At 33.6% G+C, this 72,089-nt stretch overlaps 1 protein-coding gene, 1 non-coding gene and 2 pseudogenes across 9 annotated transcripts; 3 read left to right on the top strand and 1 right to left on the bottom strand.

Moving 5' to 3' along the window:
- Positions 1-18,121: 18,121 nt before the first annotated feature.
- LOC131179722 (small nucleolar RNA R71) lies at positions 18,122-18,228 on the top strand. Its single transcript, XR_009148609.1, has one exon. It is a non-coding gene; the product is annotated as a small nucleolar RNA R71 (small nucleolar RNA).
- An 11,903-nt stretch (positions 18,229-30,131) lies between these two features.
- LOC110662380 (DNA polymerase eta) lies at positions 30,132-43,025 on the bottom strand. 8 transcript variants are annotated; one of them, XM_021821338.2, is made up of 16 exons: positions 42,783-43,025; positions 42,575-42,695; positions 42,377-42,488; positions 42,095-42,265; positions 41,423-41,587; positions 41,205-41,308; positions 40,914-41,033; positions 40,332-40,455; positions 39,436-39,549; positions 39,054-39,269; positions 37,889-37,997; positions 37,688-37,803; positions 36,326-36,410; positions 36,117-36,241; positions 30,794-30,872; positions 30,132-30,711 (listed from the first exon to the last, which is right to left on the bottom strand). In XM_021821338.2, exons 1-16 carry the CDS (start codon positions 42,856-42,858, stop codon positions 30,431-30,433), a joined length of 2,118 nt encoding a protein of 705 aa, XP_021677030.2. In that variant the 5' UTR covers positions 42,859-43,025; the 3' UTR covers positions 30,132-30,430. The 8 variants fall into 8 exon arrangements, 7 of the variants coding, with proteins under 7 accessions (XP_021677030.2, XP_021677032.2, XP_021677031.2 ...); XM_021821340.2 differs by having other exon boundaries at positions 30,132-30,699; XM_021821339.2 differs by having other exon boundaries at positions 37,688-37,791.
- A 151-nt stretch (positions 43,026-43,176) lies between these two features.
- LOC110662381 (uncharacterized) lies at positions 43,177-44,896 on the top strand (annotated as a pseudogene).
- Positions 44,897-46,253: 1,357 nt separating this feature from the next.
- On the top strand, positions 46,254-50,390 carry LOC131179450 (uncharacterized; annotated as a pseudogene).
- The last annotated feature ends 21,699 nt before the right edge of the window (positions 50,391-72,089 follow it).

Below are 72,089 nucleotides of genomic sequence, written 5' to 3'. Positions count from 1 at the left end.
ATTCAAACTAAAATTTATTACAAACTTAATATAAGCTTTGTACAAGCTGCTCAGGACCGAATTTATATGTCCATACATTTATGTACATTACATACATCAAAATGAATTTCTACAATTAAGGTATAAAATATACCCGATATAACTTCAAGCAGGTAGCTCCCTTGTCCTCAACAGCTCAATCTGCTGCTCCTCTAGTCTCTATATCTGTGACAGCAATAACAGCCATCGCTGAGTACTAGGACTCAGTGGTGTACAACATACTAAAATAATCTTTATGCAGAATTTAAATCACATTTATTCAAAAATTGGACTGAACATGAAAATTAAATACAAAACATGAATTATGAGATTTTAATTCAAACAAGTTCATTTCGAAGTGCCAAAACCAATTTCATAAAACTCATAGTTATATCATGCCATTCGAAATAAATATAATCTCACTAGCTAGAGGCTAAGGAGAAATCACATCACAAGGCTAGCTAGCTCAAATATATGGATATCCATTCAAATTCCTCTTCTACTGGCACACCTCAACACTTCATCCAGAGAAGGAATCAAAATTTGAAACTGATTACCCCCACTAGTCATGCTAGTGAGGTGTTCAAATATATGGTCATGACACTGCAGTTTCAAAACTTATCTTAACAATTTTCTAAACATTGCCATTTCAAATGTACACAATTAACTTTCAACAATTTAAATCATAGCATCATAAATAATGTCACAATTCACTATTTCAAATTATTCAAAACAATATACAGAAAATAATTTACAGAAATTATACGTTGTGCACAAACCTCAAGCGAGTCGCCTCTTGGCCTTGACTCGATTCCTCAGGTTCTTTCCCGGTGTTCTTTTCAATTGAAACACATAATTTTATAATGTTTCAGTACCATAACTTAACATAAATCCAAAAATAAATTTAACTTCACTTTTACCTATCTCTAACGTGCTAAACTTGATGTTCTTTAATTTTTGTGTTTCGGGGTTACTATTCACTACACTATTCAAGTCAAATTGTTGACTTTCTAAGGCTTAATAGGTATGGGAATTCCAACTTCACCCACATACCACATTTTGGTCACTAAATTTGTTGGTTTTGGTTGTTTACTCAAATTCTAAGTCTTTTAGGCAAATTTGAAAATTTTCAGTTTTGGTGTCTAAGGTTGCACTGTTCCATTGGTTATTTTACTGTTGGAATTTGGAAAAACTTTCTTCATAAAAAATGTTCCCTATTGTCTTAAGTTTATTCCCCTTTTTGAATCACTCCAATTGGATTTTTGTAGCTCAAGTTATAGCCATTTGAACCATGGCTGCCGGATTGGACTCAACCCAGATTTCTAGGCAAAGTTTGGTTCTGGCAGTTTTAGGTCACCAAATTTGGGTGGCCAAATGGCTTAGTTAATGGCATAATTTGGGTTTGTATTCTTCATGAAAGTTTTATTTCTATATCTCATCTGTCCACTGGTAAAATTTTAGGTCATTTAGACCTGCCTAGCTCAAGTTATGACCAAATGAACAAACACTGTTCATTTGGTCATTTTGTACAGGGCAGACTGAGATTTTCCGGATTTGGTCAATTTGTTCACTAGGTTTTGGTCACTTTTTGGGCATAATTCCTAAATGAAAATTGTGTCATTTTGTGTCTATTTTTATTCCCAATTGGTCTCATACCAATTGGACTTGTAAATTTTCAGTTTTGGTCCCTCAAAGGGACCTTGGTCCTGCTGCCAGCAGCATGACTACATTGAGTCCGAATTTGCTTTTGATTCAAACACTTCCAAAACACTTCATTAGGTCACAAATGACCATTTCTCACCTCAAACTAGGTCCAAGACATCTTTTAACAATTTTTCACATTTTTGTCTCTAACCCTAAGTGTCCCAAAACCCTAGTTCACAATGTCTTTGCATTTAGCTAATTCAAAGCCTCTAACTATAATCACTCAACTACTTAAGGTTTATATTCCCTCCTAATTCAATCAAACCATGCAAATATAACCCCATACACATGCTGGCCGAAATTCACTTGTAGTCCATCAACAAAAATTTTCTTTTTATTTAAGGTTTATTTCCAAGTTCAATAAGTTAATAATGTAGAAATCAAACTAAAATTATCAAGTTTGCTTACTAACCTTCCTTAGAACATCAAATCCTTCAAATCTCTATCTTTTGTTCTTTTTTCCTCTTTCAATCTTCTTTTTAGGTTGAGATGACAAGCTCTAATGAGGTATTTATGGTAACTATTAAGGTTTAGTGAGGAAATTTAAGCTTGAGTGCAAGCTTTAATGGAAGTTTGGAAATGGAGAGGGAGAGAGAGATGGGAGATGACACTTAGGGAAGAAGAAGACTTTTTGGTTTTCTTTTTTTCTTTTCTTTTCCTTTTTTTTTATGTCTTAGGAAGACCATAAATTAATTTAGATAAAATTTTAATTATAAGATTTATGGCCTCATGCATAATGTCATGCATGATGTCACCTCTCTTTGCTTTTTCATTTCTTTTCTTTTTCTTTTTTTTCTATTAGTTCTTTAATTTAATTCTTGATCCCAAAATTTTCTTTTTTCTAATTTTATTTAACAACTAGGTCAGGAGTCAGCTCTCGGTGTCAATTGACCAAATTGCCCCTTGCCAGTTCAACCTGGTTTGCAAATAACTCAATATTTCTTCTGGCTCCCTGACCTAATTGTTTGACTGACTTAACAGTTCTTTTTCATGATTTTCTCTTTTCCACTGTGTTCGTAATGGTCCTAAGGACTGCAGTGTCACATTTTACAGTTCGAAATTTGAGTTTAAACTGACTTTGCAGCCGTTCCCGAGAAGGTCACCCATCGCTGTGACTCTCGACTCGTTTAACTTCTTATGTTATGTTTTTCTTATTTATACTTAACTAATTGGCAATTACTAATTATTTGTGTTTATAGGTTATCTAGTTGTCTTAAGTGTGGTTCTAATCCCCTTAATTGTTCGGACCAACACCGGTCACCGGAATAATGAAATATACCAGGCTATACAAATAGGGGTGTTATAAGGAGGGGCTTATTGAGATGGTTGGGGAGTGGTTACCCTCATTCTTGGACGTTGGGTTGGAGGCTAGGGTGGAGAAGGTGAGGATTTCCTTTTTGCCTTGAAGAAGAGCTAATCCTTCTTGCAGATCTCTTCGCAAGAGCCATGGATGGGTTTTTGGGAAGGAGAATAGTAGGATTTTGATAAAGGGAGATGAGATTTAAGAGCTTTTTATAGGCTAGGAAGGGAAGAGATGAAGGGTTTTATGTTTTTGAAGGGTTTTAATGCTAGGGTGCATTTAAAAAGCCGTTAAGACTCTTCGTTTCGTGAGTTTTGCCCCCCAGGAATCGCGTCTGTGATAAAGTACACGGGTCGTGTATCACTACACGGGTCCCAACATGTAGGGTCATGTAAATTTCTACCCAAAATTTACAAAATCTGTTGAAGTACATGGCCCGTGTAAATGAGCTCTGGGACCCGTGTAACTTTCTGTCTCTCGAGTTTCTTTACTGGATATGTTACACGGCCCGTGTAAAATACAAGGAGGCCTGTGTAACTTTCTGGTCTTAAGCTATTCTACTAGAGACATTACACGGCCTGTGTAAATTAGGCTATGGACCTATGTAACTTTCTGTCTCTTGTAGAATTGAAAATGTATGGAACCTACGAACTTCCAGAAAGTTTACACGGTGCGTGTAAAACTAGTACACGACCCGTGTAATTTTTTGATTTTTCAGATTTTTGGCAAATGAAAAATTTATCATCACAACACATGAAATGGATGTAAAGTTTAACAATAGAGCTACTTCCCTGGTTTTCTCCAATTTCCCCTTTTGTGATTTTGACTTGGTGATTCCTTTCCTCTCTTAATCTCTACTCCCCTTTCCAGAAATCCTACAAAATGAAATGATAATAAGTATGAAAAAAAAAAAATATATGAAAAAGCAGGAAAGAAAAGTTCAGAAAAATTTTTGGGTTGCCTCCCAAAAAGCGCTTGTTTATAGTCTTTAGCTGGACTTTGCTTGTTTATAATCTGTCAGTAGGATGGTCGAGAGTGCAATTAACTCTCATTTCTATGGCTTCTCCTTGAAAGTAAGGCTTCAGCCTCTGCTCATTGACCTTAAATGCACCTGAGGTTTCACTCCTCACTTCTACTGCTTCATGTGGGAAGACTTGGGTGACTTTGAAAGGTCCGTACCATCTTGATTTCAGCTTCCCTGGAAAGAGTTTCAATCTAGAGTTGAATAAGAGGACAATATCTCCTTCTTTTATCTCTTTTCTTGCTATGCGCCTGTAATGCCATCTTTTGGTTTTATCCTTAAAGATTTTGGTATTTTCATATGCATCCTGTCGGATTTCTTCCAACTCATTCAGTTGTAAGAGCCTTTTCTCACCAGTAGCTTTGAAGTCAAAATTTAGTACCTGAATTGCCTAGTAAGCTTTATGCTCAAGTTCAACAGGGAGATGGCATGATTTTCCATAAACCAGTCAGAAGGGTGTTGTGCCAATTGGGGTTTTATATGCAGTGCGGTATGCCTATAGTGCATCATTTAGCTTCATGCACCAGTCCTTCCTGGATCTATTTACAGTTTTCTCCAGAATCTGCTTCAGTTCCCTGTATGATATTTCTACTTGATCGCTGGTTTGAGGATGATAAGGTGTGGCCACCTTGTGAGTCACTCCTTACTTTTTCAGTAGTGTTTCAAATTGTTGGTTGCAGAAGTGGCTTCCTCCATCACTGATTATCGCTGTGTGCCAAATCTTGTGAAGATATTCTTCTTAAGGAACTTGGTGACCACTCTAGCATCATTGGTTGGTGTTGCTGTGACACCCTCACTGTAGCAATTATGTACATTCTACTATTCCGGTGACCGGTGTCGGTCTGGACAGCTAGAACGTCTGGAAAAATAATTAGACCAGAGTGAGGAGTCATAAATAACTCAAATATTAATAATAAAAATTTAGGAAAAATTTTAGAAATAAAATACAACCAAGTTAAATGAGCCAGTGCTCTAGCGATGGGTAACCCAGTGGGAAGTTGCGATTCTCGCAACTAGGAGCCCTAGACCCGGGAGAAAATTCATAAAATAATTTTTGGGATTCCAAAGAAAGGTCATTGAGGTTCCTATGGCATTAGAATGCCAAGAAAATACTTAGAAAAATTTTTCAATCGGTACAGACAATTTTAGTCTGTTAAGCCAAACGGAGGGCATTTTGGTCATTTCGTCTTCGAAGATGATTTTTGACCAACTTGTCCAATTAAGTAAATAATTATTATGACATAAAATAGGAATAAATATTGATGAAAATTAAATTAAAAATGAGTAAAAGAAAGAAGAAAGAAAGATAAACCAACAACTCGATAAGAGCAAAATTTGGTCAATTAAATTTGAGGGTCCAATATTGACCAAAAGTGATGATTATTAATTTAATGAAGCTAAATTAATTTAATTAATTGAAATTATGAAAATTAAAAATAATTATTGAAAAGTCAAATTATAATGATTATAAACTTCAAAATAATTTCAAATTTGCCATTCTACTTTTTTACCATATTGCCATTAAATATTTAATTATTATATAGGTTAATTATTGAACAAAAAATCTACATTTTTTCCCTTCTTCCCGTCCATTTGCTTTCTTCCCTTCTTCTCTAAAATTTTCCATTAAAACCTAAAATCCAAAGCTTAAAACCCTAAGTCTCAACCAAATTTTTTCTTGGAAAAATTATAGCCCACCCTAAAGTAAAGCCTAATTAGTAGAAAGCACTCAAGAAAACCTAAAGAAATTGAGTTTGGGGCAAGAAGAATTTCAGCCAAGGTGGACCAAGAAGGAGCATCAAGTTTTGATTGATTAGAAGGTTGAATTGAAGTTGAGTGAAGCTAAGGAATAAGGTTAGTGCTAGAAATTCTCTTGGAATTTAAAATTATTGCAAGTTGATTTAGGGTTTGCTCAAATATGGAATTTTGTGTTGTGACTTGAATTTGATGATGTTGAGGTTGATTATTGACTATTAGAAGTGTTATAAATGTGAATTGAAGTTTGGAAGTTGGGTGAAATTGAAAATTGGGAGTGCTTCTCTTATGCAGGAAATTTGGACCTATGAGTACAGGGTATTGTTTGACCTATAACTGAGGTTGTGTGACTCCAATTGGTATGAGTCCAATTGGAGGTGAAACTAGACACATAATGGCACAACTTTGGTGAAGAAACCATGCCCAGAAAACCAAACCAACTTGACCAAAAGTTTGCCCTAATTTGGGTGACCTGCAATCTGCCTGGGCAAAATGACTAAATGAACAGTATTTGGTCATTTGGCCATAACTCAATGTAGCAAGGTCCAATTGACCTGAAATATTACCAGCTACAAGTTGAGATATAGACCAACAACTTTCATGAAGAAACCTGACCCAAATTATGACCATAACCTAGTCAAATTGCCAACCAAACTTGAGTTACCAAATCTGGCAGAAACAATTTTACCCAGAATTTTGGGTTCTACCCAATCTGGCCAGTCATGGTTTTTAGGCCATAACTTGAGCTACAAAACTCCAAATGGAGTGATTCAAAAAAGAAAATTTAACTAGAAAAAATAAGGAACAACTTTCATGTTGAACATTCTGCCCAATTAACATTAAGCTTAGAAATGGTATTGGCAACCAATACCAATAAATTTTGAATGTAAAATGTGGTATCTTGGAGAATTTAGGTTCAATAAATTTATTATGTATTAAAAATTCAACAATTTGAGTGAATAGTAATGTGAATAGTAGTAAAAAGACACAAAGTATAATAACTAAATTGGTGGAGGAAATTAAGGAATGAAATTTGGAATCCATAAAACATTCATGGATTACTTGGAATAGAAATAGTAATTCACCTAAATGACTCAATGAACATTTAAGTTATGTGAGTATATAGTTAAGAATTGTATTCCCATTACTAGTAGGTCTAATAAAACATGAGTGATACCACTTGAATATGAAATGAAATTAACCTAGATGGGTTGTTGAGTATAAATGGGATGAGGTTTACATTAGGATTTATGTTTCCATTACAAATAAGATAATAACACCTTGTACGAGTTATGAATCAATATAAATATTGTAATGAATAAATGAATCACATAAAAATATGAATGGAACATTAGTTTTCTTTATAAGAGAAAGGAAGAACGTTTTGAGTACAATGGTATATGAACACCATTGTTATGAATTGTGATCAATATGAATGATGTAAGGAATGTATGAATATTATGATAAATGTAAAAATTATGAAATTTATCATGAAATAACAAAGTCATAAAACACAATATATTAATATTTAATGATATTATGTGCCCTTGTATTGCCTAGACATGTGTGTCAGATTGGATAGTTTGGCATGCCAATAGGGTATTGTTTTAGCAGTACTGCGAAAGGCTTTATGCCTGTATTCATGGCTTTGTGCCCGTATTCATGGCTTTATGCCCGCATTCATGGCATTATGCCAACATTCATGGCTTTTATGCCCGATTATGTGTTATCATGGCTTTTTAGCCATACTGACTGCATACGTGGTTGACGTTCTGCGTCCCATGGTATGACGGCCCGAGGCACCGCGGTGTCCAGTGCCAATGACCCGTTATCCAGTTTAGTCAGCCTGTCATAGGTTACTTGGGCAGTGAAATTTATTGAAATAAGTTAAGAATATTAGTAATAAAAAAAATATTAGAAATTAAATAAATAAGTACGATGACCTAAAATAAATTAGAATAGTTATTTATTAGAAAGAATCGAAATGAACTGGACCGATATCAAAATTTACTTATTATGAAATAATCTGAGACAACTTAAAAGTATTGAGAAAATGCTAAAAGATTAGCAAAGAAAATTATAACATAAATAAATATTGCAAATGTGACTTATATAATAATATAAGCATAAATTTATTATTTTCAGATCATTTTTCTTTGTACATTATTACTGTACATTGGCGAAATAAACACTTTCAAAGAAGACTAAATTAGGATAAAACATATTAAATTTTAGAAACCGCATGTGAAGTATAAATAAATCTTAATTATTTGAATTATGTTTTATTTCTATCTTTATTTGTATATTATTTCCTTGTTATATTATTGCACCACTAAGCAGCAATGCTTAGCGTGATGGAATTGTTTCCTCGCGCAGGTACTGAAGTTAAAGCCCAGCGAATACTAAACAGAGATTTTGGAGCTCTGATCTGCAGAGCGTTCAAGGTTGTCACCTCCTCAGCAATGCATGTAGATAGGGCTCACATTAAGCATATCATGTATTTTGTGTATGTTATTTATTTCTTATATTGTAATATAAATTAGCAAATTGTAATTAATTTGTATATCATGTAAATTAAATATTTATTTAATTATTGCAAATGATGTAAATTAATGCAAATTTGAGATTTTTGCTATAAGAATGGAGCATGAATGAATTTGTACAAATGAGTATAGATTTGAATTACTTAATGATTTTTCAAATGATGATATGAGTATAGAAATGATTATGAAATTAAAATGTATGGATGAGATTTGAAATATGAGAAAACTATGAGAATGATTGATGAGATAATTATGATTAGCATGGATGAGATTTTTTTTATTTTAAAATATTGTTGAATTTCAAATAGGTGAATGTTGAAATACGCCAAACGATAATAAAATAGGGAAAACTCCACTGGTTTCTCCGTCGAAAAATAATTAATATTAAATTAAACGAGTTCAAAATTATTAAAAAAATAAAGTAAGATAAGTTAGGGTGCTCCGGCACCGATTGTAGCACGTCTTACTCGGCTACACTGTAGTCGAGTGAGGGGTGTTACATTTATTGGTATCAGAGCACGGTTTAGGCATTTCTAGGCATAAATAGATAGAATAAGATTGTGTGCATAACATGCATTGCATTCACATGAGTCGAGGTGACACTAATGCAGATCTATTTTCTTGGTTATTTTAGGTTAAGGTATGGACTCAAAATCGCAGAGGGCAGTAGAAGAAGAAGTATTAAGCCGTATTCCGACTGGGAGTGATATTGAAAATTGGGGAGATCCTGCTCCACCAGTGCAAGAGGTGCCTGTACAACCCCAACAGGCCTTGTTTGAGCAGATGACTAGATTCTTTCGACAGATGACTGGGGTTATTCCACCACCGCCTCAATGAAAATCACCTCTAGGAAAAATTAGGAAGTATGGAGCTGTAGATTTCAATGGTAGAAAGGAAGATGATTCTTCAGCGGCTGAGTATTGTTTAGAAAGGACTGAAAAAGTCCTGCAACAGCTCCATTGCACACCAGAACAGAGTTTGGAGTGTGCAGTTTCATTGTTACAAGAAGCTGCATATCGATGGTGGGATGTCGTAACCAAGGTAGTGCCACCAACCAACGTAACTTGGGAATTCTTTCTGATAGAGTTCAGAAAGAAATATATTAGCTGTGTTCATGAAGAGGAATAGAAGAGGAGTGGTGATCAGCAAAAGAGGAAATTTGGACAGTCTAGTAATAAGAGGCCGAGAGAACAGTTAAGTCAGACATCTGATCAAAGTAGGAGATCCAGACCCAGGCCTATACCTAGAAGAGATCAACAAGAAACACTAGTAATGAGTGCGCTAGGATTAGCAAGAAAATGTGGCAATTGTAACAAGTGGCATAAAGGCGAATGTAGGGGATTGACTGGAGCCTGTTATAGATGTGGAGCCATAGAACATCGTCTGAAAGATTGTCCTAAGAGGAATTTACCACGGACCCAGACAGACGCCGTGGAAGGACCAAGTACAACAGTAACACCACTTCCAAATGTCACCCAAGCCGGAGAGGAGCAAGAAGCCCCAGATGTGAATTTAAGGTAAAGTATTTCCTTTATGATATGCCTAAGTGTATAATGATATATTCGAAAAGACTAAATAGTACCATATATATAAAAGAAGTAGACAGAGGGAGCAATAGAAAGGTAAAAGAATTATCTCAGAATCCAAAACACCTAGTAAATTTAAAGGACGAAATTTAAATTAGACGGGAAGAATTGTAACACCCTCACTGTAGCAATTACGTACATTCTACTGTTCCGATGACCGGTGTCGGTCCGGACAGCTAGAACGTCTAGAAAAATAATTAGACCAGAGTGAGGAGTCATAAATAACCCAAATATTAATAAGAAAAATTTAGGAAAAATTTTAGAAATAAAATACAACCAAGTTAAATGAGCCGGTGCTCTAGCGATGGGTAACCCAGTGGGAAGTTGCAATTCTCGCAACTAGGAGCCCTAGACCCGGGAGAAAATTCATAAAATAATTTTTTGGATTCCAAAGAAAGGTCATTGAGGTTCCTATGGCATTAGAATGCCAAGAAAATACTTAGAAAAATTTTTCAATCGGTACAGACAATTTTAGTCTGTTAAGCCAAACGGAGGGCATTTTGGTCATTTCGTCTTTGGAGATGATTTTTGACCAACTTGTCCAATTAAGTAAATAATTATTATGACATAAAATAGGAATAAATATTGATGAAAATTAAATTAAAAATGAGTAAAAGAAAGAAGAAAGAAAGATAAACCGACAACTCGGTAAGAGCAAAATTTGGTCAATTAAATTTGAGGGTCTAATATTGACCAAAAGTGATGATTATTAATTTAATGAAGCTAAATTAATTTAATTAATTGAAATTATGAAAATTAAAAATAATTATTGAAAAGTCAAATTATAATGATTATAAACTTCAAAATAATTTCAAATTTGCCATTCTACTTTTTTACCATATTGCCATTAAATATTTAATTATTATATAGGTTAATTATTGAACAAAAAATCTGCATTTTTTCCCTTCTTCTTCCCATCCATTTTCTTTCTTCCCTTCTTCTCTAAAATTTTCCATTAAAACCTAAAATCCAAAGCTTAAAACCCTAAGTCTCAACCAAATTTTTTCTTGGAAAAATTATAGCCCACCCTAAACTAAAGCCTAATTAGTAGAAAGCACTTAAGGAAACCTAAAGAAATTGAGTTTGGGGCAAGAAGAATTTCAGCCAAGGTGGACCAAGAAGGAGCTTCAAGTTTTGATTGATTAGAAGGTTGAATTGAAGTTGAGTGAAGCTAAGGAATAAGGTTAGTGCTAGAAATTCTCTTGGAATTTAAAATTATTGCAAGTTGATTTAGGGTTTGCTCAAATATGGAATTTTGTGTTGTGACTTGAATTTGATGATGTTGAGGTTGATTATTGACTATTAGAAGTGTTATAAATGTGAATTGAAGTTTGGAAGTTGGGTGAAATTGAAAATTGGGAGTGCTTCTCTTATGCAGGAAATTTGGACCTATGAGTCCAGGGTATTTTTTGACCTATAACTGAGGTTGTGTGACTCCAATTGGTATGAGGCCAATTGGAGGTGAAACTAGACACATAATGGCATAACTTTGGTGAAGAAACCATGCCCAGAAAACCAAACCAACTTGACCAAAAGTTTGCCCTAATTCGGGTGACCTGCAATCTGCCTGGGCAAAATGACCAAATGAACAGTATTTGGTCATTTGGCCATAACTCAATGTAGCAAGGTCCAATTGACCTGAAATTTTACCAGCTACAAATTGAGATATAGACCAACAACTTTCATGAAGAAACCTGACCCAAATTATGACCATAACCTAGTCAAATTGCCAAACAAACTTGAGTTACCAAATCTGGCAGAAACAATTTTACCCAGAATTTTGGGTTCTGCCCAATCCGGCCAGTCATGGTTTTTAGGCCATAACTTGAGCTACAAAACTCCAAATGGAGTGATTCAAAAAAGAAAATTTAACTAGACAAAATAAGGAACAACTTTCATGTTGAACATTGTTCCAAATTCCCACTGCAAAAGTGACAAAATGGAACAGTAAAAACAAAGCATGAAAACTGAAAATTCTGCCCAATTAACATTAAGCTTGGAAATGGTATTGGCAACCAATACCAATAAATTTTGAATGCAAAATGTGGTATCTTGGAGAACTTAGGTTCAATAAATTTATTATGTATTAAAAATTCAACAATTTGAGTGAATAGTAATGTGAATAGTAGTACAAAGACACAAAGTATAATAACTAAATTGGTGGAGGAAATTAAGGTATGAAATTTGGAATCCATAAAACATTCATGGATTACTTGGAATAGAAATAGTAATTCACCTGAATGACTCAATGAACATTTAAGTTATGTGAGTATATAGTTAAGAATTGTATTCCCATTACTAGTAGGTCTAATAAAACATGAGTGATACCACTTGAATATGAAATGAAATTAACCTAGATGGGTTGTTGAGTATAAATGGGATGAGGTTTACATTAGGATTTATGTTTCCATTACAGATAAGATAATAACACCTTGTACGAGTTATGAATCCATATAAATATTGTAATGAATAAATGAATCACATAAAAATATGAATGGAACATTAGTTTTCTTTATAAGAGAAAGGAAGAACATTTTGAGTACAATGGTATATGAACACCATTGTTATGAATTGTGATCAATATGAATGATGTAAGGAATGTATGAATATTATGATGAATGTAAAAATTATGAAATTTATCATGAAATAACAAAGTCATAAAACACAATATATTAATATTTAATGATATTATGTGCCCTTGTATTACCTAGACATGTGTGTCAGATTGGATAGTTTGGCATGCCAATAGGGTATTGTTTTAGCAGTACTGCGAAAGGCTTTATGCCTGTATTCATGGCTTTGTGCCTGTATTCATGGCTTTGTGCCTGTATTCATGGCTTTATGCCCGCATTCATGGCATTATGCCAACATTCATGGCTTTTATGCTCGATTATGTGTTATCATGGCTTTTTAGCCATACTGACTGCATATGTGGTTGACGTTCTGAGTCCCATGGTATGACGGCCCGAGGCACCGTGGTGTCCAGTGCCAACGACCCGTTATCCAGTTTAGTCAGCCTGTCATAGGTTACTTGGGCAGTGAAATTTATTGAAATAAGTTAAGAATATTAGTAATAAAAAAATATTAGAAATTAAATAAATAAGTACGATGACCTAAAATAAATTAGAATAGTTATTTATTAAAAAGAATCGAAATGAACTGGACCGATATCAAAATTTACTTATTATGAAATAATCTGAGACAACTTAAAAAGTATTGAGAAAATGCTAAAAGATTAGCAAAGAAAATTATAACATAAATAAATATTGCAAATGTGACTTATATAATAATATAAGCATAAATTTATTATTTTCAGATCATTTTTCTTTGTACATTATTACTGTACATTGGCGAAATAAACACTTTCAAAGAAGACTAAATTAGGATAAAACATATTAAATTTTAGAAACCGCATGTGAAGTATAAATAAATCTTAATTATTTGAATTATGTTTTATTTCTATCTTTATTTGTATATTATTTCCTTGTTATATTATTGCACCACTAAGCAGCAATGCTTAGCGCGATGGAATTGTTTCCTCGCGCAGGTACTGAAGTAAAAGCCCAGCGAATACTAAACAGAGATTTTGGAGCTCTGATCTGCAGAGCGTTCAAGATTGTCACCTCCTCAGCAATGCATGTAGATAGGGCTCACATTAAGCATATCATGTATTTTGTGTATGTTATTTATTTCTTATATTGTAATATAAATTAGCAAATTGTAATTAATTTGTATATCATGTAAATTAAAGATTTATTTAATTATTGCAAATGATGTAAATTAATGCAAATTTGAGATTTTTGCTATAAGAATGGAGCATGAATGAATTTGTACAAATGAGTATAGATTTGAATTACATAATGATTTTTCAAATGATGATATGAGTATGGAAATGATTATGAAATTAAAATGTATGGATGAGATTTGAAATATGAGAAAACTATGAGAATGATTGATGAGATAATTATGATTAGCATGGATGAGATTTTTTTTATTTTAAAATATTGTTGAATTTCAAATAGGTGAATATTGAAATACGCCAAATGATAATAAAATAGGGGAAACTCCACTGGTTTCTCCGTCGAAAAATAATTAATATTAAATTAAACGAGTTCAAAATTATTAAAAAAATAAAGTAAGATAAGTTGGGGGTGCTCCGGCACCGATTGTAGCATGCCTTGCTCGGCTACACTGTAGTCGGGTGAGGGGTGTTACAGTTGCAATAGCTTCTACCCATTTTGACACATAATCAACTCTAACCAGAATATACTTCTTTCCACAAGAAGAGGGGAATGGACCTATGAAGTCTATTCCCCATACATCAAACAATTCTATCTCAAGTATACCATGTAGTAGCTATTCATTCCTTCTTGAACTATTACCTGTTCTTTAACATTGATCACAAGTTAGCACAAAGGATCTTACATCCTTAAATAAATGTGGCTAGTAAAATCCTGCTTGTAAAATCTTGGCTGCGGTCTTTGAAGTGCCGAAATGTCCTCCATATAGTGATAAATGGCAATGATAAATGATACTTTCCATATCTTCCTCTAATATGCACCTTTTTATCAGCCCATCATTACATCTCTTGCACAGTAGGGGTTCCTCCCATAAGTAATATCTCACATCATGTAGGAATTTCTTTCTTTACTGATAAGTCATGTTTGGAGGCAGTACCCTGCATACAAGAAAATTAACAAAGTCAGCGTACCATGGAGCTTTGGAGAATGATAGTAATTGCTCATCAGGAAATGAATCATCAATTGGCAAATCTTCGAAGTCCACAATTTTAGTCTGGAAAGATGGTCAGCTACTACATTTTCGGATCCCTTTTTGTCCTTGATTTCAAGGTCAAATTCTTACAGGAGTAGAATCCATCGAATCAGCCTTGGTTTTGCTTCCTTTTTGTTCATAAGGTACCGGATTGTGCATGATCTGTGAATACAATGACTTTTGACCCGATGAGGTAAGATCTGAATTTGTCCATTGCAAATACCACTGCTAGGAATTCCTTCTCTATGGTAGCATAATTGATTTGCGCATCATCGAGTGTCTTGCTAGCATAATAAATAGCATGGAGCTTTTTATCTTTTCTTTGCCCAAGCACTACTCTAACAGCAAAGTCACTCGCGTCGCACATCACCTCGAATGGTAGCTCCCAATTCGGTGGCTGCATTATTGGTGCTGATATCATGGCCTCTTTGATTCTGTTAAAGGAGACAATGCAATTTTCATCAAAATCAAAAGGGAAATCTTGACTTAACAAGTTAGTAAGTGGCTTAGCTATTTTAGAAAAGTCTTTGATGCATCTTCTGTAGAATTCTGCATGTCCCAAAAAGCTTCGCACTCCCTTGACTGATGTTGGGGGTTGCATATTTTCAGTGATCTCAATTTTTTCCTTATCAACTTTAATTCCTCTTTCTGATATCAAATGTCCCAGAACTATGCCTTCCCTTACCATGAAATGGCATTTTTCCCAATTTAGGACCAGGTTTGATTCTTCACATCTTTGCAACACCTTAGATAAATTAGCTAGGTAATCATCAAAATTAGTTCCATAGACAGAAAAATCATCCATAAAAACTTCCATGATATCTTCAATATAATCAGAAAAGATAGCCATCATGCATCTTTGAAAGGTAGCAGGGGCATCACAAAGACCAAAAGGCATTCTTCTATATGGAAATGTTCCAGAGGGATAAGTGAATGTTGTCTTTTCTTAGTCTTATGGATGAATAGGAATTTGAAAGAATCCCGAGTACCCATCTAGATAACAGAAATAAGAGTGTTTTGCTAACCTTTCTAACATTTGGTCGATGAAGGGAAGAGGGAAATGGTCTTTTCTGGTGGCACTGTTCAATTTCCTATAATCTATGTACATTCGCTAACCAATGACTACTCCAGTAGGGATTAGTTCATTGCTTGCATTTTGGATAATAGTTGTCCCACCTTTCTTAGGAACTACATGTACTGGACTAACCCATTTATTATCAGAAATTGGGCATATGATACCTACATCTAATAGTTTTAAAATTTCTTTCTTGATTACTTCTTTCATGTTTGGGTTAAGTCTTCTTTGATGTTCGATTGTGGGTTTACTATTTTCTTCCATGGGTATCCTATGCATGCAAATCGAAGGGTTGATCCCTTTCAGGTCTTCTATTTTATACCCTATGGCTTTGCTATGGATCCTAAGTTCTCTTAACAATTTTTCCTCTTCTAACTTAGACAGGCTAGAATTGATTATAACAAGATAATTAGACTTTGAGTCCAGGAATGCATACCTTAGTGAAGATGGGAGAGGTTTAAGCTCTACCTGTTTGGCGTTTTCCTGGAGCTTACCTTCGGTTTGTTCCTCCTTCAACTTCTCTATCTTGGAAGCCTTAGCTAAGGGTAGGGGTGGAGGAGCTACCAACTGTTGTGCACATGCTGCTATTTCTGTATTTTCATCATCCACTGTGTGGCTATACACAATACATACTTTAAGAGGATCTTTAGGATGTGTCTTATTAAATTCCTTTTTAACTTGTTCATCAATTATGTCAACCTTAAAGCATTCATCAGGTTTAAATTTGTGTTTCATTGTGTCGAACAAGTTAAACTCCACTTCTTCTTCTCCTACCTTGAGGGTTAATTGTCCATTTTTGACATCTATGATGGCTCTGGTGGTTGCCAAGAATGGTCTTCCCAGGATGATAGGAATTTGAACATCTTCTTCCATCTCAAGGACAACAAAGTCCACTGGAATAAAGAATTTGCCCACTTTGATAGGGATGTTCTCAAGTATTCCTACAGGATATTTAATGGATCGGTCAAACAATTGCAATGAAATTATAGTGGGTTTTAGTTTCCTGATCTTCAGCTTTTTGCATATTGATAGAGGCATTAAATTGACGCTTGCTCCAAGATCGTAGAGGGCCTTATCTATTTTCTTGTTACTAATGAGACAGGGTATGGAAAAGCTTCCTGGATCCTTCAACTTTGGAGGCAGTTTGTTTTGCAGAATGGCACTGCATTCCTCTGTTAGAGCTACTATTCCATGGTCTTCTAGCTTCCTTTTCTTTAACAGAATTTCCTTAAGAAATTTGGCATAAGATGGCATCTGAGAAAGTGCTTCAATGAAGGGGATGTTACTGTAAAGTTTCTGTAAAACTTCCAAAAACTTCCCAAACTGCTTGTCTAGTTTGGCTTTTTGAAATCTCTGAGGAAAAGGTAGGGGAGGCTGGTATGGTTCTGATAATTTCTTTGTCTTCCTTGCTTCCTCTTCCTGAACTTTCTTAGCTTCTTTCTCATTTTTCTCTGCTTGGTCTTTAGATTTTTCTATTGTTTCCTCTGTTGATTCTACCTCTAGTTGTACTAGAGTTCTCCCACTCCTTAGTGGAACTGCTTTACAATGCTCCCTTGGGTTTATTTCTGGTTGACTGGGCAGTTTGCCAGTAGCCTTACTTGAAGAACTTGCTTGCTGAGCGATTTGATTCTCTAGCATCTTGTTATGGGTAGCAAGTTGGTCCATTCTGGAAGTCAGCTGTTTAATCAATTCAGTTTGTTGTTATTGAGCTGCTAGGAATCCTTCCATCATGGTTTCCATGGTCATTTTCGATTCAGGTTGTTGAGGTTGGAGAGGTAGTGATGGCTGTGCAAAGTTTTGACTTTGTTCTAAAATCCAGGGGGTGCTGGAGGTTTGTACCCTTGTTCCTTGTTTATTGGCTGGTTCTGCTGATTGGACCATGAGAAATTTGGGTGGTTTCTCCATCCAAGGTTGTAAGTATTTGAATACGGATTGTTTGGCTGCCTCTGGTTGAAGTTTCCTCCATTATTCACATAGTTCATCTATTCTGTAGAGGGTTCACTGAAATTGCTATATTCTGAATTCATGTATCCTCCTTCATAGCTGTCCTCATGTTGACTATTTGTACCAACTGCGTTGGCTTGCATTCTTTCGAGTTTCTTTGTGAGCTGATCAAATTGGGCATTTATCATGCTTAGGGCATCTACTTCCAGGACCCCTACAGTTCTTCTTGCATTTCCTCTTTCATTCGACCACTCATAATTATGGTATGCAACCCTTTCTAAAAGTTCAAGTGCTTGTGGCACTGTTTTCTCCATTAGATCACCCTCTGCAACTGAATCAACTATGCTCCTTATAGAGGGTAGTAATCCATTATAGAAATTTTGCACCAATAGCCAATCTTCCATGCCATGGTGTGGACATTCCCTCTGCAGGTCCTTATATCTTTCCCATGCATCATAGAGTGACTCTCCTTCCTTTTATCTGAAGGTGTTGAGCTCAAGCCTCAGCTTTGCAGTCTTTGCAGGTGGGAAATATCTTGCTAGAAAAGCTTGAGAAAGATTTTCCCAGGTAGTGAATGTTCCAGCTGGTTGAGAAAGTAACCACTTCCTTGCTCTATCCTGAAGGGAGAATGGGAATGCTCTGAGTCTTATTGCTTGATCAGACACTCCATTTATCTTGAATGTATCACATAGGGCAAGAAAGCACTGGAGGTGATAGTGTGGGTCCTCTATTGATGAACCTACAAACTGGGTTTATTGAATCATTTGGAGCCATGCTGGTTTTAAATCAAAGTTGTTGGCTTCCACTGTGGGTCTAGTGACACTGGGCTAAAATCTTGGACAGATGGAGCTCTGTAATCTCTCAAGAGTCTTGGTCTGTCATTATTATCGGCCATGGTTGGGAATTCAAGATCTCCTTGACCGTGTTCTTGATATTTCCTTTCTCTCCTGATAGCTTTCAGAGTTCTGTCTATCTTCGAATCACAGTCCAAAATTTCTTCTGGCTTTATTCTGGTCATATACCAAATCGGGCACCTAAGAGAAAAGAAAAGAAATACAACCAGTAAAATAAAATTAAATAATAAATATAATTGCCTAAATTAGCTAAATTGCCTATCACTTGATATTACTAAAACTAAAAGATCCTCGGCAATGGCACCAAAAACTTGTTTCGCTATTTTGTAACCACCGCAAGTGCATGGATCGCTAACAACTAATAAAGTGATAAGTAGAGTATCGTTCCCACGAGGACCTTTGTTTAGCAAGTACCAATCTACACAGTAATTTTGACTGTTTAGGCTATCGAATATTTAGGGAATGAAGTTTGTTAACTTTAAATACTAGAATAGTAATCTTAAAATGAAGTAATCTATTTTTTGGAACAATTTTGGAATTAAGATTTCACACTTGAATCTTATTAGGGATGTATCTCATTTATTTACTGAATTGATGATCGTTTTCCTTAATGGAAATTAGCCCTAAGTTATCCTAAATCCTCTCTCAATGCATCTAGGGTCTATTTCAACTAACTCAAACCCTACTTTCATAGTGATTAAATTAATTAAAATCCTTTAGGATCTTTGATCAATTTTGAAGTTCCACAAAGGTATCAGCCTATGTCTAGGTCAGAATTCCTAGGTTCAAGATCTTGATTTACTAATGTTAATTTTCACCTTTCAGCCTTTCAATTAACATCTACAATCATAACTAAGTGAGTACCAACACATAGCATGCATTAAGATCACAAGAAATTAAATCAAGAAACGAATCTCGAATCCAATAAATAAAGTTCAGTGTTCATCCATAATAATAATTACAAGAGCTACTCTCCCAAATCCAGATAAGAAAACTACTCACTCATGATGAGTTCAGCAAATGTCATGATAAAAAGTAAAAACAATAAAAAAAAAGTTATACAGAAGAAATAAAATGATAAAAATCTATCTAGGGAGATGAAACGAAGGAACCAAAGAGAGTTTTCAGCTTTGATGTTGTGGAGCTTTAGCTGGAAACTTCTTTGAAATCGATGTAGAGCTGACAGACAACCTTCAAGAGTGATCCAGCAGCAGTCACCTCCCCCTTTTTTCCTTATGTTTTCTTTTATATTTATATTGGTTGCTCTACGGTTAGGTCATTTTGAGTCCAAAAGGCTTTAGGAGTCTCATTTGAATCAGAAAATAGAAGGGGAATTCGAGTTACAAGACTGGCTGCAGCATAGTACACGGCCCGTGTGTCACTACACGGGTCCCGTAATGTAGGGCCGTGTGACTTGCTGGAAGGGAGTTGCAAAATCTTACACTGGCACAGAAAGTTACACGGGTCTGTGCCAACTACACGGGCCTGGTTACATGGGCCGTGTACTGTTGTTCCCATAAGGTTTTTCAAGCTTGCGCCCAGCAGAGACTTACACGGGTCCCTGTATATTACACGGGTTTACTTACATTACCCGTGTACTTGTGTTTCTCATCAATTCTCTTGGCTTTCTTCTAGCAGAGAGTTACACGGGTTTGGGACTTGGTTTACACGATCCGTGTACTTTGTATCAGCAGCAATTCTCTGTCTTTTTACCTCTCTAAGCTTTCCTTTGCACTCCCATTCTTTAGGGCTTCACCCAAGCACCTAAAATAATGTAGAAAACATGGAATTACGGGCTTGGCAACATAATTTACAAAAACTAATGAAATTAAATACTATGCATGAAAATACTTGTCTAAATGCTATGAATTAGAATACAAATCTGCTTAAAAACATCTATACAATTCAAGTGTATCAGTATTCTTTTCGACTGAAACACACAATTTTACAGTGTTTCAATATCATAATTTATCATAAGTCCAAAAATAAATTCAAATCTATTTATATCTAGCTTTAATATACTTGACGTTCTTTAAAATTTGTATTTCGGGGTTACTATTCACGATACTATTCAAGTCAAATTGTTGGCTTTCTCATGCTTAATAGGTATGGGAATTTTAATTTCACCCATATACCACATTTTGGTTACCTAATTTGTTAGTTTTGGTTGTTTCCTCAAATTTTAAGTCTCTTAGGTGAAATTTTCAGATTTGGTATCCTTTTTTGCACTATTCCATTTGTCAAGTTGCTGTTAAAATTTGGCTAAGTTTTCTTCGTAGAAGTTATTCCTTATTGTCTTAACTTTATTTCCCTTTTTGAATCACTCCATTTGGAGTTTTTTAGCCCAAGATATGACTATTTGAATGGGGCTGGTCAGATTTGGTGTTACCTAGAATTCTGGGCATTTTCTGGATATTGGCAGTTTTTGTTGGTTGATTGCAAGTGACTTTTTGGATACGTTATGATCACAATTTGGGTTTATTTTCTTCATGAAAGTTGTAGGGATATGTCTCAGCTTTCCATCGATATAAGATTCAGGTCATTTGGACCTTCCTAGACCAAGTTATAGTCATTTAAGTAACTACTGTTTATTTGGTCATTTTTGTATAGGGCAGTGTGCCCAAATCCAGATTTTGCCTAATAGTTCAATAAGTTATGGTCATTTTCTGGGCATGATTCCTAAGTGAAAAATTGTTCATTTTGTGTCTAGTTTCATTCCCAATTGATCTCACACCAATTGGTTGGTAAATTTTCAGTTTTGGTCCCTAAAAGGGACCTAGGTCAAGCTGTCTGCATATTGACCTTAACTAATCCGAATTGAAACTTGGTTCTAACAATTCACACACACCACAAATAGTCATAATTGACCGCTTCTCAACTCAAATAAGGTCAATTACATCAATTGACCAATTCTCAACTTTTTCTCCATTTTTTCACATGCTCAAAACCTTAATTACATAGAGTTTAAATCTAATGCATTCAAAGTGCACATTCAATGTTTACATACTTCATTCAACCTAAACAATCAAATAAAACACATCAAAATCATTCATTTCAAACCCTAACTTAAGCTGGCCAAAATTTCCATATTACTCCCCCAACAAGTGTTTTCTTTTGATTTTAAGTTAAGATCTAAGTTATTTACACTAAAAACATAAGTACTAAACATAAATTTTCAATTTAACTCACTAACCTTAAACTTTGAAGTTCAATCTTCACTTTCTTCCTTTTCTTTTTTTCTTTTCTTCTTCTAAAGCTTTCTCAAGTTGATCTAACAAGTTTTTATGGATTAGTTTGGGGTCAAAATAGGTTTAAGTGATTGAAATCAAGCTTAAACTCAAGCTTTTATGGTGGTGCTACAATGGTGGAGAGAGAGAGAGAGAGAGGAGGCCGGCTCACTTGGATGGAGAAGAAGAAATGATTTTTCTTTTCTTTTTTTAGGTATTTTATGTATATTTTTACTTAATTGACTTGGTCAATTATGGTGGGGAAAATCAAAATACCCTTTATGATGTCACACTAATGATGTAAGCATGATGTAATAAACTTTTTCCTTTTTCTTTTTCTTTTACATTTATTTTTCCATTAGTTCTTTAATTTAATTCTTGATCCCAAAATTTTCTTTTCTCTGATTTTATTAGACAGTTAGGTCAGGAGTCAGCTCTAGGGGTGAATTGTCCAAATTGCCCCTCGCTGGTTCAATCCGGTTTGTAAGTTATTCGATATTTCTTCCGAATCCTTAATCTAATTATTTGACCTGCTTAACAACTCTTTTTCGTGATTTTTTTCTTTTTTACTGTGTTTGCAATAGTCCTAAGGACCGCGGCATCTCATTTTTCAGTTCGAAATTTGAGTTAAGACTTACCTCGCAATCATTTCTCGGGAAGGTCACCCATCGCTGTGACTCCCGGCTCATTTAACTTTTTATACTTTGTTTTTCTTCTTTATACTTAACTATTTGGAAATTATTAATTATTTGCGTTCAGGGCTTAACTAGGTGTCTTAGATGTGGTTCTAATCCCCTTAATTGTCGGGACCGACACGGATCACCGTAACAGTAAAATGTACCAGGCTATGCAAATAAGAGTGTTACATGAAGGTTGGAGGAGTTCAATTCTATGCTTATTAAATTGTTGGTTATATTCCTAAGTATCCCCTGAAATGTGTTTTAAAACAGAATTTTGCTTTGCTTGAGGACAAGCAAAAGTTTGAGTTTGGGGGTATTTGATACACTTGAAATATATAGATGTTTTTAAGCACATTTGTATACTATCTCATAGCATTTAGGCAAGTATTTTCATGCATAGTAGTTGATTTCATTAGTTTTTATAATTTCTATTGTCAAGCCCTTAATTTCATATTTTCTGCATCATTTCAGGTATTTGGGTGAAGCCCCACAGTATAGGAGTGCAAAAGGAAGCTTGGAGAGGTCAAGATACTGAGCATTGCTGCTGATACAAAGTACACGGATCATGTAAACCAAGCCCCAGACCCGTGTAACCTTCTGCCAGAAGAAAGCCAGATAGCCAATGGAGAAACAAAAGTACACGGGTCGTGTAATTATACCCGTATAATCTGTAGGGACCCGTGTAAGTCTCTATTGAGCACAAGCTTGAAGAACCTTATGGGAACAATAGTACACGGCCCATGTAACCAGGCCCGTGTAGTTGGCGCAGACCCATGTAACTCTCTGTGCCAATGCAAGACTTCGTAGTTCTACTCCAACAAGTTACACGGCCTTAAGCTGTGTAGTGACACACGGGCCGTGTACAAGACAGTTTTATAACTCGAATTTTCGCTCTTGTTTTCTGATTCATATGAGACTCCTAAAGTCTTTTGGACTTAAAATGACCTAACCCTAGAGCAACCATTATAAATAGAAGAGAAAATATCAGAAAAAGTGGGGCTCTCTTTTATCTTTTGACAGCACTTTTGAAGAGTTTTGAAGGAGAGAAATCCACACTCTGCACTCTCACCAGCCATCTCGAGGAGAGAAACATCAGTACCAAAAGGAGTTTTTCAGCTGAAGCTCCACAAGATCAAAGCTGCAGACTCTCTTCGATTCCTTCATTTCATCTCCCTAGACAGATTTTTATTGTTTTATTTCTTCTACATGATTTTCTTTTTACTGTTTTTACCTTTTATCATGATGTTTGCTGAACTCACCATGAGTGAGTAGTTTTCTTATTCTGGATTTGGGAGAGTAACGCTTGTAATTGTTATTATGGATGAACACTAAGTTTTATTTATTGGATTTGAGATTCATTCCTTGATTTAATTTTTGTGATCTTAATGCATGCTATGTGCTGGTACCCACTTAGCAATGATTGTAGATGTTAATTGAAGGACTGAAAGGTAAAGATTAATATTAGAAAATCAAGATCTTAAACCTAGGAATTCTTACCTAAACATAGGCTGATACTTTTGTGGAAATTCAAAATTGATCAAAAATCTTAAAGGATTTTAATTAATTTGATCACCACAAAAGTTGGGTTTGAGTTAATTAGAATACACCCTAGGTGCCTTGAGAGAGGATTTAGGATAACTTAGGACTGATTTCCATCAAGGAAAACAATCCTCAATTCAGTAAATAAATGAGATAACATCCTTAGTAAGATTCAAGTGTGAAATCTTAATTCCAGAATTGTTTCAAATAAATCATTTTGTTTTGAGTTTACCATTCTAGTGTTTAAGGTTAACAAACTTCATTTTCTAAGTATTCGATAGCCTAGACAGTCAAAACTATTGTGTAAATTGGTACTTACTAATCAAATTCCTTGTGGGAACGATACTCTACTCATCACTTTATTACTTGTTAGCGATCTATGCACTTGCGGGGTTGTAAAACCAGCGAAACAGCTCAAAAAAAGGACAAAGAGATTTATGATACTATTTTATATCTCACTATAGATGCTTGACTAGGTTATTACTTATCTCTCTCATTTGTTGAGGAGACAATGGAGTTAGCTTTGTTTGTTTTGAATGCCATGGTTTGTGTACAGGCTTAGATTCTCCTCTTATTAGAGGTTAGATCTAAGTTTTTCGTTGGCCCTTTAGGAAGTTTCATTATTGTGTTGTGTACTGTGGATGATAATTCGACCTCCCCGACCATAGGGAGTTAGAATCGCCCTGAAGATGGCCCTTATGGATTAGTCTTGCATAGTTAGTGAGATAAAGAATAGGTTTTGAATAGTAAGAATTGTGATTTCAAATGGGATTTATGCATAATTGATTTTATTGAAATTAAGATTTGTTTCCATAAATTACTGGAATTACTTTAATGTTCAGTTATGATTTGATAAATTAAAATTCTCGAACAGAGTCATTTTAACAAATGATTTATTTTATTAGCAATAAATATTTTGATTTTTAGAATTTTGATTGAATTTCAAGATTTCCAAATTCTTTGCTAAAATTTTGGTAAGGTATTGTATATTATGTTTTAAATTATGATTGTACACCACTGAGTTCACTACTCAGTGATAGCTTTGTATGCTGTCGCTGGTGAAAGTAAAGATAGAATAGCCGAGTGAGATTTTCGATAGCTGCGCCTTAAAGACTCATTAGGATTAGCTTTGGGTATATTAGAGGTATACCCTTGTACATTAGATTTTGATGTATGCATGTAATTATATGTATGTAAATTGTTTGAGCAGTTGTACAAGAACTTTTGTAATATTATTTTGGGTATGTAATTAAAATGCAAATTATTATAATATTCAAATTTATTTTTGATTTTTGTAATCTATGTAAATAATTAAATTTTTGTATTTTGTGAATGAGAAATTATTCTTTTTTTTTTTAAATGAGATGCTTTGAATTGCGGTTGATTTTGAGTTGAGCTTCTTGTATGAGATTGTGAGATGAAATGGATCTGTATTGGAGTTATGGTTGAGTAAAAATATTGGAAGTGTGTTTCTTTTCAGGTTTTGAAGAACTGTTTTCTCAAAATACAGCCAGTACTCTGCCAGAATTTTTGTAAAAATTACGGTAGTTTTAAATATCTAAAAATTTGATTTGTGACTTAATGTCAATTAAAAGTTTTTAATATTTGTGAAAAAAATTTACCCACCAGCTTACAAATGAATAGAAATTGTTTTAAAATTCCTTGTAGTATATTTAATAGGTTACTGGTAGGCGAAGTATGGTAATTTGTTGGGTGTACTACGGGATTATGTTATGCCTTACTGAGGAAAAGGGTGTGACAAAATGCCTACCCGCAGGCTTCATGCCTGACATGACCAACATATACAGGATAGATATGAGGCTGTCTAACAAGTATACTCCCGTGTATTCAGCTTTTATAATCTGTTATAGGTTTCTTGGGCACTGATAATGATTAATTAAGACTGAATATACAATAAGTAAACAGAAAAGATCCTGATAAATTCAATTGTTTTCAAAGTGAAATAAAAACGTAAACGACCTAAATATTATGAATTGTCACATAGAATTATTATTATTATTATTAATTATTTAGTTATTGTTATTTTAAATTATGCACCACTAAGTGTTATGCTTAGCGCGTTGGTTTTTTCATCGCGTAGGTACTAGAGACAAGTCCCAGCAGCCATAGCAGCAGCAACAGTAGTGCTCATACAGAGGCCGATCAGATTTGCCGGTGTCTACTAGTTACCTTGACAGTTGTAATTTTGTTGGTAGGGCCCATTTATGTCTAGATTTTGTGTTTTTGTTCATTGTACTTAAACACATGATGTATTTCATTTTGGATTGTAATTAAATTTTGAGATTTTACATAAACTTGTAAATTATTGTTTATGAATTTCTATATGAATTCAATAGACGATACCCTTTTGAGATCTCATAAATAATTATGAATTGATATGATACAATAGAAAATGATATGGAAAAATGTGAAATGAATATGAACATGTTAACAGGTAATTAATGGAACCCACCAGATGCTAACAAAACAGAAGAGACTCTGTCTGGGTCTCTATAAAATATATATATATATATATATATATATATATATATATATATATATATATATATATATATATATATATATATATATATATATATATATTCTACACCTGGATTACCTGTTTTTAAATGATATTAAACATTTTCAATGAACTTGATAATACAAGATAGGGTGTTTTGGCACCGAATATGACACTTCTTGCTCGGCTATACAGTAGACGAGTAAGGGGTGTTACAATAAGTATTTAGACTTGGTACCTTTACAGGTACTTCTATCGGTGCTTAGCCTTCATCTGCTCTTTTTAAGGTTCCTGTAAATACTTGTAGACCACTGTACAGTTGAAGAGTTAATTTCCTCAAGTGCTTTTCACAAATGCCTAACTTCATTTATTTATTTATTTATTTATTTTTTTGTAGAGAATGTAAATGTAGGTATCTGGCACTTCTTCATCAAATGTAAATGTAGGTATCTGGCACTTCTTCATCAAGCACAATATCGGATATTGGGGAGTTACCAATTCAGTCTTGTTCCAAAGCCACCTATTGACTTCAAGCTTCTTCCAAGAACTTTCCTACATGCTATAATCATTATATTTTGATGTACTAAATTTAGCATACATTTGATCACTTGGGTACTTGTTGAACAATAAGCCGTATTTTAGCTTTTATTTATGAATGAAAGTGGCCATGGGGCCTACTTATTACATTAGTCTTTATCTGATTACGTGTGAATGCTTCAAACTATTAATCGCTGTGTTGGTTTTTCCTATTTCATTTTTGCAAGGATTCTAGGAAAAGCCGTGAGTCGGCTATTTGAGGTCATAGGTCAACCTTGGTTGTTTTATGCTTGGTGTTATCTATTAGTTTCTTGCAAGGTGCGATGACTTTGGACTTGCAAAATCACATCATTTGAATCGTTACCTTAAAAACCATAGCAATTATGATTGTCATAAAAGGAATTTGGATTGTGGAAACATTGATTCCTCTTATACAGTCCCCCGGGAATTTTGGGCTGGTGCCCCTTAAGTTCTCTAATACTCTTAGAAGTCAAGTTTGCCTCCTCCAATTTAAGGAATTGGTCATTAGAAGCTGTAGGAACTTGGTCACTACCTAAGGGAGTCTATGGCAAAGTCTGCACCCTGAGTCCCCTAGTGCTCTTGGATGCCGAAGCAAATTCCTCTAGCCTAAAAGTTTGGCCATCAGGAAGTACTGGAACTGGTAAACTGAGTTTCTCAAACAACCTCTGTATAAAAGAAATTATTTTCTCCATACTTACATCAATTCTATCAAAGGCTATATCCATCTACCTTCCTATGCCTTTCTCTAAAACATCAGTGATGGTTGATGCAAGTTTTTCTTTATCAATATTAGGCATTTTATGACACCTCATCAAGAACGTGCATGATAGTGAAATGTGAGACCTTTTTGTCCCACTGGGCGTGCTAAAAATTATTTGCTAATTTTTGGCAAAGAATAGTGGTGTAGATTATTATTTTGACACTTTGCGAAAATTTATTCCGCTGAGGTGCCAAAAATTGTTTCCTTTTTGGAAATCAATTTGGTTGTCTCACAACTTACTGTTACACGAGCATACTAGATACTGAGTATATCATCTGGGATTGGTTCTGACTTTTCAGATCAAACAATTGTGGGAACTGACTCTACTACACGCAGTTTCATTAATCTCATGAATAACAAGTAATTAAAAGCAAATGAACTAGAATTGAATGCTTTGATTGCTTAAAAGGAAAGTACAATGCTTGAAATTAAATGCAAGAGCTTTGGAAAAAATAAAAGACTAATAAAATAAAGATAAAAAACTGCTAGAGTCTAGTTGAATTGTTATTGTTTGATGTTTATGGAGGGTTTCATGTTGCTGCTCACCTGGCTTTTATAGTTTTGCTTTTAGGTACCAAGAAGACTCTTGGAAGACTCTTTAACACACTTTGCCACGTTTTACAGTTACTTGTAGTCACCTACTCATTCCTTGGAACTGCTTGAAATTGTTGACAGATCCTTTCTTTCAGATAACCATTCAATAATCACCATTAATTTAATTATTAATTATTTCAAGCCGCAAATTAATTAAATTAATAAAATAAAACTAATTATATTAATTTCACATAAAATTAATTTAATTAATTCTTAGTCTTAAAAGTAATTAATAAATAAAATGATTATTTTTAGAGTAAACAATATAATTAATGAGTAATAACTTTAAAAAAAAAAACATATAAATTATTCAAAATATATGATATATGATATTAAAACATATAAATTTTATATAATTTGTATGAGTTTTTCACATTATAAATCTTGTGAATAAGTAAAATATACAAGTTCATAAATTTTTATAGAATTTTTTTTTCTTTCTTTGTGAAGAGAAAAACAAATTGTAAAAACATGATATTATTGCATTAAGTTTTTTTTTTCTTTTATTTCTCTTTAATTAAAATTCAAACTCATTAATGGGCACTTCAAAAATTTAATAAAAAAAATCAGTGAAAAAATTTATGTTTAAACTTGGCTTATGATAAATTATAACATCTATCAAATAAAATACACATATTAATTAGAGTAAAACTATATATAAAATATACATTTTATTTACAATTTATGTGGGATATACTTTTTTAATTATATATTCTTTTCAAAATTATTTGTAAAAAGGTATGACTTTAAATTTTACATTGTATATTTGAATACATAGATTTATTTGGTTTGATTTAAAAATATAATTATATTAATTTCAAACAATAAAAATATTTTTATTATAAAATTTCAATTAGAAGTAAATATAGAATATATTTTCTTTACAAATATAAATTTTAATCGTGGGACTAAAAATGTCAAATTTTTATATAAAATTATGATTAATCAAATAAAATTTTAGGTAGTATATTGTAATTTATTATTAACTTTTTTAATTAATTTCAAATTTATTAATCTTAAAAATTTGATTATTTCACATAAAATTAAAAATTTTGAACAGAATTATAATTCGACATAAACATTTAACATTTTAGTTTAACATTTTTAATTCAATGCCCATTTAAAAGCAATATGAAAAACTACTTAATTTTTATATGTTTATGCTCGCTCATACACATGGCGATTATTCAAATTGCATTGCAAAGGTCCACCATGAGTGAAAATGATAGTAGGCTAACACCATTCGAGAACCTCGTAGTAAGCTGTGTAATTAACCTATTCGGTTTTAAATTTAATCAAATTGAAATAATAAAAATTTAAATTAAAAAATAATGTTAATTAAATCAAATCAAATCAAATCAAATTAAACTTAAAAATTCAACCGATCAAGTTACACCTATTTTGTTGAGTTTTTTCAATTTCTATATTCTTATTCTTTGAGCCTATTATAAATTCCATAAATTGTACATTATATTCTATAAAAGTCTATAAATTCAATAAATAGATCATAAATTAAACAAATCAGTCAAAATTTTTTTTTCCTGTTTTTTTAATGAAAACAAGAAGACCAAACTTTTTACAAAATACTAACAGAACCAATTGAAAAACAAAATTGAAAAACTAAATTAAAATGATTCGATTCAATTTTTCGATTATAACCGAATTTGCTCACCCATACCTTGTAGGCCAAAACCACCATTATCATTTTCTCCATACGGCTGTACATGTAACCTTCATAATACACTTTGAAGTTCTGTTTTCTTGGGCAGTAAGACAGCATGTTTGCATCCTATCTCAAATCACACAATGTACACACCTCACTATACGGATTTACCCATAGACATTTAGATTTTTATGCCCCAGTCCAACGTAATTCTCCCCAAATAAAACAGTCCATCAAATCCAGTAGTACAATGCTTCACAATTAAGTTGGATGATACTCCTATGCAGGGTGTCAAGGTTCACTATCACTCATTGCCTATGTTGCTTTAGTTGGAGGGAAATAATGGGCTATGGTCAAACCTTGTTTAACTGTATTAGGCCGCTTGCGAGGCCGAAGCCAAGACCGAACTTCATCTTGGATTTCTTGTGGTAACTCATCAATCACTGATGGGTCAATCTCATCAATCTTGTAATGCCATGCTTCTCTATGTACATTCTGACTTAAACTATGTCTGCAATCATTTGTGCTGCACTCTGCAAGAAGAAGACTCTCCTTTGGCAGCTCAACTTCATTCGCTTCTAAACCTAAATTCAACTCTTGATAAGGAGAAGAACCAGCATAAATGCAGAATCTAGAAATGGGATTCCGAGATACCCAAGAATGAAGAAGCTTTAGTACCTTGAACCACGCCAACATTCTCCAGTTTTGGTTTAGAGCAAGAGGGATTGCTCTTCTTGAAGAACTTGAGGATTGTGCCCTGTAAAAAGAAAGCTAAGTAAATATTTTTTTTTTTTTAAAAATACTTGTATACGCATGGATGCAGATATGCAAATGCAAGCATAAATTATGACAGGGGAACATAACCATATATACATCAGCATCTGCATGCATAGGAATGTGTGAATACATTGTTTTATTGAATGACCAAAATTACTATAAGCTGAAGCATTATAACCTCTTGCCCAATCCGAAGTTGTTTTAATTGGCTAATTTCTATGATTTCACAAGATCAAAACAGGTTCTAATTCGTTTCTTTGGTGTTAAATCATCCAACCAAAAAAAAAAAAAAAACCTACCACACAAAGGCAACCCTAACAGACAATGCAAATATAAATATAGAATTAATGGCCAAATACATTAATTAACTCCCACACTATTTGGGAAAAGTGTATTGCATCCCTACCGATTATTTTGACCTATGAAGCCGCTAATTTTTTTTTATTATTTAGCTATTACACAAATGGCTCTAAATCACGGTCACGGCCGAGTTCGCAGTTACAGTCGCGAGTAATGAAAATGGCCCTCTAACAACCTGTTGCTACACAATTTTTTTTTTTTCAATTTGCAAAGTTCATGAAATGAATAAATATTGAAAAATATAAATAAAACTAAAATATACAACTAAATAATAAGTACAAATATATCAAATAAGGATGTTAGATCCATCATTTTCATAAAGCATTAGTATTAATCAATTTAAACCAAAATAACTAAGAAGATAGTAAATAACTAACCTTATTACCACTAAAATGAGTGTCTAGGAGATTCTTAATTATTTTGACTTTGATCCTAGGACATCATTTGTTTAGCTCGTAAACTTACTTACTATGTAATTAGGTTATTTAACTTACCATGTAATTAGGTTGTAAACTTACTATTGAATTTAGAAAATCAATTTCAAGAGTTAATTACATGATTATTTATTTTCCTTAAATTTTATCTTGCCAAAGCCTAAATTTATACTTAGCAAATATCATTAAAGCTTAAAACTTTCTTTGATATTATTTTCTAATTATTTATGGATTTACCTAAAAAAAATTCAAAATAGTTAAAAATGAGGAAAAAAATAATAATAATAACACACCCTTCAATCTCATTTACTTCAAAACTACATTGTCTGGTTGATGGTCCATGCTCATGAGCTAAAAAATTTGTAGAGAAATGAATGATTTTACTTGAGTTGGTTGGAAAGAAAAATGAGAGAGTTGAGAGAAAATGACCTAGTTGCCTAGAGAGAATGAAAAGATGTTAAAATGTATAAGTTAAGATAGTTTTGCGCCCAGAAAAAGGTTCCCTCTACTGCATTTCACATGAAACAGAAAAAAAAAAAAAAAAAAAAAAAAAAAAAAAGAAAAAGAAAGAAAGAAGGAGAAGAAGAAGAATTCTTAACTAGAAAAGTAAAGGCCGTTTACGACCATTATATAACGGTTGGTAATGGCCATTACTTTTAAATACACAGCCTTTACAATTATAAATTTAAAAATCAGTTAAATAACGATGGTAACGGTAATGATAATAAAAAAACTTTTAAAAACGGCCATTACGTAATGTAACCGCTGTTATTTAAAACCATGATTGCACCCTTAAATTGTAATTTTACAACCAATAAAGCACAACTAAGGGTATAAACGAGCTGAGTTGAGCAGAGCTTTGAATAGCTCAAGCTCGACTCAATCCTTTTCTCTTTAGGCTCTAGCTCGATTTGAGCTTTAATATCACAGCTCGAGCTAGACTTGTTTGCCAAGCTTGAGCTCAACTCATTTAAAATAAGCTAAATGGCTAAAAAAATCCAAACCATAATAAGTTTTTTCAATTTTAGCCAAACTTTTTTAATTTTATCAATTTAGTCTTTAGACTTTTACATTAGTTTCAATTTTAGCAATTAACTTAATTAAATGATTTAAATTGATAAAATTAATTTAAATATTTGCTTATATTATTGATATTAGTCAATTATTTTATTTTATTTTTTTTATAATTTTAGCAAATATTCTCAAACAAATCAAATAAAAATATTATTATACTAAATCAAATACTTATCATTCTGGAAGTTATAATTAAATTTATTTTGCTTATATTATTTATTAATATTTTATATTTAAACATTTGATTTTTTTTTTATTTGTTAGGCCTTAAATTCAAGATAAAATAATGAAACAGATATAAATTAAAAGCATAATAGAAAGAGAGAAAAAAATAAATTAAAAATTAAGATAACAATATTAGATATATTATTCAATTATTATATTTTTTATTAATATAAAGTCTGTTAAAATTAATAAAAATATTAAAATTATTAAACAAATTAATAAAGTTGTATAGATTAGCTAAAATTAACTATGAATAAAAAGATTTGAATTATTTGTCAATTGATGAGTTTAATTGTTTTCAATTAAATTTATTGCTTAAATTAAAAACAATATGAAAAGTTTATGGTTAAATTGATAAAATTAAAAGATTTGGTTAAAATTGAAAATTGACATAAAAGTTTTGAATTTTTTTGTCATTGAGCCTTTAAAATATAAACTAGTCAAACTCAAACTCGACTCGTTTGAGCTCAACTCATTTTAATTATAAACACGCTTAATTTAAAAAAAAAAGTTAAATACTAAAAAAGTCATAGACACTTAAATAAAATTTTAATTTAATTAAAGTTTCATTATGACTAATTTTAAGCCAAATAAAGAATCAAGGAGGGGTTCTCCTTTTACAAAGAAGGCAACCCCTCCTACTTCATCAATACTTTCGATGTGGTACAAAGGAATCACACCTCACGCTTTCAGCAACTAGAATGTTTTTCTATAAACATGTTGAATTCTTGGCTGACATGAGGTTGTGGTCTAATGGTAGTAGCATGTAACATGTTGCTTGCATGGCTTAGGCTCGATGCCCAGCTCAGTAAACTTTGTTTTTCTTTTTGGATTTTGCACTTTCCTTTTCTTTTTATTTCCTTTTTTTTTCATCTCTTTTGTATTTTCTTTCCTTTTTATGTTCTTTGTTTAGTAAATGTCTACAAATTAATTATTTATTTTATTGAGGTTCTATTTTTATTCTTTTTGAAAAAATATTTAATTTAAAAATTTACTATATAATTAATATAAATATATTAATTATTTAAAATACTTTTAAGGTTTCAATAATAATAATAATAATAATAATAATAATAATAATAATAAAATTATTATTATTATTATTATTATTATGTGTGATTAATTATATATTTAAATATTAACTCTTATTTACTTAAATGCTAATTAGAAGCCTTAATTATATATGATGAAAGAAAATTTTAATTTTATTATTTTAATGCATATATGCATCATACAATAAATATTTCTTATATCCCCTAAAAAAAAATATTTCCCATAGCCTGTCATTAATTTTTTAAAAACTATATAATTAAGGGCTATATTTTATCAAAAAAAGGACTATATAATTGAAATTTAAAAAGTATATTATATAATACGCTAATACACTTATAACGTCACTCTTTGATCAAATCCTTTTATTTGATTTTATAATTATATTACAACAATAGAAAAGAAGTAAATATGTGCATGTGTGTGAGTGCATATTACATGTTTAATTTTCAAAATATCACTTTTAGCATTTATAGTCTATACACACTTAACACCTTATATAATTTATTCATGTACGGCTTAAATTGTTTATTAAGAACTATATAGTTGAAAATTAGAATGTATATTATATAATGCACTAATACATTTATAATTTGCCACTTTATAGTTAAATCTTTTCACTTGATTCAAGTTATACATATAAGAGAGAGGGGAAGAGAGTGTAATAGTAATGGTTAGATAACTTAGAGTTAAATTTAAATCTTAATATTTTAAAAGTTTAAAGGTCATAGAGAGAGAGTAGTACTAATAATGTTTGGATAGTTTAGTATTAAGTTTGAAACTTAATCTTTCGAAGGTTTAAAGTTCAGAGTGAAAGAGAGGGAGAGGGAGAGAGAGACAGATAGTAATAGTAATAGTTTAATAACTTAGTATTAAACTTGAATCTTAATCTTTTAAAGGTTAAAGTTATATATATATATATATATATATAGAGAGAGAGAGAGAGAGAGAGAGAGAGAGAGAGAGAGAGAGAGAGAGAGAGAGAGAGTATTCAGTAAATTCAAAAAGGAGAGAGAGAGAGGGGGGGGGGGTGTTGAGAGTATAAGAGAATTATATTTTATAAATGCACTTTTTATTTTGATTATATCATAAATTTATATAATAATATAATATTTAATAACATATTATTTTATATTCAAAGCATAAATTTAATTTTATAATTTTATTTTTCACATACAAATTAACTTTTAAAAAAAAAATTATAAATAACTATATTTTATATATTGATTATATTATAATTTTAGATAATATATTATTTTTAGTACAATTATAAATAAAACAAATATATTTAATAAACAAATAAAATATAATTACTAATATAAATGTTTTTATAAATGAGCCAATTCGTGAGCTTATAGACGAGCCCGAAAACAAGCTTATTCAAAAGTTTAATTAACGAGACAGCTCGCGAGCTCGTTCAATGAGCCAGATTGTGAGCCTGTTAATAAGCCAAGTTTGAGCTCGGCTTGTTTATTAAATGAGCCTAAATTTAGAACTTGAGCTCGGCTCGTTTAGAAAATGAGTCGAAGCGAACCAATCTTTTATCAAACCTAACCTCGAGTAGCTCACAAGCGGCTTAGTTCATTTACACCCCTAAGCACAACTTGTTCAATTAAATAATAAATAATTAAATTTAATCCATACAATTTGTGAAAAAAGATATATCAAGAGATAAATTAATCTTTTCTCATGAATGAATTTGAAAAATTATGTAAGGGTGTAAAAATTAAAGGGTGCAACGGTTCAAAAATAAAAGGTTAGGGTGTAATAGGTCAAAATATAAGGTCAGGATGCAGTATAGTTTTCTTAGTTAACTTAGACGCGTTATGTATTAAGCCTATAAACAATGAGCAAAAGAATGAAAGGACTGAATTGATGATGACAAACTTGATAAGGAAGAGTAGGTTTTGAAAGCTTTATAGTTATCCCTAATGATTTTTGCCAGCTAGTGAAGGTGGCAAATAATTTAGCTGTCCACATGCCAACAAAACCTCTTCTCAAAAACAAAAGTTTCAAACAGCAAAAACCCTTGCGGTGATCTTAAGGTAGAATAAAAGACAATAATAAGTGCAAATTCTTACCTTGTCTTCCAAGGCATTTCTTTTCTGTTCCTGTTGTTCTAATTTAGGCAGTATAACCCTAGTGTCATCCCTAAAGAAACATCCCCGTGAGTTGCTTTGGTTTACTGCTGAACAACTTTCACCACCTGAATGAACAATTAACCTTGATTACTTAATTCAAAATATCACTGCAGGAATCACAAGCTGTTCCAACATAAAAAAGATGACACCTGAGGGTAATGGCTGTGAAGTTGGCTGTGAAGTTTCTAGGGCAAAGCCATCTTTTGCTTGTTTGGGCGAAGAGCAAAATGAATCCTAAAAACAATAGATCTCCTGCATTAGCCTTCACAATTAGACAATACCATACAGCCAGTAACTCAAAGCTTGCAATGGTAGAGAAGAATGGTGTTTGTTTATCAAAGCATAAAATACAAACAATTTTACAAATGAAAACAGCATTTACATATTGCAGAAGTGTAATATTAACTTGATCTCACAACTCCCAGGCAGCTAAATAAAAACTTGTAAGTTTATAAAGCCAGTGTACTGTAGGTGGATTGATTCCACAACACCAAAGCGTAAACCCTAAAATATGGAGAAGAACTTCTCATTACCTCCAGTTCTGATTCTCAAATGTTTCTTATTACCTCCAGTTCCAATTCTAAAATTATTTCTCATTACCTCCAGTCCTCATTTCCAAATTAAATAAGTCAAATGGGGGATATCTCTCCCAAGAAGTAGGAATGGTGAAAAGCTGTTATTGCTTCCTTCTAATTATATACAATGCAAAAGTTTCTCTCTCCCTTTTTTTTTTTTTTTTTTTGCAAATATCAATAGAAAAGTATATTAAAGAAGGAAAAAAAAAAGAGAGAAATTAACTTCACTATGCAAACATAGGAAATCAATTTGATAGATCCTTCTTTAAAATAAAGAAACCTTAAAAGACATGCACAAAACTGATATAAAGGTTTCCAATAGTAGAGCAGTACACATGGGATGCTAGACCTTCCTAAGCTTGAGATTTTTTGGAAGAAATTAAAGAAATAATATGCACAGTAGATTTTGTTTTCTATTTGAAAGAACCAACTAAAAAAAAAAAAACGTTAAGATGTTATGTATAAAATGTAAAATAGAAGACATCATAATTTTTGCACCAAGCCATAATATTCACTTGGGATGCTGAATACCCTTAATTAATATTTAAAATGCCATGGTTAGACAAGCAAAAGAGTTGCAATTATTCTAGCACATGTCACACTTGGACCACCATACGTGAAGATTTCAGTACAAATCTAAGACTCAAACTTTTACATTAACAAATTGATGTGGAGAGCTGTTTCCAATTGAAGAAACTGCACTAGAAATTGCCAAATTCCAACATACGCTTTTTTTTTTTTTTTTTTTTTTTTTTTTATCTCTAACAAATTCTAACAGGCTGTCCAAAAATCATACGACATTATTTCTTGTTATTTTTTCCCCAACACATTTGGATTCATCTAGTATCTACACAAATAAGATTCAATATTGTATATGTCTAATGATAGTCATGGAAGCTATCATTTTTTCCAATAAAAAATAATGAAGCTGCCTACTTTATCTCTCGATTCACTGATTTTCTGTCCTTGTAGATCCAAACAAGGAAAATTATAGTCACTTTGTGGCTCAGCTGATTTCAGTTCTGAATAGCTTTCAGTACCTGACATGAAGCCTTCATTAAATTATGATAGGAAATAGCTGAAAATCAACAATTAAAAATGACATGCACAAATGCCAATCAACAAAGCCAAAATCACCTGATGACGATAGTGGTGCAGATTCTTGGATGAAGGTATCTGGAGTTTGCTTTGAAGATGAGTGGGATGGATACTGGCCTTGAAAATATTTCATGATTGAACATGTTCCCTATGAACAAGACAGAAATCATTAATTAGCTGCTTCTGGTACATGCTTTCCAGGTTGTTTTTACTTCTTGCCCTTCTGAGTACACATTCATGCTCTGAAATTTCAAGTTATGTACAGTTAATCATTTTACTAAAGGTAAAATTTTGGTTGCACTTGAATCAAGTAACTAAACGAGAGATGAAGGAATCTTGGAATCCCAACTTAAACTCCCCTGTTACATAAAAGCAATTATTAATTTGAGGGCATTTAAAGAGAGGATTACTTAATTTGTCTGTTTAAAATTGACATGCCTAAGAAAAGTGTCTTCTCTCTGAACTTAAGGCATCAAGCATACACTCACTAAACATTTCTGCTTAATCTATCAATGTTTAATCCACGGAGTTGCACCACAACCAAAATTATCACCATAACTATTGCAACATGACACCAGCACCAGCACCATCACCATCATCAACATAACCACTGGAATTATCAGTGCAGCACTAACAGCCCTGCCACCACTACAACCATCATAAACAATGTTGAATCACCACCACTGCCACCATACTACTATTCTTGTGTCTTGGTTCAATTATGGCAGCCAATTGCCACACAACTGCAGGTTCTCTGTTTCTATGTGTTTGCCACCATAGTAGTTCTAGTCAACCCCAACTTTCCTCTATCTCTATCAAATTAAATTTTGAATACAATCACAGAAGAAGAAATAAAGTGATGGAATCTTCATTCATGCCATAATGAAATTACAAAGTACTTAATTTTCTCATCCAAATGGAGCTTTGAATGTTTCTCTTTCTCTAGGGTGGGACCTTGTATTATGCTAAGAACCACCTAGCCACAGAAAATAATTTATTCTTTCATGAAAAATATTTATCCTGGGCACAAAAACCAACAGCATAGAAACAACACATGATCAGACTATTTGCACGATTTGGTTTGTTGACAATCTAGGCAAATGCCTATGAACTGGACTTAACAGGGAAGACCCGAAAAAATTACTAAATTCAAGAAAATAAATCATGTCTAGATATATGATAAACCAAGTATTGTCCCACTTACAGAAGGTACAGCAACAATTTTACTTGCTGAAACAGAAAGAGCTGTTATTCCCCATCCATTGTGATTACTTCCTTGAATTTTTACTCCACACGAGCCCAAATACTCACGTAATCCAGCTTGAAACAGGTTGAATGCATCTTCTTGAATCTTGGCAGTCCCATACCTCAAAGGGCAAGATTTTGAAGGGAACTTCTTATGTGAATCTGAGTCACTCAACTGCAGAACAATTGTTAATTAGGAAGGAAATATATTGGAGGTTCGCATGTAATAATTTGTAGGCATCCAGGCATTAGATGGGAAAAAAGGAACGCAAAAAAAGAAAGCTGCAATAGACAAATAATAATAAAAAGGTTAATAAACAGATCAGGCAGAAAGAATCAACCTTGTATGCACTTGCATGCAAGGTAAGGGTGTGTGCCATCCGCTTGTTTTGTTCCAAATCAAAGCATAGACGTTCACTGAGCTCGTCACCGAGTTGATTGATCCAGTGCTGGACCTGGGAAAAAGCAATATATTAATACGCCATATAGTTAGATGTTTTATGTTAACGAAACAACTGCTTAGGTTGGAATAAGGATACACCAGAAACAAAATTCAGAATTAAGATTGCCTAACAAAACTATTTGAAACTTAAAATTTAGAAAATATAAACTTCCAAAAATTAAATTAGATATTAAAAAGAAATAACATTATAATGATTTACATTATATTAGTACTACATTAATAGTGAATATTTATCATGTTACAATTACAATTTCAAGTAAATTTAGAAACTAAAGCGCAAATGAAGGTTCTTCCTGAAACAAATTTAACCACTGAAGAAAGAGTCTTACATCAATTGTCATTCAAAGAAATTCCTCAATTAATAAATAAAAACACTATGATTGGTCAAACTTCTCTCATCATCTTGCTTTTCTTCATTAAAGAGAAAAAAGCCCCTTCTAACCACTTTATATTCAAGAGTTTCTTTGAAGGAATTTTATAGGAATTCATTAGTATTGTACATAACAGTTAGTTATAGAACTTTCTATAAAACAGGAGAAAGGCCTTGTTCGCCAGACTCATATTATTATGAGGGATATGACCTAGGCATCCAAACAACAGAGAGAGAGAGAGAGAGAGAGATAGAGATTCTTTACATTAAGCTAGAAAGACATTATTTCTTTTGCTTAAAACCAAATACTAAACCAATAAACTTCTATTGATAAGTGCATGAAGAGACCAAAATATACAGCATTGTACAAAAAATCATTTATTTGATTAAGATAGAATTCTTACAGAAACAATTGTCTTTAAAGCCCGAGGACCCGGAAATGACTTGCCAGAACCATGGCTCTTAGGAAGAAGGCGTACCTGAACTTCTTCCCCATTGATCCCTCTAGCAATGTTCCACAACCAGGTACTGGAGTTTATGTCAAAAATGGGAGTTAAGAATACTATTTTGACCATTGTTTGATGACTATGTGCATGGAAAACCAACTCTTACTAAGCATGCTTAAGGGTCATTCCACAGGATTCATCCAGCATTAAGAATTACATTAGAGAGAGAGAGAGAGAGAGAGAGAGAGAGAGAGAGAGAGAGAGGGATGAAATGGGAAAAAAAAAATTAAAAAGATTGAGAAGAAATGAAGGACAGAGTAATATATTTGGCACATAAAGTTCAAAAACTACATGAAATTGAGTTGGAAGAAAGTATCATGCATTCATGCTCGAATATTTTTCAAATATACAGTGGAACAAAGGTTTAACGACTTCTAAATTTTTACATCTTACCAAAGCATTAAAAACAGTTAACAGAAAAGTTCTCTGATCTTAGAAATTCTAGTATTCATATCTTTGCAATACAATCAATTCTTTTACCCTGTATTTATGCCATAACGATCTTGTAGCTTCTCCTCTGAAAACTGCAGCAGGCCTCCAACAGTGTTTACACCCAGGTCATTTTGTAAGGAAGTCCCCAGTTTCCCTCCGAGCTGTTTCCTACAACCAAATAAAACATTGCATTTTCAGGAGATCACATAAACCTCAAAAAGGAAAAAAAAAGTATGTAAAAAGAAAATTTCACAATTTATGCGTTCGAGGCTGTATTATCGTATGGCATCTAAACTTAAAAATTTTAGTCAACACCATGTCTATTGTAGAAATACTTACATTTTCTTGATTGGCAACGAATCAAGCAATGCTTTCACAGATGAGAAGGGCACAACAGTTTGTTGTGCAGGTTTATTCATACCACTTGTAAGTTTGGCCAGCATCTACTAAAAATTTCATATACAGGATATTCATCACATTCAAGTTAAAAAGAAACTTAGCTTATATAAGATCATACTTATTAGAGAAGATATGAAAAATCAAGGACACTTTCATACCTTGTTATGAGCAATGCCAGCAGAACAAGTAAATTCAGTAGCCTTCAAAACTTGCATTCTAAGTTCTGCAACTATGATGGCCCCACAAGCTAATAACTTCTCCCGGTGATCAGTATCACTCCTACATAGCCACTCCCTTACCTTTTCTTTCGCATCATGTCCATTCTGAAACCAATGCAAAGTCCAGAATAGCCAAAAAAAAAACTTTTTCTTTTTCACATAAAAGAAGTCTGTGTTGCTGTAAATTAATGAATTAAGTCTGTGTTGCTGTAAATTAATGAATTATAACTTCAAATTTGGATTTTCGTTAAAGGGGAAGAGAGTAAAAGGTAAGTTTCTCTTCCTTTTTGCTGTTTGCTTTATAGACAAGCAAAGAAAACAATAAAAACTGAGAAAGACAACTCTTTAAAGTCTCCAATCATTCAACTCATACGGGGTGAGAGAGCAGCAACAAGAGGAGGAAGAGGCCAATAAAAGGTGGTGAGTGGCTATGTAATGTTTTATGTCTTTAACAGCATTAAAGGAGCAGGGTATTAAAATTGTGCTAAGAGGACCAATCTAACAATGAAAGAGCCTAGAATCCCTTCCCACCTTGAGATTTCCAGAAATCTTCCTTTAAGAGACAACGAGAATTTAGCATCTACCGATTGACTGAAAAGCACTGCCACATACCTCATTCTTAAGCCCCAAAACATGTGATTTGAGAGCTTCCGCATCTATTGATTCCAAGCTATGCGGAGGACTTTCTTTTAGCATAGCTTCTGCAGAATCAGTAAGATCAAGATAAACTTCATCAATGGAAGCCCTCTCACATCGACCCTTCCTTGCAAGAATGGAAACCACCTGTAAATTTGATTGAGAAAAAACCCCACAAAATAAGAGAAATGATTATAATTTCAAAGTGAATCATTAACAATAATCTTCACATCATCAAGAATGTCAAATCCCACATACCTCAGAACCAGCATTGCGGTAAGCATTCAAGTCAGCTTTACCACGTGCTACAGGGACTTGGACCAACTGAATTTGAGGGCATACTTGCTTTGCTTCATCACCTCGCATGGAACTAAAATTGTAAATTTGATTTTGTAGCCTTAAAGAACATGAATATCAATTAAAAATAAAATAAAATAACTAGAACATCCCACTGACCGCTTCACTCCAAATTTTCGAGCCTCATAGCTAACAGCAATCAAAGCTCCACCTTTCCACTCATTGTACTGCACAACAGCAGTAGGCAAACCCCTTAAATGTGGCTGCTTCCGCTGCTCCACTATAATGAAAATTACAGGCCAATTAGCACATAATACGGAATAAGGACTGTATACGCACAATCAATGACACGGAGAGAGTAGAAAACCTTGAACGTAGAAGCAATCCATGTCAATGTGAGCAATGATTCTGGAATCCAATGATTCGGGTCTAGCCAGCGGCATTTTTCTCCCTCTTCCGTCCTTCCTTCTTTCTTTTGCCTCCTATGGGGAATAAATAATCGGGGGTCGAGGAAAATTTATCTCACACCCTAAACGGCGACGTCTAGGAATTTCACTCCTTTTTTCGGCGGTTCTGCTCTCTTTCCAACGGCACCGTTTTGTATAGGAAATTTAGCGAACATGGCCTGGTTATTCCCGCCGTACTCCATCATTCTCTCTCGATTTTCTTTCCCTTTCTGAGGACCCAAACCCCATCTCGAAATTGAACTCATCAAAATTTTGATATTGTAATAAATTATTATTAAAATCTCTACAGGAAAAATGTCATGGTCAAGTATCGCTGGAGCTAGAATAAGTCCTCACCTGAAATCTATCCTCCAAAATCGTAATCTTAAGTCCTGGTAAATTACTCCATAGCCAAGTTCCATAAGACATCGCACACCCTTTCTTTCTATTTAAAGCAGAAACCTTTTCTTTTTTAATAAATAGGGTTTATGATTTCAGCGGAGTGAACAATTAGAGGAACAGCAGCACTACACGTAATTGGCCTAGTTTTGGGATCACAATAGGATTTCTGTACCAAGATGTGAAGTTAGCACACCAACAATCGCTCATTGGCTTGGTAATAGTTGTATTAAGAATCATTACGCTACTTATCATGGTTCAACTAGCACAGAGCAAAAATCGAGAAAAATGCTAATATATCTAACGGGTTTGGTAATTGCAATGGTTGGGAATGTTTATGCTGCTGTTCCTCTGAATAGAAGGTTCTGCCAAGCTACTGGTTATGGAGGGACCATTTAGCACCGTGAGGTTTCTTTTTCTCTCTTTTTTTTTTCTCCTTTGATTCTCTTTTTGTTCACATTTTCTTCTTCTTTTGTGTCTGATTTTTTTTTTTTTCTGATAATTTGCATTGTGCTTTCTCAGAGCGTTGAAGAGAAGATTGCACGGCATGCTAAAGAAGGAACAGTCACTACAAGGTTCCTTCTTTTTTTCTCCTCTCTTTATTTGGGTGTTAAATTTTGTAGTTATTTTTTTCTCTCTATAAATAAATGTAGGGAGAAAGTTTTGTGATCTAGTAGTTTTTAGATATATTTCATTCTGTTGAGATTGTTACTCATGAGATTGATAACAATCATGGTAATATAAGTTCTTCCTAGAATTCAGTTAAAATGTTACACTACTTTGCCTTGTGTCATTGTCATCTTGCTTTTATGTAGTAGTCTTTGTGCAGATTACTCATCTTTGGATTGTTGAACTACCCTTTGATGCCCTTTTTTGTTTTTGTGTTTTTGGAATGCTTGCCATGGGTTTGATATTTTTATTGTGAAAGAACCAGCGCTCCCTTGTCTACTTCACTTTGAATTCACAATTCCACAAGCACATACATGTTTCAATGTTAATCGTGGGCTTGACAGTACTCATAAAATGATGCATACTTGAATGATTTCTTTTCTTCCTGAGATTCAAACTATGCTTAGAATGGCTATTTTTCAAATATAGTAAGTGTGCACACTTAGGCTTGTCCCATGCTTCCATGCATTGCTGCGACACATGACAATTGTGGTATGCAACTCCTCAATTTTCTTTAAAAATATTATGTGTGCATTGTCTTGATGACTCTCTCTCTCTCTTGTAAGGAGATTGTGGTGCAATTTAATGTTGATGTGGCTGATGGAATGCCGTGGAAGTTTATTCCCACACAAGGAGCGGTTCTCCTTTGCATATAAGTTATGTTTTGACAATTAATCAGATGCTCTTTATTTAACTTTAGTTCTTCACTGTAATACTTTATTTTCTTCAAGTAAGGGTAAAGCCAGGAGAAAGTGCTCTTGCATTTTACGCGGCTGAGAATCGAAGTTCAACTCCAATAACTGGTGTATCTACATATAATATGACACCTATGAAGGTAATGATTTTTATGCTCTTACATTTAATTGATGTTGGAGGCAATGTTAGTAGTATGCTCTAGAGCATATCATTTATTTGTATCTCATAAACATTTTTTCATCAATAAAGGCAATCATTTTTTTTCTGTTAATATAAATTTTTTATGTTTAATGGAAAAAGTCCTTTAATATCTTGTTTGATGTTCTATTATTAAAGTATTAAGAATATGAGTGACAAAACATATTTGCACAAGTATTATAAATTATGGTTCATAATTTAGGATACTTCATATAAGACATGATTTAACCGGAAAGATTGTCATTCATGTTTGTTTCCATTGATTAGTATGAGATGCTAATGGGAGGAAATGGTAAGTTACATACCATAAGACAAACATGGTGGGCACTTATATGATGAGTAGGCCGAACCAGTGACACTTGTGACATGCACATGGAATTTACTCTTGTCAATACAATATCATAAATGTAACGCCTTAAAAAATTCTGAACTCTAAATAGTACTATTTTCGGTCTGTGAATAGTATCATTCAAAGCCAACTTGAGGACTAAAAGTGAAATGAAAATTAATTGAGATAAGCAGAATAAAAATTGGAGTGACTATCGGATTATAGACTTAATCGGTATTTTTGAAAAAGATGGACTATAATCCACTGTTATCAAAGAGGCGCGCCTCAGGTGCAAGGCCCACCAGGCGCAGCCCCAAGTGCCTCGGGACAAGCAAGGCACACTACCTCACAGAGGCGCACCGAGTTAAGGCGCTGGATATATATAAGCTAAGTTTTTTTTTAAGGCTTGTCCTGACCAGCAGCCAGCAAAAAGGAAAAAAAAAAGAGGAAAAGAAGAATAGGGAAGGGAGAGATCAAACAAACCCGGTATGTATATTTTAATTTTACTGTTTTCTTATTATTTTCTTCTTTTTCTTCTTCTTCTTCTTCTTTTCCTCTCTCTCTCTCTCTCTCTCTCTCCTCCGCTCTCTTCCCCTGTTTCCTGTGCTTCATTTTTTTCTTCCTGTTTCTTTTTTTTTTTTTTTTTGCTGCTAATGCCATGCTCTCTCTCTCTCTCTCTTCCTGTGCTGCACTTTCTTTTTCAGCTTTTTTTTTGAGGGGGGGGAGCATGCCATGCTCTCTCTCTCTCTCTCTCTTTCCTGCACTGTTTTTACACTGCACTTTCTTTTTCTTTTTTTTTTTTTTGGGGGGGCTGCCATGCTCTCTCTCTCTCCTGCACTGTTTCTGTAATGCACTTTCTTCTTCTGCACTTTTTTTTTTTGCTGTCAATGCCATGCTCTCTCTGTTTCTGCATTGTTCCAACAGTTGCAATTTTCCCTTTTTTCATTTTCTTTGCCATGCTCTCTCCTTACCTTGCAATGTTTTTCTTTTTCTTTTCTTTTTAGTATAAATTTGTGATTTTAACATATTATTTATTGTGAATATGTGAAAATATGTTGAGACTTGACTACTTGAGATGCTATTATGCTAATTCAATTACTCTTATTAGCTTTTAGTTTTATTATTGGATTAAAAATGTTTTATTACTTTATTTTCTTATTGCTAATTGCTATTAAGTCTTATTATAGATTATTAGAAATATTATAATTAAGTTTGTGTTATCATAAATTATTAATTTCTATTATTATAATTGGATTATGGTATTATAAATTGGCATGTATATTATTGTTGGTTTGTTGTTACTTGTTAAATTATTAATTTTCTTATCTTTTTATTTTATTTTTACAAAGATGAAATTGGAAGCATCTACTGCTGCTGCTAAAATTGATAATAGCAACAAAGATCTTGCATGGAAATATGTCCATTTGGTGAATCCAAACAATAAAAATGATGTTGTTTGTAACTTTTGTAGCAAAGTTACAAAAGGAGGGATATTCCGAGCTAAGCAGCACTTAGTTGGAGGATTTCGAAATGCTAAAATGTGTAAGAAGTGTCCAACACATGTGTGTGAAGAGCTACAAGAGTATATGCAGCAAAAGGTTTTAGCAAATAACTTTGATAAACTGCCTAATTATGAGGATGTTGAAACTCTTGGAGATGATGAAAATGAAGATGATGTTTGTCACGACCCAACCTATGGGTCGGACCGGCACTAGGACCTGGGCCAGCCTAAAGCCCTCGATGCCCGTAGTAAGCCTAACTATTCACTTAACCCAACTCTAAGGCTCATTTGGACCCAATTTCAAGAAATCAACCGGACAGAGTCCGGCCATAAAATGGACCTTTCAACGGGGAGTTTTTTACTCACCCGACCTGTAAACACAATAAATACTCAATTGGGGAGCTCAGCTCATCCTCCACATACTCATCAGCATAAAAATAAATGGGAGCTCAGCTCCCTCATCCAACCCATCAAACATGCATAGAATATTAAGTTTACAGGTCCAAAATAATAATTTAGTTTACAGACCCATATCAAATAAACATTTCTAACACATGCGGAAATTCTAAGATTTAACAAGTTTATACAAACGTTAATAATCGACCTGCGAGGAAGAAAGCAGGTTAATCTCAAAAATATCCTCCTGTGGCCTGAAAAAAATATTGAACAGGAGTGAGCGTTCGATTCAGAGAGTAAAATATCAATTTTAACGATAATCTCTATAAATAACTAAAACTAATGCACCCTGTGGAGTGAAATGCAGCATCAGCAATAAATTATATCATAACATCAAAAAGGTAATTTGGAGCACTCACACACCCAGCAATATCAATCATATATATATGGGAGCTGATCCCCTATACAGCTCTCTTAATTCCAACTGTGCCAGCGAAGAACTCAGCTCGGACTTCCACTTAATAACCAAATCGGGGTCCCAGCGAAGAACTCAAGCCGTGTCTACCCCGAAGGACCGGGTCCCAGCGAAAATCTCAAGCCGTGTCTACCCGTCCTATCCATAGTCCACACCACATCATACGCACGCCAACGCACGCACACTGCTCCAAATTACCACAACAACATACATGGCACTTTCACAGTTATGAATGCAATATAAATCGTGCCTAAAGTTTATCTACATAGATATATGCATATAAGTGATGCATGGGCATGCTTGAACATACAATAATAGTGAAATTACAATTAAAATTAATATATTACTCACAGGCTTGACAACGGTCACTGTGGCGGCTGGGCGGAGGAAGAAGGCTGTCCCCGCTCACCTGACAATTACATTATAATTATTTATTACAAATGACTCAATACAATTCAAGAAAAGACCAAATACGTCCTAAGTCGTGCCGAAAATCCGGCAGAGTCTCCCCTATACCTAGGACCTACCCAACCTGCAAAAGGGCTCAAAACATACTTCTATATTCACAACCCATATATCCACAACTCAATCTCATCACACAGCCCCTCCTGGGCCCATCAAACCAATCATTCATCACAATATGTAAAATTTCAATTTAGTCCTTATAATTGATCATTTTTGCAAAAACTATCCAAACAAGCTCTAAAAATTCTAAAACTTTGCCCCGCGGTCTTTAGCAATATTACTAATCTATTGCAAAAAGAATCATAATTTTCTGAGCTACCACGAATATTTTATGGATTTTTAATCATATTTAAGCACTAGAAAATTACAAAAAAGCAAGGTTCGGGTTTACCTTTGCCGATTCTGACTTCGGGAACGCGCTCGAGATGTCTGACAATGGGGGGGGTAGCCAAAACCTCGGTCCAATTCGAAGACTTTTCCGGTAACGGGTCTGTCTGGCCGCAAATTCACAGATCCGGACAACTGTCGAATTTCTGCGAATTGAGGATATCTACACGAAGCCCACAACACGGGGGTTAGTACATAAATTTTTCAGAATTTTCTAAACTCATTTAATGCTCGGAAAAATACTGCGAAGTTCCGTGGGACCCACCGAAAAACGGTGTCGGAAAATTTTGAAATTTATATCCCCGCGAAGCTCTCGACGAGTGGAGCGCTTTGGTACTCTCGGTTTTCTCGTGGGGTTCACGGTTTGCGAGAAATCTAGCCCGAAAGTCAAAATTGGCTAAAACTTCCCGAGCAAAAATTGGACAAACCGCTCGATGGATTTCGGTGTTCTTAGTGTCTATGGAAAGCTCTCGACGAGTAGATGAATTTAGACGCAAGACCCGGTCCGATTGGCGGCCAGATCGGTCGGATTTTGGCCGGGAAGTCGAATGGTCGCGCGCGCGATGCGCGTCGCTTCTGGAGCCGTTTTCCGACGTTCCAGGCGGCGGCCGGCCGTGGGGGAGGGCTGAGGCAGCGCGACGGCGAGGTGGGGTGGCAAGGGAGGAGGGAGGAGAGAGAAAGGGAGGAAGGTCGGACGCGCGCGGGGAAGGGGAAAGAAGAAAAAGAAAACGCCGGTCCGATTCGACCGATCCGATCCAGTCCAGTTCGATTCGGCCGGTTCGATTCAGGATACAAAATTTTGAATTTTTACTCTGCCTTGAGACCGAAAACGAGGTCCAAAAATTCCGAAAATATTCCAGAAAACTCAGAAAAATTCGTAGACTCCAAATATATTTTTTAGTTTTGCCACGTGGTCTTTAAATTAATTTTTAAAAATCATCTAAATTTATATTTTCGGAAAAATCGAACCCGATTTTTAAAATCCGAAAAATCTCAAATAATTTCTTAAAATTTAATAAAATTAAAATATCCATAGTACTCATAAAATAATAAAGTTTTAAAATTTTGGGGTGTTACAATATTGGGGATAATTCTTGGAGGCTCAAAAGGAAGTAGTAAGGTTCAAAAGAAGGCAAGGACAAAGAGTCCAATAGATTTATATTTTGCCAAAAGTGTTGCAAAAGTAGTGCAAGATAGAAAAAATTCAAAGCTGAAGCAAACTACTATTAATGAGGCATGTAAAAAGGAATTGCGAAAAAAAGCATATAAGGATATAGCTCGATGGATGTATGATGCGACAATTCCTTTTAATGTCGTAAATTATCCAAGTTTTCAAGTTATGGTGGAGTCTATTGGACAATTTGGGATTGGTATGAAAGCACCTAGTTTTCATTAGGTGCGGGTTCCCTTATTGAATGGAGAAGTTGCTGATGTAAAGAATTCATTAAAGTCCTATGAAGAAGAATGGGCAAAGTATGATTGTTCTATAATGGCAGATGGTTGGACTAATAAGAAACAAATGACTTTGATTAATTTCTTAGTGAATTCTCCAAAGGGAACTGTTTTCATGGAATCTGTTGATGCTTTAGAGTACTCAAAAACTGGTGATAAGATGTATGAGCTACTTAATAGATTTGCAGAGCGTGTTGGAGAGGCTAATGTGGTTCAAGTTATGACAGATAATGCTAGCAATTGTGTGCTTGCAGGTAATTTAGAGTTTTTATTCTTCCTATTATTAGATAGTTTAATTTCATTTTAAGTAAATAATGAATTAAATATTTATGCTACTTGCTACCATATTTGTTTTGTTTTTAGGGAAGTTGTTAGAAACAAAGTGCCCTCATTTGTATTAGACTCCTTGTGCTACTCATTGCATAGATTTGATGCTAGAAGATATTGGAAAAATTCCTAACATTCATAACATAATAAAAAGGGCAGTGACATTGAATGGATATATTTACATTTGTCCGAGTGTGGTGAACATGTTGCAGCGCTTTACTGGTGAAGAGAGCTAATTAGGCCAGCTGTCACAAGATTTGCAATTGCTTTTCTCACCCTTCAACATATACATAAACACAAGGCAAATTTGAGAAAAATGTTTACCTCAGAGGAATGGACCAAAAGTAAGTGGGCTAAAGAACTGTCTGGTAAGAAAGTATACAGTATTGTCATGATGTCTACTTCTTGAACTAATATTGTTAATATCTTAAAGATATTTGGTCCATTAGTTCATGTGCTTAGATTAGTTGATGATGAGAAAATACTTGTAATATGATATATTTATGAGGCAATGGATAGGGCTAAAGAAGCAATTGCAAAGTCATTTGATGACAGTGAAGAAAAATACAGGACAATTTTTGAGATTATTGATAAACAATGGGAAAGCCAACTCCATCGACCTTTGCATGCAGCTGGATATTATTTGAATCCTGAATTTTTTTATTCAAATGAGAAAATTAATGAAGATGTTGAGGTTGTTACTGGTTTATACCAAGTTGTAGCAAGGTTGATTCTAAGCAAAGAAGAGCAAGACAAAATAATGGCACAATTACCTTTTTATCAAAATGCTGAAGGCATCTTTGGGATGGATATGGCAATTAGGAATCGAAAGAAAGTATCTCCCGGTAATATAATTTTATCCATAAGCATGTAATCTCATATTGCAATCTTTTTGAATAATAATTAATATGCATTATTTTTTCATTAGCTACATGGTGGCTAACTTATGGAGTAATAACTCCAAATTTGAGAAATTTTACTGTCAAAGTGCTTAGCTTCACTTGTAGTGCATCTGGTTGTGAGCATAATTGGAGCATCTTTGAGCATATAAGTGACAAAACATCTCCCTTTAGAATTATAACTTTAATTTGTTCTTTCAAAAATCATACTTATTAAAATTGTTATATTTTGCAAATTCACAGTAAAAAAAAAAAAAAAAAGAAATAGACTAGCTCAAAATCACTTGAATGATTTGGTATTTGTTAAGTACAATTGGTCATTAAAGCGTAGATATGATGCGCGTGATCGCATTGACCCCATCTCATTGAAAGACATTGATGATAGTAATAAATAGTTGATGGGTCAAATGGAGGAAGAGATGGATAAAGATGACCTTGTTTTTGAAGATGATGATTTGACATGGAATGTGGTTGCTGAAGCTACTGGAGCTGAAGAGGATGCCTACAATACTAGATTAAGCAAAGGGAAAAATGTTGCATCAACATCACAGCAAAAAAGAAAGGCATCATCCACTCATACTTCTTCACTTCTTGAAGACGAGGAAGAAAATGATAATGATGAAGATGTTGATTTGGAAGATGAGTATGAGGAGGATAATGAAGATGATGAAGAAGATAAAAAGGATTTTGATATTTCTATTGATGTGGATTGAATATTTAGTACTTTACTAGTTTATTAAACTTTAACTTTTAGTAGTTTATTAGTGTTTTTAACTTTTAGTAGTTTATTTTTATCTCTTTTGAATTATAAACTTATTATTACTTGCATATTTATTAGTTATTATTATGCAGTTTTATGTTACTTGAGGTGTGATAGCATAATTATAATTTTTTTAATTTTTAATTTTTTTTATTTTTGCGCCTTAACTCGCTCGGGGGCGCGCCTGCGCCTTGCGCCTTGCACCTAGGCTTTAAGACATCTTGGCGCCTTGAGCCTTTGATAACTATACTATAATCTGATGAAGGGCATTTTGTTCTATTCTCTTGAAGAGTTGACTTTTAACCTAAATGTCAATTAAATTAAGAGAGATTAACACATTAAAATGGAATTTAATTAATTGAAAGAAGTATAAAAATTTGATGAGGACACGGGAGGAATTAATGAATTGTAATAAAAATAAATAAAATTATAATTATGATTAATTTGAGATATTTTGTAATGAGCCAAAACTTTATTTATTGAAGATAAATACTCATTTAAAACATCACTTGTCATCATCAACCTCATCTTTTTCTTCTTTTCTTAGTGTGTTGTCCACTCTCCTTCCCCAACCTCCATTGATGCTTCAATCAAAGCTTTAAAACGCTTACTTTCTCTCACAATTTCTATAGGAATTCAAGAAAAATTCTTGAGTTAAGCCCTAAATTAAAGAAAGGAAGTAAGGAAGACAAGAAATTTGGAAGAATTATGAAGAGTGGAGGCTAGCCAATTGAGGTGAGTGAATATTCACGCTTAATTACTTATGAATTTATAGATTTTAAGTTTGATTTTGAAAGTTTTGATGGAAATTAGTTGAAATTGTGTATGATATTGTAAGGGTGGGGGACGCGAGGCGAAATATCATCCATTGGAATTATATAAAATGCACCAGGTAATGCCCAGGAAAGATGGTGGAGTCACAATGGTCTCACTTAAGTACTACCTCCTTAGACAGCATTTCCTAGACATGCACTTTATACAATCCTAATATAATCAAACAACTGGTAAGTACCGTCTTCCTATAACACTACCACGGTACTAAGGATTTATGCCATGAAGGCATAGATAAACAGGAGTCGCCATCCGGGTAATAACCGTGACATATTCAGTGTTTCTTCCGAGGGTCATGGATGGCAACTTACTCCTTGCAGAGTTTCCACAAACGTCATTACCATAGCCCAATGTCTAGGTTCGGGATAGTGGGTACGTAAGGGGAAGGTGTTAAGCACCCCTTACGCCTGGTCTAACCTCGTTGATTCGAGTACCAGTCCTCTACTAATGTTTCTAGAAGTCTTATTTATTATTCTTTTATTAAACTTTATTCTAAAAAATGCAATTCTAATCCTACACATGCAAGTAATTCACAAAAGGGTTGTTGTTTACACACAATTTTCATGCACAAGTAATTCCTATCTGTGGGATTGCTAATTATTTAAATGATATTTACCAGATGACTAAAATTAATTTATTATTGAGAATTTAATTTACAAACAAATTCAATTTCAAATAATCCTACGTTTCTATTTAACATAATTAATTAATTTTCACCAAGTTACCCTAAGGATAATTAAACTAAGTTAATTATGTACATGTGTAATTTATTCTAATATCACATAAGGCCCAAATAATTACAACCTAATAAAGATTTCTAACATGCAAATTTATTTTACAATTACCAAGTATTAAATTAAATTTATTTACATGCCAATGTTAGTTTAATTTACAAAAAAGATTAATTTTAATTTACAAAGTATTTATTTAAATTAATTACATGCAAAAGTCAGTTAAATTAAAAATAAAGTTAATTTTAATTTACCAAATAAAAGTTCTATTATTACTACAATTTCATGCCAATGGTTATTCGAGAAGTTTAGAGCTACTTACCTGTTGGTAAATGCAGTTGTCATTGGGGCAAGCTACCCTTAAAAAAGGGTCTTCTCTTCTATTATGGCAATGATATCCCTGGCTTACTCCCATTTTGCTCCATATAAGCTCCACGCAAATGCCCTCTTTGGTACTTACCTTAGGGCTACTTACCAATTTTGTTTGTAATAAAAAATAAAGAAACTAAAGAAAATAAAAGAAATAAAGAAAATATTAATAACAATTTACATTGGATTCTAACTTTAGTCTCCTAAAGGGTTAAGATTCCTAATTAGTTACAACTACCTAATAGTCTAAGTCTTCTAACATGATCTAAACACTTCATAACACTTTTTGAATTAAAAGAACACAGAAAAATAGATCAAATATCAATTAAAACCCAAGAAAATACAAGAACATGCATAAATATACAATTTCTAATTCTGGCAGATTAACGGTAGCAAGAAATCTGATTTTTTAAAAATAGTTATACATGCCTAAAAATCATAAAAAAATTACAAAAGACAGCCTACATATCATAAAAGATCATAAAATTTATAAATCAAACAAAACCCTAGCCGAATGGTCTACATAAATCGTAACTTTTCTAAGTGACAGAATCGTACTACTTTTTTGTAAAATTCATAACTCATTAACCACAACAGATATGAATGCAAAGCCAATTGAAAAAGATTCATAAGATTCTGAAGTTAATTTTAGACACTAGATTTGCACAAAAATATTAAGGAACAAGAGAGATATGGGCTCCACAAGTCGGATATCCTGCAAATCAGATTTTACAGGAACCCTAACTTCAAACAGCCTTAACTTACAAAATATTAAAGCTTTTTTAGTGATTTTTGAGCCTAAAATTAATGGAATTTCGTGTAGAATATGAATATAATTTTTACAATTTTTTTGCAGATTTAGAAAATAAAGAAAAATAATAAAAATACGAGAGATAGAAACTAAACATGTGCAGAGTTATGTATCCCCTCAAATTAAACATGATTACATGATCTATATGAACATATAAAATAAATTAAAGACAAGGAGCATAGAATTAAAATATTATGTGGCATAGATCTTGAAAAAAACACAATAAAAACTGACCTTCCAGAAATCTTGTATGAGAATCTTCTTAAAGAAAAGAAAAAAATAAGGAAGAACTCAAAGAGTCTTGAATATCTCCAAATTTCTTATAGCTCTGAATTTTCTCTTCCTCTTTTTTCCCCCCCTCCCCTCTTCCCTTCTCTAGTAGGGTATTTATAGGGTTTTGGGAGAGAAGTGTGATAGGGTTTGGAGTCTTAGGATGATAAAGTTTAGATGACTTAAACAACTACGATTGCAGAATTCGAATAAAATTGGGATATGGGTGAGGTGTTTCAACCAATAGGAAGACAGGAAAAAATGGAAGACACCAATAGGGAGTGAGGAAGAGGTGTGGTAGGGTTTGGAGTCCTAGTGTGATAAAGTTCAGATAACTTAAATGACTAGGATTGATGAATTTGGATGAGACTGGAATATGAGTGAGGTGTTCCAATCAATAGAAAGAGAGAGAAATGGGGTAACACCAATAGGGAGTGAGGAAGAGAGTGGGGCCAAGGAGGAGATAGATATTTTGTTATTTTAATTTTCAGAAAATAATTAAATGGGTCCCATTTAAAATTCCTAACTAGGCTTTCTTAGGCCCATGGAGCCCAATTAAACTTAATTAGATCCATTTAAGAACTACCCATATTAAATTTAAACAAAATAAATTTTTTTTTAAATTTAATTAAATTAATTTTCCCAAAACTTTATTGTTATTATTATTTTTTTTTTCAAGATCATGCCACGGAATTAATAATTCAGCTTCATGCCTCCAATTACATTTTACAGTCATATAATTTTTCATCATCGGGTTTCCCACGGCCTCAATGCACATACTCATCACAAAATAAGGGTCTACTGATATGAAGGAGGGAAGTTTTGGTCTTGAAGGTAGAAGTTAGGGGTTATGAGTTTTAATATGATTAAATTGATTCCTAGGCTTGAATGAAATAGTAAACCTGATTAGAAACTTGAAATTAATTGGAATTGGAAGATGGCAATTAGGGTTTTTATGTGATTAGGGTTTTCATGGTAGGAAGCATATTTAATGCTTTTATGGTTATATTATGACTATTGGATGTGCACTTAGTAAGAAATAATAATGATTTGAGGAAGAAATTAATGGAATTGATGATGTGTCCTAAGGGTGAATTCTGGACAGCTTGAGTCTAGTGAGATTATTTGCTCATAGCTTGAGCTACATAACTCCCATTGATGTGAAACCAACGGGAAATGAAACCTAAGACAAAATGCTAAAACTTTCGTGCAGAACACTTACCCTGAAAATGACTAGAATATATCTTAATTAGGGGTCAAATTTGGCAATTCAAACCTGGAATCTGGAAAACTGACTAAATGAACTGTACGTACTTAATTGAGCACAACTCACTGTACGAAACTCCAAATTTAGTTATTCTTGAACCTATGTAATTCTGAGACACAGGGGAATAATTCATATGCAGATTATGAGGCCAAATTATGACTATAACCTACCTAAATTAGCTTGACAAAGTGAGTCTAGAAATCTACCCTAATTCTGGAATTGATCTAAAAACCTGAGAAATTGTCACCTGAATAGTTTTGGAAAAATGACCATAACTTAAACTACATAAATGCAAATTGCATGATTCCAAAGCCCAAATACACATAAGCCATAGAACTATAAATTTCATGTTTTGACCTAGAACCAGATGTAAGGGCAAAATGGTTGAAATGTTAGAATAAGTCAGAACTTCCAAAACTGAAATTCCTGCAACTCAGCAATTCTGCCATGTGACCTCCGAGTAGTAAATAGAGCATAACTTCCTTTGTATATCTACAATTAAGGTGCTACAAAATGATTTAGAAACTTAAGACAAAGGCCTAAAACTTTATTTTGGAGACTTGGTGTAAATTCTGGGATTAAAGTACTTGAATAGTGAGTGCAAATTCTAGTGAAAATCTAGAAAACCTGAGAATTGCAGGGTAAGACACCCAGGAGCAGTACCTAGTATTTTGACCATAACTGATGATTTAGACCTCCGAATTGAGTGATTCAAATTGATAATTAAAGCTAAGACATAGAGGAACAACATTCATAAAGATCACTTTGGCAACTTATGATTTGAACTAGATTGAAATTGAGTTTTAAAGTCATACTCAAATGCTGTCCTAAAATTTGAAAAAAAAAAAAGTGAGAATGTGTAGTAATCTTAGGAATTTAATTGATTAGCTATTAAAGGAAGTGGAAATGAATATTGAAACTTTTGAAATTATGTATTTTCAGTAGAGAAGAGAACTTTGGAGTAAAAGGAGAATTAAGGAAAAGTAAGGAGATTAAGATAAGGATTGTGCACAACTTGAATTTCTGTTGTGTTTTTAATTTCCAAATGAAACCAAATGGGAATTTACCTTGTCTTTAAGAATTGTTTACATTGTTTTGAGAATATTTTGAATATTGAAAATAATGTATTATTGTGTTGAAAAGGTGGACATTTGGCCATTGATTTTATTGTAGCAAGGGGGTGGCTGGATTGAGTGCGATTTAGAAGTACTTTGTGAAATTATTGTGGTGCAAACCCTGTATATTGATTTGTGTTGATTTGAAATGTTGTTATTTGAATGGAAATTGCTTTAAATTGTTTTGAAACCACAGTTGGCATGGCAAGCTTTGATTGTTCCCTCATTAATAACGATTAATGGGATTGAGATTGATTATGTTACCTTCTCTCTCTGGCTTGCCAGTTGAGGTTGAAATCGGATGGTGCACTCATATTTGCTAGCTAGCTTTACGGGATCATGTCTTTAGGCATGAGTTCGGTAATTCAGTAGGCATATTACGGGATCATATCATATCTTATGAAAGGATAAGGTGTAACATGTTTTGGTGATATCAGAGCAAGTTTTGATGCAACTATTTTCTTGATAAGTGTAACTGCTCAAATGTTATAGATTGATACATATAGTATTTTTACATCATGAAAATGGACTTACAGGTAGATTTTCTTGTGTTGGTTGTTCAGGGAGGTAGAAAACCTTGTGTGATGAAATGGAAGAGGGGAATAACTCTGTCGAGCAGTCGGTGGCAGCTGAAGTTAGGGGAGAGGCCTAGCCCCTCAGGGTGCAGAAGGGCCAACTACACAAGCCCCTCCAATGTGAAGGCTAGGAAGCATGGAATTTAGGGCATTAGAATCTTGAATTTCAAAAATTGTTCTAGAGTTACATTTTATCATGCATGATGGGTTATGTGTCTAATCAATTTCCAATGTCCAATTGCATACCAAAACATATTTTAGCATGCATTAAACTTTCATTTGTCATCAAGAATTGAAGCTTAGGAATTTAATCAATTAAACCCTAACTAAAAGAGGAGTTTTGATCACTAACCTTCAAGATGAACAATTGATCAATGTCCCTTCCTTTGGATGCTCTTAGGACCCCAATTGTAGTCCCTCTAGCTTGTCCACCACAAGCACACCAAGTAGCAACTATGGCAGCCTCAAATTTTGCCTCTCAAGCCTTGCCAACCACTTGAAGATGGGGTTTAGTGCTTTAGTGAAGGTTAATGGGTATTTAGGACACTAGAAACCTTTTCTAGCAAATTTAACTCAAAGAAAACAAGTAATTTCTCTTTGAATCAATTGAGAAAAGAAGAGAGGAGAAGAACACTCCAAGTTGCCGTCCAAAATGGAGAAGAGGAAGAAGATACATTCTCTTTCTTCCTTTTCCTTTATATACAAAAGTCAAACTTCACTAACTCCTTACCACATGTCACCATAAGATCCCATCTTGTGGTTTGGTTGACTTAATTTTATGGAGCCAAGTGTCAAGTTCTATTTAAATCATAAAAGGTGGTATTCCATCATAGGAAGACAAGTGGCGATCTTGTATGGTGTCATGTGTCACCATCTCATAGTGCCACATGTCACCATATGAAAAAATCAATTTACCATTATTTTTAATTTGAGTTCTCACCTCAAAATTATAATTTCTCCTCTTCAAATTAATTTATATCAAATATAAATTAATTGATTAATTAATCTTTATTAATTAATTTCTCATAATTAAATTCATATTTAACAATTAAATATAAATTTAATTTATACTATATATTCAATAACATATATTTGGTTTCAAGTCATGCTAGAGATCTTGCAATCTTATTGCAAACCAAACCTATTTAATTAATTAATTAAACTCTTTAATTAATCAATTAAATCATATTTTACTTGGTGATTAACTTGTGTACATGTGTGACTTACTAGGCTTATTACTTATTGGCAATGAGAAATGATATTATCTCTTAATATCATTAGAACTATTTCTTACTGTAAACAATTTCTCTAAATCATTTCAGGCATCTCATAAACAATGGTTGACACCTAGCATAGCATGCCATGGCCACCCAATCAGTAATAAGGAATACTTTAAATGAACCTTTTAATCATATGTTACCATGCACTAGAATCTCTTCATTACAAAATTTCAATTGCAGCTGGAGTCATGGTTAATGTCAAACTCCATTCGCTATGAACATTATGTTCTCTTTTTAATTTCAATTCTTGATTAATTAGATTTTCTTATCAGAAACTCTTTTCTGGCTAAATCTATCTGTCTTGGCCAAGAACTTAAATCATCAAGAATAATTAAATGAACATAGGATTTTATCTCTATTTACTTAGGGTAACGGATTTCATCTTGATCAACACTTATCTCCATACATAACTAGTAGGAGCCAACACATGCCCATATACCCATACACAGTACGAGTATAAAAGTAGTATCAAATTCAAACTACCTATATACAAGATAACTGTGTTATTTCAAGTCTAAGAATTATATGTACTGATATAATATATGACAATGCATTGACAAGAGTAAACTCCATGTGCTTGTCATAAGCGTCACTGGTTTGATCTACTTATCATGTATAAGTGCCTATCATGTTTGTTATATGGCATGAGACTCACCACTCCAACTTATTTATATCTCATATTAATACTTTGCGAATAAACATGATTACAATCTTTCTAGATAAGTCATGTCCTTTGTGAAGTATCCTCAATTGTGAACCAATTTATGATACTTTGTGATAGAAATACTGTCGCTCATATTCTTAACAACTTAAGAATAGAATTTCTAACAAAATATCAATGAACCTTTTCAATTACACATAAATGGATTATGTAAACAAAAAAGTGAAATTGCCTTTTATTAATAAAATATGTATAAGATACATACAAAATGATATGCTCTAGGACATACTACTAACAATCTCCTACTAGCACTAGAGCCATTCATTACGATATCTTAGACCTATATTCTCAAGATGTCAATCTAACTGAGTTTGTGACATAGGCTTTATTAATGGATTAGCTGGATTTTCGGCTGATACCATTTTCTACTTGACTACATTGCCTCGCGCATGTATCTCTCTGAAAATGTGGTAACGCCTTTCTATGTATTTATATTTCTAGTGAGACCGAGGTTCCTTAACCTGTATGACTGCTCCATTGTTAGTAGAGAGGAACTACTAACTCAATGGAAGGAACTACTGTAAGTTCTGTCACAAACTTCTTTATCCAAATAGCCTCTTTTGCAGCATCTAATGCAGTAATGTATTCGGCCTCTGTAGTGGAATCAGCAATCGTACTCAATTTGGAACTTTTCGAACTAACTGCACCTCCATTACAAATGAACACAAAACCAGAGGTAGACTTTCTATCATCAATATCTGATTGAAAATCAGAATCAATATAATAATCCAATTGTAGGTCGCTACCTCCATAAATTAAGAATAAATCCTTAGTTTTTCTCAATTACTTAAGGATATTCTTGACAGCTATCCAAATCTGGATATAACTCAAATGTTCCTGGTCCCTTTTCTCACTTGATTCAAAGACAAATCACTTGTTTTCTTTGAGTTAAAATTGCTAGAAAATGTTTCTAGTATCCTAAATGCTCATTAACCTTTACTAAAGCACTAAACCCCATCTTTAAGTGTTTGGCAAGGTTTGAGAGGCAAAATTTGGGGCTGCCATAGTTGCTACTTGGTGTGCTTGTGGTGGACAAGCTAGAGGGACTACAATTGGGGTCCTAAGAGCATCCAAAGGAAGGGACACTGATCAATTGTTCATCTTGAAGGTTAGTGATCGAAACCTCTCTTTTAGTTAGGGTTTAATTGATTAAATTCTTAAGCTTCAATTCTTGATGGCAAATGAAAGTTTAATACATACTAAAATGTGTTTTGATATGCAATTGGGCATTGAAAATTGATTAGGCACATAACTCATCATGCATGATAAATGTAATCCTAGAATAATTTTTGAAATTTAAGGTTCTAATGCCCTAAATTTCATGCTTCCTAGCCTTTAATTGGTATCAGAGCCACTATATTTTCCATTAGATTTGATTTTGAGGCTTAATTGTGTGATTGGATTGAATTTGGGTTGATTTGAAGTTGGTTCAGATTGGATTGAAACCTGCTAGTCAAACTAACAGAATAAGCAATATCCGGCCTAGTACACAACATTGCATACATCAAACTTCCAATAGTCGAAGTATATGGAATCCTGACCATCTTGTCTCTTTCTTCAGGTGTTTTTGGAGACATTTCTTTAGAAAGATGGATACCATGTCTTACTGATAACAATCCTCTCTTGGAATCAAGTATGTTAAACCTCTTTAACACCTTTTCCAATTATAGACTTTGGGATAAATCAATTATTCTTTAAACTCTATCTCTATAGATGTGAATTCCAAGAATATAGGTTGATTCTTCTAAGTCTTTCATGGAGAATGTATTTGATAACCATACCTTGACAGTTGTCAACATACCTATGTCATTGCCTATCAATAAAATATCATCCACATATAAAATAAGAAAAGTGACAGCATTTTCACTAACCTTCTTATATACACATGGCTCATCCACATTTTTTATAAAACCAAATGACTTAATGGCTTTATCAAAATGGATATTCTAACTCCTCGAAGCTTATTTCAACCAATAAATGGATCATTTTACCTTGCACATCTTGGAACTATCTTGGGATTCAAAACCCCTAGGTTGTTCCATGAAAATGTTTTCATCAATGTTTCCATTGAGAAAAGCTGTTTTGACATCCATCTGCTAAATCTCATAATCATAGTATGCAGTTATTGCTAATAAATCCTAATTGATTTAAGCATGGCAACAGGTGAGAAAGTCTCCTCATAGTCGATTCCTTGCCTTTGGTGAAACCCTTTCGCAACTAGCCTTGCCTTATAGATCTCTACCTTTCCATCAGAACCAATCTTCTTCTTGAAAACCCATTTATTTCTTATAGTACAATACCTTCAAGTGGGTCAACAAGATCCCAAACTTAGTTCTTATGCATGGAATCAATTTCGGATTTCATAGCTTCAATCCATTTAGAAGAGTCTATTGTTAGTAGTATGCCCTAGAGCATATCATTTAGTATGTATCTTGTACATATTTTTATTAATAAAAAGCATTTTCACTTTTCCGTTTACATAATATATTTATGTGTAATAGAAAAGGTCCATTGATATTTTGTTAGAAATTTTATTCTTAAGTTGTTAAGAATATGAGTGACAATATTTCTAGCACAAAGTATCATAAATAGGTTCACAATCGAGGATACTTCATAATAAGGACATGACTTATCCAGAAAGATTGTATTCATGTTTGTTACCAAGTTATTTATATGAGATATAAATAAGATGAAATGGTGAGTCTCATGCCATATGACAAACATGATAGGCACTTATAAATGATAAGTAGGCCGAACCATTGACACTTATGACAAGCACATGGAGTTTACTCTTGTTAATGTTTTGTCATAAATCATATCAGTGCATATAATCTTTAGACCTGAGATAGCACAGTTATCTTGTATATAGGTAGTTTGAGTTTGATACTGCTTTCATACTTGTACTGTGTATGGGTATATGGGCATCTGTTGGCTCCTACTAGTTATATATGGAGGTAGGTATTGATCAAGATGAAATCTGTTCCTCTAAGTAAATAGAGATAAAATATTATGTTCATTTAATTGTTCTTGATGTTTCAAGTTCCTGGCCAGGACAGATAGATTTATTCAGAAAAGAGTTTCTGATGAGAAAATCTTTTTAATCAAGAACTGGAATTAAAAGAGAACATAATATTCATAGCAAATGGAGTTTGACATAAGCCATTACTCCAACTTTAATTGGAATTTTGTAACAGAGAGATTCTAGTGCATGATAACATATGAAGGTTCATTTAAGGTAAACCTTATTACTAATTGGGTGGCCATGGCATGCTATGCTAGGTGTTAACCATGGTCTATGAGGTTCATAAAATGATTTAGAGAAATCATTTATGGTAAGAAAGAGTTCTGATGATATTAAGAGCCGATATCATGTCTCATTGCCAATTAGTGATGAGCCTAGTAAGTCACACACATACACAAGTTATCACCTATTTAAATATGATTTAATTAATTAATTAAATAGTTTAATTGATTAATTAAATAGGTTTGGTTTGCAATTAAATTGCAAAGTCCCTAGCATGACTTGAAACCAAATCTAGATTATTAGATGTATAGTATAAGTTAAATTTATATTTAAATTGTTTAAATATGAATTTAATTAATGAGAAATTAATTAATAGAGATTAATTAATTAATTTATATTTGATATAAATTAGAAGAAGAAAAATAATCTGGTTATTTCTGCAATTAATTTTCTGATAATAATGAGTACAGAACAACCACCACCATCCAATATCATTGCAAGCATACTTGATCGCAATAGGTTGACAGGACCTAATCTCTCTGATTGGCTAAGAAATTTGAAACTTGTCCTGAACCTTGAACATATAGGATATGTTCTAGATTCAAATGTTCTTGGTCCCTTACCTCTAGAGGCCACACAAGAGGAATATGAAACTTTGGATAAGTGGAAGGAGCATAATATGAGAGCTAAGTGTTACATGCTTGCTTCCATGAGTAATGAGTTACAAAAGCAGCATGAGAACATATTGAGTGCGAGTGAGATCCTCCTTCACCTACAAGAGTTGTATGGTGAGCACAGCAGGAATGCTAGGTATGAGATATCTAGACAGCTATTCCATATGAGGATGTCTGAGGGACAGAATGTTGGGGATCATGTCCACAAGATGATTCGGTTGATTGAGCAGTTGAAACATCTTGACTTCAACATGGATTTCCAACTACAGATGGATTTGATCCTTCAGTCCCTTCCTGAGTCTTTTGGGAATTTTGTGACAAATTTCCATATGACTCAACAGGAATGCACCTTAGCTAGTTTACTCAACATGCTGGTTATTACCCAAAAGAATATGCCGGGCAATAAAGGAAAAGAGGTAGCTTTGATTGCATCTTCTTCTGCTGGAAAGTCCAATAAGAAGAAGGGCAATAAGAAAAAGAAATCTTAGATTCCTGGTCCTTCAAAGAAAATAGCTAAGCAGAAAAGGAAGACTAAAGCTGATGGAGGCAAAGGAAAGTGTTTCCACTGCCAAAAGGATGGGCACTGGAAAAGGAACTGCTCAGAGTATCTTGCTTCTCTGAAGGACAAGAAGGATTCACCTTCGGAAGGTATGTCCATATCTTGTTATTTAGATTCTGATGATACTCATAGTTCATCTACAGCTTGGGTTTTAGATACTGGTGCCAGTTCTCACATTTCTAATGATATGTAGGAACTAGCAAATAGTAGCAGCTTGCGTTCTCAAGATATTAGAGTCCGGATTGGTAATGTCTCAACTGTTAAAGCTTTAGCCATAGGATCTAAATCCTTTTACATGTTTGGACATGTTTTGTGTTTGGATAATATTTTATATGTACCTGATGCTTTTAAGAACATCATTTCTATATCTAGTTTGACTATAAATGGCTATGAATTTCAGTTCACAGATGATGTTTGCAATATTTATTTTGGAAATAAATATGTTGGTTCGGGTTATATGAATGATGGTCTTTATTATTTGGATAATAATGACAAACACAAATTGAATGCAAGTGATCTAAAAGAATGCAATGCCATGGTGAAAACCAACTCAAGTTCAAAATATATTTGGTACTTAAGGTTATGTCATGTTGCAGAAAATAGGATTGCAAAACTGGAGAAAATGGGGATTCTATCCTTATTGGGCTCTGAGCCTACTCCAACTTGTGAATCTTGCCTTCAGAGCAAAATGACTAGATCACCCTTTGTTGGACAAGGGCTAAGAGCTGAAAATGTTTTGGAACTAATACATAGTGATGTATGTGGTCCATTTAAAGAAATGGCTAGAGGGGGCTTTCATTATTTTATTACCTTTACAGATGATAAATCAAGATTTGGGTGTTTATATTTGATGAAATACAAACATGAATCCTTTGAAAAGTTTAAAGAATTTAAATCTGAAGTAGAAAATCAAACAGGAAAGAGTATTAAAGCTCTTCAATCAGATCATGGAGGTGAATATTTGAGTACTGAATTTGATGAATACTTGAGAGAGCATGGCATTGTTTCTCAGCTGACTCCTCCAGGAACGCCAAAGCTGAATGGTGTATCTGAAAGGAGAAATCGTACTCTATTGGATATGGTACGTAGTATGATGAGCTATACTGATATGCCAATCTTCTTTTGGGGATTTGCATTAGAATCAGCTTTGTATATTCTGAATAGGATTCCATCAAAATCAGTTTCTTCCACACCTAATGAAATATGGCATGGAAGAAAACCAAGTCTTAAGCATGTTAAGATTTGGGGTTGTCCAACTTATATCAAAAAGCTGAACACTGATAAATTAGAGACCAGATCAGAAAAAGGTCGATTTGTTGGATATCCAAAAGATAGTTTTGGATATTATTTTTATTTGCCTACTTCACAAAAGGTTGTGATAAGTAGAGATGCCACATTTCTTGAACAACAGTTTGTTCAAGAAGGAGGCAAAGGAAGGCAAATAGAGTTAGAATTAGAGAATTCTGACCAACCAACAGATCAGATGGATATAGATCTATCTAGTCAACCTATACCCGTTGATGAAACATCTACAACTGTTCCTCGTAGAACAACCAGGGTATCTCACCCACCAGTGAGATATGATTTTTTTAATGAAGAAGAACAAGAGTTGTCTATTCATGAAGAAGTAGATCATGGAGATGATCCACTTACCTATAAAGAAGCTATATCAGATATAGACTCTTTAAAATGGATTGATGCTATGAAATCCGAGATTGATTCCATGTATAAGAATCAAGTTTGGGATCTTGTTGACCCACCTGAAGGTATTGTATTTATAGGGAACAAATGGGTTTTCAAGAAGAAAATTGGTTCTGATGGAAAGGTAGAGACCTATAAGGCAAGGCTAGTAGCGAAAGGGTTTCGCCAAAGGCAAGTAGTCGACTATAAGGAGACTTTCTCTCCTGTTGCCATGCTTAAATCAACTAGGATTTTATTAGCAATAATTGCATACTATGATTATGAGATTTGGCAAATGGATGTCAAAACAGCTTTTCTCAATGGATACATTGAAGAAAACATTTTCATGGAACAACCTAGGGGTTTTGAATCCCAAGATGGTTCCAAGGTATGCAAGCTAAAGCGATCCATTTATGGGTTGAAACAAGCTTCGAGGAGTTGGAACATCCGTTTTGATGAAGCCATTAAATCCTTTGGTTTTATCAAAAATGAGGATGAGCCATGTGTATATAAGAAGGTTAGTGACAGTGCTATCACTTTCCTTGTCTTATATGTGGATGGCATACTATTGATGGGTAATGACACAGGTACGTTCACAACTATAAAGGTATGGTTGTCAAACATATTCTCTATGAAAGACTTAGGGGAGGCAACTCATATTCTTGGGATTCGCATCTATAGAGATAGAGCGAAAAGAATAATTGGTTTATCCCAAAGTCTATACTTGGAAAAGGTGTTAAAGAGGTTTAACATGCTTGATTCTAAGAGAGGATTGTTACCAGTGAGACATGGTATCCACCTTTCTAAAGAGATGTCTCCAAAGACACCTGAAGAAAGAGATAAGATGGCCAGGATTCCATATGCTTCGGCTATTGAAAGTTTAATGTATGCAATGTTGTGTACTAGGCCGGATATCGCATATGCTGTTAGTTTGACTAGCAGGTATCAATCCAATTCAGGTTTGGAAAACTGGATAGCTGTCAAGAATATCCTTAAGTACTTGAGAAGAACTAAGGATTTATTCTTGATTTATGGAGGTGGAGACTTGCAATTGGATGGTTATACTGATTTTGATTTCCAATTAGATATCGATGATAGAAAGTCTACCTCTGGATATGTGTTCATTTGTAATGGAGGTGCAGTCAGTTGAAAGAGTTCCAAGCGAGCACGCATTGCAGATTCCACTCTGAGGTGAGTATATTCTTTGCATCGAGATCTTTGCAAAGGATGCTGTTTGGATAAAGAAGTTCGTGACAGAACCTACAGTAGTTCCTTCCATTGAGTCAGCAGTTCCACTACACTGTGACAACAATGGAGCAGTCATACAGGTTAAGGAACCAAGGTCTATATCTGATATAGCTTCTTTATAGGTAAAAGGATAATCTCCATGATCTATTTCTTCATGAGCAAACAACTCTTGTTTATTTGCATGAAGAAAATCATATCTCTCTGGTGGATGAGATATCCTGATTGATCTGCGAGGAATTATTGTAGATGTTTCATCAATAGGTATAGGTTGACTAGATGGATCTATATCCATCTAATTTGTTGGTTGGTCGGAATTCTCCATCTCATATCTCATAAGGTGTGGAAGAGACTGACTTTGATGGAATCTTATTCAGGATATGCAAAGTTGATTCTAATGCAAATCCCTAAAAGGAGACTGGCATATCAGTATAGCTCATCATACTGTGTACCATATCTAATAGGATACGATTTCTCTTTTCAGATACACCATTTAATTGTGGCATTCCTGGAGGAGTCAGCTGGGAGATAATGCCATGCTCTTTCAAGTATTCATCAAATTCAGTACTTAAGTATTCACCTCCACGATCTTATCGAAGAGTTTTAATACTTTTTCCTATTTGATTTTGTACTTCTGATTTAAATTCTTTGAACTTTTCAAAGGATTCATGTTTGTATTTCATCAAATACAAATACCCAAACTTTGATTTATCATCAGTGAAGGCAATAAAATAATGAAAATTGCCTCTAGCCATTTCTTTAAATGGACCATATACAACACTATGTATAAGTTTCAAAATATCTTCAGCTCTTAACCTCTATCCAACAAAAGGTGATATAGTCATTTTGCCTTGAAGGCTGGATTCACAAGTTGGAGTAGGTTCAGAACCCAATGAGGATAAAATCTCCATTTTCTCTAGCTTTCCAATCCCATCTTATGCAATATGACATAATCTTAAGTATCAAATATATTTTGAACTTGAGTTGATTTTCATCATGGCATTACATTTATTTAGATTGCTTGCATTAGATTTATATTTAACATTATTATCCAAATAATAAAGTCCATCATGCATATAACCCGAACCAACATATTCATTTCTAAAATAAATATTGCAAACATCATTTGTGAACTAAAATTTATAACCATTTCTAGTCAAACTAGATACAGAAATGATGTTCTTAAAAGCATTAGGTACATACAAAATATTATTTAAATACAAAACATGTCCATACATATACAAAGATTTAAATTCTATGGCTAAAGTTTCAACAGTTGAGCCATTACTAATCCGGAGTCTAACATCTCGTGTCTGCAAGCTACTATTACTTGTTAATTCCTGCATATCAAAAGTAATGTGAGAACTAGCACCAGTATTTAAAACCCAAGCTGTAGATGAACTATGAGCATCATCAGAATCTAAATAACAAGATATAGACATACCTTCTGAAGGTTTATCTTTCTTGTCATTCAGAGAAGCAAGATACTCTGGGCAGTTTCTCTTCCAGTGCTCATCCTTCTGGCAGTAGAAACACTTTCCTTTGCCTTTGTCAGCTTCGGTCTTGCCCTTATATTTGGCTATCTTCTTTGAAGGTCCAAGAACTTGAGGTTTCTTTTTCTTATTGCCCTTCTTCTTCTTGGACTTTCCAGCAGAAGAAGAAGATGCAACTAAAGCTACCTCTTTTACTTTATTGCTTGGCATATTCTTTTGGGCAATAACCAGCATGTTAAGCAAGCCAGCTAGAGTGCATTCATGCTTAGTCATGTGGAAATTTATCACAAAATTCCCAAATGACTCTGGTAAGGACTGAAGGATCAAATTCTTCTACAGTTAGAAATCCATGTGAAAATCAAGATGCTCCAGCTGCTCAATGAGCCGAATCATCTTGTGGACATGATCACCTACATTGTCCCTCTGACATCCTCATACGGAATAGCTGTCTAGATATCTCATATCTAGCATTCCTGCTGTGCTCACCATACAACTCTTGCAGGTGAAGAAGGATCTCATTCGCACTTTGCATGTTTTCATGTTGCTTCTGTAACTCATTAGTCATAGAAGTAAGTATGTAGCATCTGGCTCTCATATCATGCTCCTTCCACTTGTCCAAAGTCTCTGATTCCTCTCGAGTGGCTCCTGGAGGTAAGGGACTAGGAATCTTTGAATCTAGAACATATCCAATACATTATAGGTTTAGGACAAGTTCTAAATTTCTGAGCCAATCAGAAAGATTAGGTCCTGTCAACCTTTTATGATCAAGTATACTCGCAAGGATATTGGATTGTGGTGGTTGCTGTGTGCTCATTATTAGCATAAAATAAATTATAGAAATAATAAAATTAATTAGTAAATGTATCAAGTAATTAACCAAAATAATTATGGTCTTTTAATCAAATTGGTCCTCCCACTAAACTGGCGAATCTTACACTTCCAAAGTAGGAAACGGAAATCCTAGATGGATGGATTTTCTAGTGGGTGATTGAATTCTTATAGTCTTATTGATCATACTCAGACACATCCATTATTGGAATTACAATAAACTATAAGTAAGCAACTCCTTGCCCATCATATCTCATGTGAGGTTCAATCATTTATTTGACCCCTAATGCTCAAAATCTCAGACACATCCATTATTGATTTATCTTGCATTACTTAAGTTCCCATTGAGCTAGTAAGCATGCAAATAATTTTAATGACCTCAGGCACATCCATTATTGGCCACCAACCATTTACATACTTACATCTTATGCTTAACAATTATTCTTAAGAAAATCTCTTAAACAAATGCATCATTTCCAAGCTTATATAGCTAATAATGCAAGTATTTAAAATTTCTTAAAATAATTGCTTCAATGGAGGGCCATGATATAATTACTATAATTATACCATTTCCAACTTAATCATTTGTTTGGAAGATTTTGTGGTCGGCTTAATTACTATTATGGTATCACTTTGCACATTATCCAGTTGGCATGCATATATAATATACTTGCATACATTCATACACATCTCATGCATACGTGGATAAACAAATAATATGGTATGATCATGGACTTTCTAAGGGATTCAATTCTGAGCCACCAAGAATTGAATCAGGGCATTCCTAGGTGTATTTCATTCTTTCATTTTACAAAAGTTGCTGAAGGAGTACATAATTAACTCTTGATCTTGATTTCCTCTCACTGGTCCCACCAATACTCTTGACCTCCTTGTTCTTCTTGCAATTCAATTACATAGTAACCCTTGGTATACCAAGGTGAATATACAAGAATATGGACTTTAAAGTCCTTAAATAAATGAAATTACATCCTAAATTATCATAACATTTATGATACATGCCACTAAAATAAAATTAATTATTTTACATTCCAAAAGAAAATAAAAAAAAATAAATCCAATCACATTGGTCTTTTGTTGTCCATGATCATCCATCATGCATATTTAAAATTTAACAATTAAATAAAAAACACATGCTTAAAAATTAAATTGAATATCACATATTCTACAAAAATTTAAATTTGAATCTTATTCAAATAAATTTAAATTTAGAAACCTTTTTCCAAATTTAATTCCATGAAAACAATGTTCATAAACTAATTGCGTGATTGAAATTCCTAATTAAACCATTTAATTAGGTTTGGGCTTAATTTTGAGCTTTAAATTATACAATAATTGCATAATGGGCCCAAAAAATCAAGCCCAACACGCCCCTTAAGTGATAATACGGCCCGTGTAATGTTTACACAGCCTGAAGCACGCGAAAACACGGGCACCCCGTGTAAACGCAGTCTTCGGCATTGGGTTAGGCGCGCAAGGGACACGGGTCGTGTCGTTAAACGACACTCTCCTGGGCGCGTGTTAACACGCCTTGTGTATGTTGAAACATGCCCAAGGCCATGTAAAAACCCAGAACACGGTCCAGGCCATGTTTCTTGCTGCAGTTTGGCAATTCTAGGGTTTTCTTGATCTGAACCAACTTCAAATCAACCCAAATTCAATCCAATCACACAATTAAGCCTCAAAATCAAATTTAATGGAAAATATAGTGGCTCTGATACCAATTAAAGGCTAGGAAGCATGAAATTTAGGGCATTAGAACCTTAAATTTCAAAAATTATTCTAGGGTTACATTTATCATGCATGATGAGTTATGTGCCTAATCAATTTTCAATGCCCAATTGCATATCAAAACACATTTTAATATGTATTAAACTTTCATTTGCCATCAAGAATTGAAGCTTAAGAATTTAATCAATTAAACCCTAACTAAAAGAGAGGTTTCGATCACTAACCTTCAAGATGAACAATTGATCAGTGTCCCTTCCTTTGGATGCTCTTAGGACCCCAATTGTAGTCCCTCTAGCTTGTCCACCACAAGCACACCAAGTAGCAACTATGGTAGCCCCAAATTTTGCCTCTCAAACCTTGCCAAACACTTAAAGATGGGGTTTAGTGCTTTAGTAAAGGTTAATAGGTATTTAGGACACTAGAAACATTTTCTAGCAATTTTAACTCAAAGAAAACAAGTGATTTGTCTTTGAATCAAGTGAGATAAGGGACCAGGAACATTTGAGTTATATGTTCAAGGTTCAGGACAAGTTTTAAATTTCTTAGCCAATCAGATAGATTAGGTCCTGTGAACCTATTGCGATCAAGTATGCTTGTAAGGATATTGGATAGCGGTGGTTGTGGTGTGCTCATTATTATCAGGAAATTAACTACAGAAAATAACCAGATTAATTAGTAAATGTACAATGTAATTGACCAAAATTATTATGGTCTTTTAATCAAATTGGTCTTCCCACTATCTTAGCGAATCCTACACTTCCAAAGTAGAAAACGGAAATCCTAGTTGGATGGATTTCTAGTGGGTGATTGAATTCTTATAATCCTATTGATCAT

Source organism: Hevea brasiliensis, chromosome 4 (assembly GCF_030052815.1).
Source record: "Hevea brasiliensis isolate MT/VB/25A 57/8 chromosome 4, ASM3005281v1, whole genome shotgun sequence".
NCBI classification, from domain to species: domain Eukaryota; kingdom Viridiplantae; phylum Streptophyta; class Magnoliopsida; order Malpighiales; family Euphorbiaceae; genus Hevea; species Hevea brasiliensis.
This window is presented reverse-complemented; position numbering and strand designations above follow the sequence as displayed.

Coding starts and splice junctions, on each gene's coding strand:
- LOC110662380 (XM_021821338.2), bottom strand. CDS start 42,858: ATGCCGCTGGCTAGACCCGAATCATTGGATTCCAGAATCATTGCTCAC. Junction 40,456..40,913: donor CGTTATGGCATAAATACAGG/GTAAAAGAATTG, acceptor CATAAACTCCAG/TACCTGGTTGTGGAACATTG. Junction 36,411..37,687: donor TCAGTGAATCGAGAGATAAA/GTAGGCAGCTTC, acceptor TATTGTTTTTAG/GATTCATTTTGCTCTTCGCC.